Source organism: Nicotiana attenuata, unplaced genomic scaffold (assembly GCF_001879085.1).
Source record: "Nicotiana attenuata strain UT unplaced genomic scaffold, NIATTr2, whole genome shotgun sequence".
Lineage (NCBI taxonomy): Eukaryota > Viridiplantae > Streptophyta > Magnoliopsida > Solanales > Solanaceae > Nicotiana > Nicotiana attenuata.
In genome coordinates, this window is record NW_017671719.1 from 66,510 (window position 1) to 138,598 (window position 72,089).

General features: G+C 39.8%; 2 protein-coding genes and 1 pseudogene across 2 annotated transcripts; 1 reads left to right on the forward strand and 2 right to left on the reverse strand.

Annotated features, from left to right (window-relative positions):
• The first annotated feature begins 17,835 nt into the window (after positions 1–17,835).
• Positions 17,836–43,023, forward strand: LOC109209847 (DNA-directed RNA polymerase III subunit 1-like). Its single transcript, XM_019373193.1, has 16 exons — positions 17,836–18,010; positions 18,308–18,401; positions 25,106–25,340; positions 30,516–30,707; positions 32,384–32,482; positions 32,831–33,034; positions 33,118–33,396; positions 34,867–35,014; positions 35,121–35,272; positions 37,389–37,544; positions 37,622–37,735; positions 37,833–37,930; positions 40,879–41,083; positions 41,184–41,386; positions 42,103–42,256; positions 42,614–43,023. The coding sequence occupies exons 1-15, from the start codon at positions 17,875–17,877 to the stop codon at positions 42,149–42,151; spliced, it is 2,364 nt and encodes a 787-aa protein (XP_019228738.1). The 5' UTR covers positions 17,836–17,874; the 3' UTR covers positions 42,152–42,256; positions 42,614–43,023.
• Positions 24,697–24,888, reverse strand: LOC109209849 (annotated as a pseudogene).
• Positions 43,024–44,378: 1,355 nt separating the features above from the next.
• Positions 44,379–45,642, reverse strand: LOC109209848 (F-box/LRR-repeat protein 25-like). The gene has a single exon (XM_019373194.1). The coding sequence runs from the start codon at positions 45,568–45,570 to the stop codon at positions 44,560–44,562; it is 1,011 nt and encodes a 336-aa protein (XP_019228739.1). The 5' UTR covers positions 45,571–45,642; the 3' UTR covers positions 44,379–44,559.
• Between the last annotated feature and the right edge of the window lie 26,447 nt (positions 45,643–72,089).

A 72,089-nucleotide genomic window follows, 5' to 3' on the forward strand; every position in this document is an offset into this window, starting at 1 on the left:
TAAATAAAATATCTCCACTAGGATAAGTAAATAAAATATCTCTGTGAGAATGCACAGGAGAAAAATATTATTGATTGATATTCTATGTTACAGTGAGCCCTATTTATATGTATACATAACACATAGCCTACTCCTATTACATAAGGGAGTAAGACTAATTACATATATTCACATTACTATTCTAACACTCCCTTCAAGCTGGTGCATTTAAATCATATGTACCGAGCTTGTTACATATGTAGTTAATACGAGGACCAGTGAGGGACTTGGTGAAAATATCTGCAAGCTGATCATTCGACTTCACAAACTTTATAGCAATATCTTCCGTGAGTATCTTTTCTCTAACAAAGTGACAGTCGATCTCAATGTGTTTAGTTTTCTCATGGAACACAGGATTTGACGCAATATGAAGAGCAACTTGATTATCACACACGAGTCCCATCTGACTAATCTCACCAAATTTCAACTCCTTGAGCAACTGTTTGATCCAAATTAGCTCACATGTCGCCATAGTCATTGCTCGATATTTTGCTTCTACACTAGACCGAGCAACTCTTGCTCTTCCAAGATTCCAAATTTTCTCTTACTAAGACACAATATCCAGACGTAGAACGTCTATTAGAAGGTGATCCTGTCCAATCAGCATCTGAGTATCCAACGATCTGCTCATGGCCTCGATCCTCAAACAATAAACCTTTGTTTGGAGCTGATTTTATATAGCGAAGAATGCGGACAACTGCATCCCAATGACTATCAAAGGGAGAATCCATAAACTGACTCACAACACTCACAGGAAAGGAAATTTCAGGTGACTGTAAGGTAATTTAATTTACCAACCAACCGCCTATATCTTGCAGGATCGCTAAGAGGCTCCCCCTGTCCTGGAGTGTCAACAGGTCTACAACCTGTCATTCCTGTCTCTTCAAGAATATCTAAGGCATACTTTCGTTGTGAGATCACAATACCTGAGCTAGACTGGGCAACCTCAATACCTTGAAAATACTTTAATCTACCCAGATTCTTAGTTTGAAAGTGCTGAAAGAGATGTTACTTCAACTTACTAATACCATCCTGATCATTGCCGGTAATAAGGAGCATGGAGGGGGGGGGGGTAGTATGGGACCGTCTCATTAGGTAGGAACATGCAAGNGATTGCGGAGCTCCAAGATTTATTGACACTGCTATATGGGCAAGACATGCCTCAACCATCTTGTGATTCTTGGAGATGGGGTTTGCGTGGCGATGGTCTGTTCACCGTAAAGTCCTTTTACCCGAGTATGTTGGTGAGAGAGGAGGCCGCTTTTCCATACTCCTCGATCTGGATTCCTAAGGCGCCCATGAAGGTGTGCTTTTTTGCATGGCTAGCGGCGAGGGGAGTGATTTTGATTGCTGAGGGGAATTACACTTGTTAGTTGGTGTTATATGTGTAAAAGCTTAGGGGAAGAAGTTGATCATCTTTTGTTGCATTGCCCAGTGTCCTCGGCTTTGTGGAGGGCGATCCTGAACATTTTTGGTGTTCAATGGGTGATGCCAAGCACTGTAAAGGAAATGCTATATAGCTGGGTCGGTTTCCGTAGAAGAAGAAAGCAAAAGGCGTGGAAGTTCGCTCCGTTAGCTCTCACACGGATAGTTTGGGGGGAGAAAAATAGGAGAGCTTTTGAGGGGATTGAGTCTCCTTTTTCACATCTTAAGAATAGTCTTTTATCTTTGATCGCTTTTTGGTGCACTCATATAGCCCCTATTTGTATAGAAGATTGGACGTCTTTTGTAGAGAATCATGTTCTGATGTAAATTCTCTACTTTTTGGTATACTTCTTGTATACGGGAGTTCTCTCCCTTTTGATTAATACAATTTACCTTATAAAAAAAACAATATCATCAACATAAACAACCAGATAAATACAGAGATTTGAAGCAGAATGCCGATAAAACACAGAGTGATTAGCTTCACTACGAGTCATGCCAAACTCATGAATAACTGGGCTGAACTTACCAAACCAAGCTCGAGGAGACTGCTTTAGACCATAGAGGGACCGACGCAACCGACATACAAGGCCACTAGACTACCCCTGAGCAACAAAACCAGGTGGTTGCTCCATATAACCTCATCCTCAAGGTCACCGTGAAGAAAAGCATTCTTAATGTCCAACTAATAGAGAGGCCAATGGCGAAGAACAACCATGGATAGAAAAAGGCGGACTGATGCTATTTAGCCACGGGAGAGAAAGTATCACTATAATCGAGTCCAAATATCTGAGTATACCCTTTGGAAACAAGACGAGCCTTAAGTCGATCAACCTGGCCATTTCGACCAACTTTGACTGTATACACCCAACGACAACCAACAGTCGATTTACCCGAAGGAAGAGGAACAAGCTCCCAAGTACCACTCGTATGTAAAGCAGACATCTCGTCAACCATAGCCTGTCGCCACCCTAAATGAGACGGTGCTTCACCTGTAGACTTAGGGATGAAAACAGAGGACAAAGATGATACAAATGCACAATGGGATGATGACAGACGATGGTAACTTAAACCGACATAATGCAGATTAGGATTAAGTGTGGACCGTATACCTTTTCGTAGTGCAATCGGTTGACTAAGAGGAGACAAGTCCGCAGTATTAGCAGGGTCAGGTGCAGGACGTGAATCAGCTGGGGCGCGGACGACGATGGTAAGTCAGGAGTGGTGGAGCTGTAGAAGGTTGAACTAGACTAGGCGGTGTCGCTGGAGCTATTGTTGGTGGAACTGGACTAGGTGGTGGCACTGGAGCTATATGTGGTGGAGCTGCAATCGGAGTTGTAGGTGGTGAAGCTGCAACTGGAGCTATGGAGGAAGATGAATGGGAGATAGTGACTGAATCTCCAAAAGATGGAACTGGTAGCACCTCAGAAATATCTAAGTGATTACCTGGACATGTGAAGTATGATTGGGTTTCAAAGAAAGTAACTTCAGCAGACATAAGATACCGTTGGAGGTCAGGAGAATAGCATCGATATCCCTTTTGCGTTCTCGAGTAACCCAGAAATACGCACTTAAGAGCACAAGAAGCTAATTTATCTTTTCCTGGAGTAAGGTTATGAACAGCACACGTACTCCCAAAGACACGGGGTGGAAGAGAGAATAAAGATAAGTGGGGAAACATGACAGAGAATGGAACTTGATTCTGGATAGCTGAAGATGGCATACGATTAATAAGATAGCAAGATGTAAGAACTGCATCCCTCCAAAAACGCAGCGGAACATGAGATTGTATGAGTAGGGTACGAGTAGTTTCAATAAGATGTCTATTCTTTCTTTCAGCTACGCCATTTTGTTGGGATGTGTACGGACAAGATGTTTGATAAATAATCCCATGGGAGTTCATAAACTGCTGAAATTGGGAAGACAAATACTCTAGGGCATTATCACTACGAAATGTGCGGATAGAAACCCCAAATTGATTTTGAATTTCAGCGTGGAAGGTCTGGAAAATAGAAAACAACTCAGATCGATTTTTCATCAAAAATATCAAAGTGCACCTGGAATAATCATCAATGAAACTGACAAAGTAGCGGAATCTCAAGGTATAACTGACTCGACTAGGACCCCAAACATCTGAATGGACTAAAGTAAAATGTGACTCTGCTCGATTATCAAGACGTCGCGAGAAATGAGAGCGAGTATGCTTACCTAGCTGACATGACTCATGCTCTAGAGTGGAAAAGTGAGATAAGCCAGGTACCATTTTCTGAAGTTTTGACAAACTGGGATGTCCCAACCGTTTATGTAATAAATCTGTTGAATCAGTAACAGGACAAGTTGTTGAAGGAAGACAAGATGTGAGTCCATGTGATTTTGCAAGGATAAGGTAATAAAGTCCATCTGATTCACGTCCGATACCAATGATCCGCCCCGTACTGCATTCCTATATAAAAATAAGGTCATCAAGAAATAAAACAGCAGATTTAAGTGATTTGGCTAAGCGACTAACGACTATGAGATTAAAAGGACTACCTGGAACATAAAGAACTGAATCTAAAGGTAAGGAAGGAAGTCGACTTGCTTGACCTATTGCAGTTGCCATGGTTTGAGACCCATTGGCCATTGTGACTGATGGAAGAGATTGAGAATATGAAATACTGGTGAAAAGAGATGTGTTACCAGAAATGTGATCAGATGCACCTGAATCAATGACCCAAGACTCAGAGGTTGAAGATTGGGAGATACAAGTCACGCTACTATTTGTTTGAACAACGTAAGCTATCCCTGAAGATGTCTGTTTACATGCTTTATACTGAAGAAACTCAATATAATCCGGTAAAGAAACCATCTGGATTGCATTGGATCCAATGGATTGTGAGTCAAAGGCTTGTGATACGAATGCCATTATAATGTTTACGCCGGAAAAAAGCATTTTTTTTGGAATTACTGTTCATGTCGAAAAAATCACTGTTCACGCCGGAAAATATAGAAGTGGTCGGAATTTGATTTGAACTAGATGGGTAGGCTCGGAATTGTGAGGAGAGCATCCTGAAGAAGCTCGGCCAAAAAATGGCCGGAAGATGCCTCACGCGCCGGCGCGTGATGTCAGATCTCGCCGGAAAATATATTCCCGGCGGCGCGTGAGGGCGCGTGGGTGGAGGCCTGGCGGAGAAATTTTTACGGGTTGGTCGCCGAAAGCTGATCTACCTCGTGGTGTGTTGGTTTTTGCGCAACACTGACGGATATGGACTTTTTTCTACGGACAATGCTGTTTTTCCAAATAAAGGCGGATATGGACTTTATCATAAGCTCTAGGCAAAAGATGAGTCAGAGTTTTCCATACCGATCGATTTGGATTCCCATAGGACACCAAAAAAAGTTTGCTTTTTCGCTTGGTTGGCAGCGAGAATTTGAGAAAAAGGCGAATTGCATATGTAAGTTGGTGCTTCGTGTGCATATGTCTAGGTGAAGATGTGGACCACATCCTACTATATTGTTAAGTGGTGACTCGCTTGTCATGTGTGATTTGAGATGATTTATGATGCAGTCGGCCATGCGGGGTACAGTGAAGAAGACACTTTTCAACTGGAAATTCAGAAGAACAAAAGAGAATTTGAAGAGCATGAGATTTGCACTACTAGCATTTATTTGGGTCATGTGAACGGAAGTAATAGGAGAACATAGAGAACGACTATGTACATTTGAGGATTAGCCTGTCATTCCTAGTTTCTTTTTGGTGCACCCATGAGATTCCAATGTATATAGAAGATTGGGTATCATTGATAGAGACTCATATTATGTTGTAAATTCTCTAGTTTTTGGTATATTGTTTGTATACGAGAGATTTTTCCATTATTAATAAAAAGTATTTACCTTAAAAAAAATGTCGAAGCTTATATAATTTTTGTTGAATTGTGTGACAATCTCATCCAAAAAAATAAGCTATTAGGGATATCACACTTATTTACTTAATTATGTATTCAGCATGTCCACTCACGTGCATATCGGATTTTTTTCACGAGCCAATCACATGGAAATCCTCTTTGATAATCTGTAGCGATGGGACTCGAATTCGGAACCTCTGCCTGCTAGTATGCAATGTTGAAGTGTGTGACCAACTTATATAAAAGCTTAAACCGTCAGCGAGTACTTTTGCTAAGTATTAAGATATTATATAAATACTTGAACTAAGCTAGTGGAACAAGCGTAGTTGCAAATTGCGTCTCTTTTTAGCATTGTATCTATTTCATTTACATTAACCAGTTTCACCAAAAAGCCACCAAAAAATACATCTATGTTTAAGGCTATGAGTGCTTCTTCTTTTTCTTAATTATGCCTTCAACAATTTCGAATGGTTGAGCTGAAAATTTTATTAGATATAGGCAGTGACGGAGCCATAATTTTCGTTAAGGGGTGTCAAAATATATAAAAGTAAACATACCAGAAAATTAAGGGGAGTCAATACATAGTATATATACATATAATTTATTTTTTTACCGACCTACACAATGTATTTTTCCCGCGAAGGGGTGTCATTTGACACCCCTTCCCATAGGGTGGCTCCGCCACTGGATATAGGGGAGGCTGTGGGTGCTCTATGGTTTTTGCATGGTGATAGTATCTTTGTGACCTCATTATTTATCTTATTCTTTTATTTTATTATAATTGTTAGGTATGGTAAAAAAGGGTCAGTTAAAAATCATCCATGAACGAGGAAATCGTTTCTTGGATGAGTTTAAGGCGGCTATCTCTCACAAGATAGAGCTCAAGACATCTGTTAGTGTGCCTCCAGAAATTGATCCAAAAGCAGTTTACTCCCTTTTTAAGAATATGTCTGATGAGGTATTATTTGATATTTGTTAACTTTTGTACTCCTTTCTCTCCTCTTTTTATGTGCAATCCTTTATTCTTCTTTCTAACATTGTTCTCTCATTGTTTCACATGCAGGATTGTGAGCTACTCTACCTCAGCGATAGACCAGAAAAACTTCTTGTCACAAGTATTCCAGTGCCACCAATAGCTATTCGCCCTTCAGTATTTGTGGATGGTGGAACACAGAGGTCATATGCAATTATTTTTGTCTTATAAATTTTTAATTTGATCTAGATATTCGTAGACAATATAAGATATTTTAATGCACACATTTTTTCCCCACTTGAAAGTTTTTAAGTTGTTTGTAATTTTCTGTTCTGTCAATTTTGGTCATAAGTAGATGTGTTACTTGTTTTGGGATGTAAACTTTTCGAGGTGTAGGTCGTCGACAATCTTATGTTTGCCCGAGATATAAAAATATGACAAACAAACGTCTAGTGTTGGAGGATATTGGCAGTAATCAGGATATTTTTTGACTAATTGTTACATCTTGACCTAACATAGGCCAAATAATTTCTAATTGGACATTGAGACCTCATTTGTTTCTGTTGAGATTAAGACGTATGAATCTGGATACACGTCTGAATATTAAGATTTTGTATTAAGATTTGAATACTAAATAATTAAGATTGCTTGTTTTTTTACATCTGGGTGTAAAAAAGTTTTTCTTTATTTAAAATTAATAAATATGAAATTCAAATAAAATACTAATTAATCTAATAATATATCAACAACATAATTTTTAAAAAATTATATGGTGTTTGGTGGTGGTGATGACTAGTGGGTTGTGGGCAGGGGCGGACTCACGTTATATCAAGAGGTTCAACTCAACCCGCTTCATAAAAAAAATTTGGTGTTTATATGTATAAATTTTATATAAAAGTAGAAGGTATAACAAAAATGAATCCGCTTGTGAAGACATTAAGGCTGTGGTCCAGCGGTCTAGCGGGGTCATTTGTTTCCAAGAGAGTTGAGATCGATTCCCGCAGGCGTGTGTTATTTTACTTTTAGTTTTTCTAAAGCCACGAGAGTGCATGCATTAATGCATAAGACACTTCGTGCATTGAAACTAGATAATTCCTAGGTCCTTATAGGCACAACAAACTTCTCTAATGCGAGTATAATATTTTAGTTTATTAACTTTATCATTTATTATTTTTGAGATCTACTATTGAAATATTTATACTAATTAAGGTTATATTATTTATTGTTAAATAATAATTTTTAAAGGTTACATGTACGTGTAGATTTGTGACTGCATGTTTTATACTATAGTTTAACAATTCTGCAATTTATAAAGTTGTATGTCCTCTTTTTGGATAGTTGTTGTTATTAACTATAAGAGTAAGCACAAAAATCTAACTGAAGACTAAAAAAGAAAATTTGCGGTCTTCTTTGATTTTCACCACCACCACTAACAACCCAGTGAGATCCCACATGTGAGGTCTGGGGAGGGTAGTGTGTACGCACACCTTACCCCTACTCCGGAGGAGTAGAGAGGCTATTTCCGGTAGACCTCGGCACAAGAAGGAAAGAGACAATGTATCAGTAGCAACAAAGGAATCCTAATATATAACACCAGCAACGCAATAACTAGAAAATAGAGAGCAAAGTATCAACACTAAGCATTAACAAAGGCACAATACTACATACACAAGGGAATAATATGTACATACAGGGCCGCTAAACATACTATAGCCTGACTTTCGACCCTAAAGAAGTATTAAGAACACAACTGGAGTCCCTAGCAGCCTAAAGCAAGACACTATCACACTAGCCTCCTGTCTCCTAACCTACAACCCTAGTGCTCGACCTCCACAACTTCCTATCAAGGGCCATGTCCTCGGAAATCTGCATCTGCACCATGTCCTGCATGATCACCTCTCCCCAATATTTCAATATTTCTTAGCCGCCCTCTACCTCTCCTCATACCCGTCAAGGCCAGCCGTTCACACCTCCTCACCGGTGCATCCAGGCTTCTCCTCTTCACGTGCCCGAACCATCTAAGCCTAGCTTCCCGCATCTTGTCTTCCATGGGAGCCACACCCACCTTCCCCCGAATATCGTCACTCCTAATCTTATCTAGCTCTTTAAAAAAAAAAAGTAGAATACCACCTCAAAATGATAATTTTCAGGAGTACTATGGGAATTAACAAAAAATGATAATTACTAATGTCGATTACTTATGGGGCATATTTGACCCCGCTTGAATAAAATTTTGGGTTCGCCACTGGTTGTGGGTACTGCCTTGGAGTAGTGGTTGGTGGTGGTGTTAGCTGATGGTGGTAGTTGTAGGTAGTAATTAGTGGTGATAATGGTGAGGCGATAATGGTTAACAATGGTGGTAGTTGGCGGCGGCGGCTTATAACTGTGGTGGATGATTGTAGTATCTAATAGTGGTGGTGACTGATATGGGTGGTTGATGATAGATAGTGGTGGCAGGTGGCGGATGATTGATTGTCGGTAGTGATTAGTGGCTGTTGTGGTAATGCTAGTGATGATTGTAAATGGTGTCTAGTGATGGTGGCGGCTGACTGTGGTGACCAGCGGCGACGGTTGTGGCTGAGTAAGGTGGTTGTGTCTTGTGAGTGGTGGATGATAGTGGGTGATGGTAGTTAATAATGATGGGTGGCGCCTACTGGCTATGACGACGGTTAGCGATGAAAGTGGATGAAGTAGTGGTGAAATGCCATTTTTGCAGAAATCTTATAGCGGGTAGCATCTTAATGATATTAATACTTTGTTGTAAGTCTTAATCATTCAGATTTATTCAGACCCATCAAATGGCTGTAAAATAAAAAAATAGACACACTTAATGATTGAGATATGAATGATTAATAGCATGTTTGGCCAAGCTTCAAAAATCAACTTATTTTGAGAAGTGTTTTTTCTCAAAAGTACTTTTGGTGAGAACTAGTTTGTGTTTGTCTAATTAATTTGAAAAGCACTTCCGAGCAGCAATTAGTGTTTGGCCAAGCTTTTAAAAAGTGTTTCTAAGTGTATTTCTCTAAAGTGCTTTGGGGAGAAGCTACTTTTTTCTACTTCTCCAAAACTGCTTCTACTCAAAAACACTTTTTTTTTCTTCTTCTAAAAGCTTGGCCAAACACTTCAACTTTGAAAAGAAAGCAATTTTTTTGTGTTGAAAAAAGTGCTTTTGGCTTTGGAGAAGCTTGGCCAAACATGCTATAANCACCAATAGCTATTCGCCCTTCAGTATTTGTGGATGGTGGAACACAGAGGTCATATGCAATTATTTTTGTCTTATAAATTTTTAATTTGATCTAGATATTCGTAGACAATATAAGATATTTTAATGCACAGATTTTTTCCCCACTTGAAAGTTTTTAAGTTGTTTGTAATTTTCTCTTCTGTCAATTTTGGTCATAAGTAGCTGTGTTACTTGTTTTGGGATGTAAACTTTTCGAGGTGTAGGTCGTCGATAATCTTATGTTTGCCCGAGATATAAAAATATGACAAACAAACGTCTAGTGTTGGAGGAAATTGGCAGTAATCAGGATATTTTTTGACTAATTGTTACATCGTTGACCTAACATAGGCCAAATAATTTCTAATTGGACATTGAGACCTCATTTGTTTCTGTTGAGATTAAGACGTATGAATCTGGATACACGTCTGAATATTAAGATGTTGTATTAAGATTTGAAATAACATCTGGGTGTAAAAAAGTTTTTCTTTATTTAAAATTAATAAATATGAAATTCAAATAAAATACTAATTAATCTAATAATATATCAACAACATAATTTTTAAAAAATTATATGGTGTTTGGTGGTGGTGATGACTAGTGGGTTGTGGGCAGGGGCGGACTCACGTTATATCAAGAGGGTTCAACTCAACCCGCTTCATCAAAAAAATTTGGTGTTTATATGTATAAATTTTTTATAAAAGTAGAAGGTATAACAAAAATGAATCCGCTTGTGAAGACATTAAGGCTGTGGTCCAGCGGTCTAGCGGGGTCATTTGTTTCCAAGAGAGCTGAGATCGATTCCCGCAGGCGTGTGTTATTTTACTTTTAGTTTTTTCCTAGGTCCTTATAGGCGCAACAGACTTCTCTAATGCGAGTATAATATTTTAGTTTATTAACTTTATCATTTATTATTTTTGAGATCGACTATTGAAATATTTATACTAATTAAAGTTATATTATTTATTGTTAAATAATAATTTTTAAAGGTTACATGTACGTGTAGATTTGTGACTGCATGTTTTATACTATAGTTTAACAATTCTGCAATTTACAAAGTTGTATGTCCTCTTTTTGGATAGGTGAAATTTAGGTTTGTTTGCTTTTTATTTAGTTATTTATTCGTTTAGTAAATTTTATGTTTATTTTGTTTCAAATTTCTATATTTTTGTTGTTATTAACTATAAGAGTAAGCACAAAAATCTAATTGAAGACTAAAAAGGAAAATTTGCGGTCTTCTTTGATTTTCACCAACAACAACAACCCAGTGAGATCCCACATGTGGGGTCTGGGGAGGGTAGTGTGTACGCAGACCTTACCCCTACTCCGGAGGAGTAGAGAGGCTGTTTCCGGTAGACCCTCGGCACAAGAAGGAAAGAGACAATGTATCAGTAGCAGCAAAGGAATCCTAACATATAACACCAGCAACGCAATAACTAGAAAATAGAGAGCAAAGTATTAACACTAAGCATCAACAAAGGCACAATACTACATACACAAGGGAATAATATGTACATACAGGGCCGCTAAACATACTATAGCCTAACTTTCGACCCTAAAGAAGTATTAAGAACACAACTGGAGCCCCTAGCAGCCTAAAGCAAGACACTAACACACTAGCCTCCTGTCTCCTAACCTACAACCCTAGTGCTCGACTTCCACAACTTCCTATCAAGGGCCATGTCCTCGGAAGTCTGCATCTGCACCATGTCCTGCATGATCACCTCTCCCCAATATTTCTTAGGCCGCCCTCTACCTCTCCTCATACCCGTCAAGGCCAGCCGTTCACACCTCCTCACCGGTGCATCCAGGCTTCCCCTCTTCACGTGCATGAACCATCTAAGCCTAGCTTCCCGCATCTTGTCTTCCATGGGAGCCACGCCCACCTTCCCCCGAATATCGTCACTCCTAATCTTATCTAGCTCTTTTTATAAAAAAAAGTAGAATACCACCTCAAAATGAAAATTTTCAGGAGTACTATGGGAATTAACAAAAAATGATAATTACTAATGTTGATTACTTATGGGGCATTTTTGACCCGGCTTGAATAAAATTCTGGGTCCGCCACTGGCTGTGGGTGCTGACTGGGAGTAGTGGTTGGTGGTGGTGTTAGTTGATGGTGGTAGTTGTTGGTAGTAATTAGTGGTGATGATGGCGAGGCGATAATGGTTAACGATGGTGGTAGTTGGTGGCGGCGGCTTATAACTGTGGTGGATGATTGTAGTATCTAATGGTGGTGGTGACTGATATAGGTGGTTGATGATAGATAGTGGTGGCAGGTGGCGGATGATTGATTGTCGGTAGTGATTAGTGGCTGTTGTGGTAATGCTGGTGATGATTGTAAATGGTGTCTAGTGATGGTGGCGGCTGACGCTGGTGACCAGCGGCGACGGTTGTGGCTGAGTAAGGTGGTTGTGTCTTGTGAGTGGTGGATGATAGTGGGTGGTGGTACTTAATAATGATGGGTGGCGCCTACTGGCTATGACGACGGTTAGCGATGAAAGTGGATGAAGTAGTGGTGAAATGCCATTTTTGCAGAAATCTTATAGTGGGTAGCATCTTAATGATATTAATACTTTGTTGTAAGTCTTAATCATTCAGATTTATTCAGACCCATCAAATGGTTGTAAAATAAAAAAATAGACACACTTAATGATTGAGATATGAATGATTAATAGCCTGTTTGGCCAAGCTTCAAAAATCAGCTTATTTTGAGAATTGTTTTTTCTCAAAAGTACTTTTGGTGAGAACTAGTTTGTGTTTGTCTAATTAATTTGAAAAGCACTTCCGAGCAGCAATTAGTGTTTGGCCAAGCTTTTAAAAAGTGTTTCTTAGTGTATTTTTCTTTAAAGTGCTTTTGGGGAGAAGCTACTCTTTTCTACTTCTCCAAAACTGCTTCTACTCAAAAACACTTTTTTTTTTTCTTCTAAAGCTTGGCCAAACACTTCAACTTTGAAAAAAAAGCAATTTTTTTGGGTTGAAAAAAGTGCTTTTGGCTTTGGAGAAGCTTGGCCAAACATGCTATAAGATTTAGACATAAAAAACAAACTTTAGTTAATGACTGAAATATGAATGATTAAAATTCATACCTTCATTGAGTGCAAACAAATGAGGTCTAAGCATAGTTTAATTACGTTGTGATTGTGAACAACAATTTTCAGCGTTAATTTATAGTCCACGAAAACTTGATTCCTAATATTATGGCCGATATTCCTCTTATTTTTGTAGCTTTACATGATTGACACGTTGATATATCTATCCATATTCTGATAGATGGTCAAATTACCACTTGAAGTCTGACTTTGTCCTTTGCAGTGTTATTATCTTTGAATTACCACTTATTGATTGAGATCTAATGATTAGGATTCAGACCTAAAAAATAAACACACTTAATGTCTGAGATATGAATGATTAAGATTTAGACCTTCATTAATTGTAAACAAATGAGGACTAAGCATAGTTTTAATGCTTTGTGATATTGAACAACAATTTTCAGTGTTAACTTTTAGTCTATGAAACTCGATTCCTGATTTTATGGCCAAATCTTTCAGCTTTACATGATTGATATGTTGTATATTCTGATAGATGCTCAAATTACCACTATGAAGNAAAATGGTAGTGTTTTGAGTTAGCTAGACAAGTGTTTGAATTAATAGTAATGTGAAAAAGAGAAGTCCAGTCGAGAAAAGGCTGCATCTTAGTGTTTTGAGGGTAAACATTTGATGTGTTGAGAAAAGTGTCATCCTTTTGTGGTTGGACTAAGACAGAAATTTGGCCTATACTATCCAACCGATACAAAGTCTGTTTTGACTTTTTTATTTTGACTAACATTTTCAATTGTATTCAAGTTTTAAGAGAAGTAATTTGCTTGGTATAGTCCTTACAATAAAAATTTCTTGGTATGGTCCATGGTTTTATTTTATATACATAATGTAGTACAATTTCTGGGAAGAACCAAAAATCTAGATTCAGTATGGGATGATGATAAGCCGGTTGGGTGTTTTCATTGCATTTATGCAGCTTACAGCTTGTTTGGATGGTTGTTACCTATTGTATTGTATCGTACTGTTACTTTAAATACAATGTTTGTTTTGATTGTTACTTAAATTTTATTGTATCGTATCATTAAATCCGTCGTTACATAACGATGAAAAGTGCCACTTTATGGAATGATGGATTTGGTGTGGTGGCGTCGTTACCTTGCTTTTTTCTCTCATCTTGCCCTTCCTTATTATTACATAATCATATTTTATCCTTTGCCCTACTCTTTTATATAATAATCTCCGTATTCCTATTTTTTCTTAGTAATATTGCAAGTTTATTCTTCATATTGTCGGTGCATGACATCATGAAACGACGATACAATCTATCCAAATATTGTATTCATCAAACAACACAATACAATACAATATAATACGATACGATACATTATAAAACGATATGTAACAACAATCCAAACAAGCTGTTAGAGTTTACTGCTTCAGGACATCTATTTGACTGACGACCGTGATGTCTCAAAGTCTCCATTTTCTTGATGTAGTATGCTTTTTCCCTTTTCCAAAACAAGGCGACTTATCTTTTCCCCTGTCTACTCAATCTTTTTGTGATCGATACTCTCGTTCCCTGTTGTGGATAAAATATAGATTTGCTTGTTCCATTGTCAATGGTGTTGTCTGTCTGAAAGCTCCATTGGCGTATCAGGATGGTGTCATCTTATATCATGATGACATCCCTAGCTGCTGCTTATTAGCTGAAGTTATTTAATTGGATGTATATGCATATGTTACAAGATCGAGGGGGAGGGATTTGGTTCTTCTTCTAACTTTCCTTTATTCCAGATTTTTTCTCAAGGCTTTTTATGTGAGGTCAAGGTTTCATTATCTATGCTTTAGTAATCATACTTTTCGGTTAGAAAGTTTACTGATAATTGGTTATAAAAAAGAATTCCTGAAAATTATAATTGGAAACTTAAAAGGCAGACCTTCAAAACTCTTATCTTTTTCATGATATTTTGTGGCAAAAATGTGGAAGAAATTGTGTCGATATCCTCTAACTATGACCAAAACAGGATATGAAGAAATATCGAACTTGTTCTTTGCTTGTCCCTACATTAGTTTTCTCCTTCAAGTGTTTGTGATGGTAATGCAGGTTCAAAACAATTTATGCACTCCGAAGAGTGGAGAAATTTTGGTTGCTTCTACCCAGGATTTTTTGACGTCTTCCTTTCTCATCACGAGGAAGGACACATTCTATGATCGTGCTTCCTTTTCACTTATATGCTCATATATGGGCGACGGAATGGATCCTATAGATTTACCAACTCCAGCACTGATTAAGGTTGGTAACTACGAAAGAGTTTGTGAACTTTTACTTCTGCTTGCTGCCTAATTGATGAAGTTTTCATTTTCAAACATTCTTCTTTGATCCTCTTTCTATTCCTTTATGTGCTCCTTTCATGTTTCCAACTTGTTTGATGATTGATCAGACATAAGGTTTCACAAGCCAATGAAGTGTTTTCACAGAACTTCGAAAATTCTAAAGTAGCAATTGCACAGTTCAACATGTGAACTGCAGTGATTATCAAGAATAAATCAATTATGAAATACTTTTCCCGGAAGTGCTTTCACAAATATTAAGCATATGGATGTGCAATTTACATTTTTTTAATTTCAGAAGTTTAGGTATTCTTTCAATTAATTCTTTTTTCCATTCAGTTGATATCTTTTTTTATTGTTTTTATGTTAGAATGTTAGTGTTGAAGAGACAATTAAGTAAATAAAGTATGCTCTCTCTAATAGCTTGAGCTTTTAGATGAGATGGTCACACACTTCAACATGGTATCAGAGTAGACATAGGTCCTGTGTTCGAGTCTCGCTGCCATCATTATAGAGAATGAATTTCCACGTGCTTGGCCAATGAAAATATGAATGAAGCCTGCAGGGGGGCGTGTGAAGAGACAATTAAGTAAATAAAGTATGCTCTCTCTAATAACTTAAGCTTTTAGATGAGATGATGATGAACTTTCAAGGTTTTGCACTTCTCAGGCACAAAGAAGAGAGAAAAACAAAAGCACCCTGCTAAAGTTTTTTCACAAAAATAGCGAAAGCGTTCTTCAAACTCACGTTAGAAGAATGTAAGATGAAAAGAAACCCCACCCACACGTTCCTCAATCCCACAAGATTGCAAGAAGCGTTGAATAAGTGAAGAAGAGGAAACAAAAGAGTCAATCACGTTTTGAAGCTAATGCTCAAAGAAACTAATCACCAATGTTTATTTTCAGCATATTGAACCCTTTAAATAGGCCTTACAATGAGTATAATTGATGAGGTTAAGGAAAACTGATCTTAATTGAACTAGAATAAGAAAAAGGTTAAGAAAAACCTATTCTAATTAAAATAAGAAAAGGTATAAGTGTTGTCAAAGGCGCGCTTAAGCCCTGAAGTGAGGCTCAAAGCATGTTGAGCGCTTCGCCTCGCTTTGTATGGGTGCTTTAGTGTCGCATCAAGGCTCTAAGGCATACTTTTCCTTGCCAATGAGTGTAATCCTGAAAAGGTGACATTAAACAATTGATATTTCACCTTATCGTAATTTTTTTGCAATTTCTTTGTCCATATATTTGTTATTAATGCGTATAATTATTAGTCTTGGACTACATATACATACTTTTACTTTTTCTCCAGTTGCGCCTTTTTTCATTAAAGCCCACACTTTATTTACGCTTTGCGCTTAAAGCCCCAACGGACCTTAGAGCTTTTTTGCGCTTTTCTCCTTTGATAACATGGTGTATTCTAGTAAGGATGGGATATTAACTAAAAATCCTAGTTTGACTAGACTATAAATATAATCCTACCGAAACAAGAATTAAATTACTACGAAACAAGAAATAAGAAATCCTAATATTTAAGGAAAAGAAATCCTAATCTTGAATGGATTCTTGGCTTCTTGAATTTCTTGGATTCTTGGCCTTCTTGATTTTGCATCAGACGGTCACACACTTCTACAGTTAGAATACTGATCGCGTATATACTCTTACAGTGGAAGAATGTTTTAAGCATTGTATAAAGTCTATAAAAGCATATATGCATAAAAAACTTGTCTTCCCTTATTTCTCATCTATTGTCCATCTTTTTAGTTTCTGCGACTACTTTATTCCCTGGAAGTGTGGACGGCTTTACTTTGGAATGCTGATAGGGAATGCTGGCTTGGTGATCAACAGGTCTTTAACATGGTTTTCTGAGGAAAATATATGTTTCCTAGGGGGTTGAAAAAAATTGACACTCCCAATCTGCTGTGAAGGGAAGGCAGTGTACTGGTTGTGGAAAGGGTGTGCAAGGAATCGGATGAGCTGGCAATGAACTTTTGTTTCCTCTTTTTTGGTTGGTCTTGGGGCTGCCTTACCCAGCATAAGCAGACTAACACCTTTTAGCTTTTGCAAGCATGTGTAGTTACTAGTTACCTCTTTGTATTTTTCAGTAAAGATATAACAGTGAGGCTTTTGTAGACTCATTATGGCAAGAATTTTTTAGGAATTTGCTGGTTATGGGGCTTCCTTACCCACACCATCAGCAGATTTCCACTTTTTTGCTTTTGCAAGTATGCGCTGGTGCCTCTTTCCACAGTAAAGAAGCATGCGAGGCCTTTGTAGTTCATCATAAAGTAGTACTCTGGAATTAGGTTTTTGACCTGTGTCTCATGAGGGCTTGTCGGATTTGTGGGTGGAATAGTCCGTACATGGCCATACTTTCTTTCCCCCCTAATGCGCTCTCTCTCTCTCTCTCACACACACACAGAGAGAGAGAGAGAGAGAGAGCTTATGCTAACCCAAGTAGTACATAAGTGTGTAATCGAGAGGAAGAAAAGGAAATCGGGGAGGGGGGGAGGGGGTATTGGGGATGTGGTTCTTGAGAGAGGTGCTTTGGAGAATGGATGGGTGGCAGTTGTTTCAACAATTTCTTTCCGTATTTTCTTTATATCGTTTAGTTTATTTTATTCTTTGGCAACATAGAGTTAGCGAAGAGGGTAGTTGCCCTAATTAAGGAAACTATTAGTGACATTTGACCTTCTTTTATGTTAATATATACTGCTAAAATTCAAAAATATCATTGGGGATGTGGTTCTTGAGAGAGGTGCTTTGGAGAATGGATGGGGGGCAGTTGTTTCAACAATTTCTTTCCGTATTTTCTTTATATCATTTAGTTTATTTTATTCTTTGGCAACATAGAGTTAGCGAAGAGGGTAGTTGCCCTTAATTTAAGGAAACTGTTAGTGACATTTTGACCTTCTTTTANACTGGGAAACAACTCTTTGGCGTGCTGCTGCGTCCATATTCAAAGATGAGAGTCTATGTAAATCTAACAGTCACAGAAAAGAGTTACAGCGGGAAAGGGGAAACAATGTGCCCAAGTGATGGATTTGTTTATTTCCGTAATAGTGAACTGATCAGCGGGCAACTCGGGAAGGCTACATTAGGTCAGTTTATCTTTAGTGCCCATTTAATTTAAACTGACATAATTTTTATATTTTTTGCCATAAAATTTGATTTTGTTGATTCCCCTCATGAGGTACATGTGTAAAACGCCACCTGCTTATGCACTATTGTTGCTATAGCACAGCCTTAATCTTTTCTCGTACCCTTAGATTGATTACATTGGAAGGAGTTCTCACGTGTATTGTCCTTTTAACTTACGGTCTGTTCTTTTTTTGGATTTCAAGACCGTAATCAATAATGAAGTGACCGTAGTTGTTATTTGTGTGAGATGACAACAGGAAATGGAAATAAGGATGGTCTATACTCTGTTCTGTTGAGGGACTACAAGTCACATGCTGCTGCAACATGCATGAATCGGCTTGCAAAATTAAGGTGCGCTAGTTAGATTCAGATCAGCCATTTACTTCTGCATTTTGCTGTCAACTGAAGTTAATCTTTTATGCTGACATTAGAGAAGTGTACTTCATACTTCAGCTTTGTAGTTGGTATTTAGACTTTTAGATGAAAATAAATGATTGGAAGATTTCAATTTCACGGACTAAGATCAAATGTAACACACTTTTTGTCCTTCTTACTTGTAGTTGGATACGAATGTCTAATAAGGGTTCTTGCTATGATTGATTTTTGCAAGTTTACTGTGTATGTTAAGGATTTGGTGCGTCTAGGTTAGCACTAGGAGGTCAAAGGAACACCACCAACAACACCACCAACAACAAACCCAGTGTAATCCCACAAGTGGGGTTTGGGGAGGTAGTGTGTACACAGACTTTACCCCTACCTTATGAAGATAGAGAGACTGGTTCCGGAAGACCACCCTCGGCTCAAGGAACAGTGAAACTAAAGCAACAAACAATTGCAACAACAAGATAGCAGGGTAATGGAAGCGAAAAAGAAACATGTACGAATACGAAACAGGAATAAGAAAATACAACAATAGAACTAGTAAAACAGGTAAGCTTAGGAGCGACTCAGGACTAACTCTCAACCTTCCACCCTAGTACTCGTCCTCTACACTTTTCTATCGAGGGCCATGTCCTCGGTAAGCTGAAGCAATGACATCAGTGGCGAATCTAGGCATTTCCCCAACAACAACAACAACAACTACCCAGTAAAATCCCACAAAGTGGGGTCTGGGGAGGGTAATGTGTACGCAGTGCACAAAAATTAGTGGCAATTATTTCAGTTTAGGGTTTTCCGTTCCTTGATATTAGTCATAAACTAGCTTCCTTGTGTTTGTTCGTATCATTTTGAATGCTTGAAATATTAATAGAGTGTAGTTCTCTAGTGCAACTGAATTAATATTGCTAACTTAATGAAGCTTAAGAAATTCTCTAAGGGAAAAATCCCCAACAGAAAAGCTGTAACAAGATTGTTTGCCTTGCAAAATTGAAGCTTCGATTTTTTTTATATCCAATGTCAAAAGAAATTTAATCTTTCTGAATTTTATGATTAATACTGTCAACACATAGAAGTTAATATATAGCATTTTACATTCAAATATTCTTGAATTAAGTTAGTCAAGCACTTTTTTGTCGCAAGTAAGCCTGTCCACGGATGCTAGGTTGTATCAAAGTTGTATATATACACATTCTGTAACACCAAAATTGTTCTGTTCAAGAGGAATACCTTCTTGCAAATTTGCAATTGAATCCTGAAATACCATCATGGTTCGACACAATTATTTCATATAGGTCTTACTCTAGTAGTGTTTACAAAATAATTGCAAAGCTGATGGCTGAAAGCTGGTATCAGATAGTCAGAATGCCTTTGTAAAGGCAGGCACATTGTTGATGCTGCTATGGTAGCAAATGAATGCTTGGAGTATCTATTCAAAAGAAAGATCAAAGGAGTGGCTTGCAAGCTAGATTTGGAAAAGGCATATGACCACGTTAATTGGTCATGTTTACTATATCTCATGAAGCAAATGGACTTTGGTGAAAGATGGATTGGGTGGATAAAATATTGTATATCCACAGTTAACTTTTCAGTCCTGATTAATGGATGTCCTCAGGGTTACTTCAAGTCTTACAGGGGGCCAAGGCAGCGGAATCCTTTGTCTCCTTATCTATTCTTGCTGATGATGGAGATTCTAAGCATCCTGCTTGAAAAAGCAGAAAATTTGGGAAGGATCAGAGGGTTGAAGTGTAGAAGAAGTGAGGGAGAAGACTTCCAATCTCACACATACTTATGCAGATGATACTTTGATTTTGTGTGAAAACTGAGATAGATAAATTTTACATCTTAGAGGAGTTCTATTATGCTTTTGAAGCTGTCTCAGTATTTAAAGTGAACTCGGCGAAGAGTAATGTGTTCAGTATTAATGCAGAACATTGCATTGGTGATTGGAGACATTATTGGTTGTAAGTGGAGCAGCTCCTACGGCTTACTTAGGCCTGCCTTTAGGAGCTAAAAAGAATGACCAGAAGAATGTGGCAGGGAGTTCTGGACAGGTGTAGGAGTAAACTTGGTCTATGGAAAAACGCACTTGTCATTTGGGGAAGACTTACACTGGTTAACAGTGTATGGATGGTATGCCTACTTATTTGATGTCAATAATTAGAATGCAACAACAGTGGAGAAAAAAATTGAGTGCTATGCGAAATAAATTCCTTTGGGAAGGTAATGCTGATAGAAGGAAGCTCCACTTGGTTAAGTGGCAGAAGTGATGAAAGGAATAAAAGGAAAAGGTTTGGGTGTAAGGAATTTAAGGCTGCACAACAAAAGCTTATTATTTAAGTGGCTTTGGAGATATAATCATGAAAGTAATAGGTTATGAAACAACTCATAGATGTCAAATATGGCAGGAAGGATTTTTGGACTCCTCGTGCAGTCCAATCCTCTCCTAAAGGGGGAGTTTGGAGCACTATCAGTAGTCTATGGATTGAATATAGTCAGTTTGTAAAGTTGGAGCTGGGGAGTGGTAATAATATCCAATTCTGGACTGATGTATGGATGGGGAATGGAAGTCTCAAATCAAAATTTCCAGTTTTATATCGATGCTCCACTGACAAGAATGGGAAGGTACCCGACTTTTACTCAAGTAATGGCTGGGCAGTTGATTTTCAGGAGGGGGGGTCTTAATGACTGGGAAGTAGATGAATTCGCTCAGTTAATGCAATTGCTGGACAGTGTCAGTTTGGACAGCAATAGGAGAGATTCAATTATTTGGGCAGCAAGCAATGATGGGAAATTCACTGTTAGCAGAGGTTATACTCTTTTACAGAAGCAACAGGGGAGGTATGAATCTGATTGGCCATGGAAATCAATATGGAAATGAAAAGCTCCTGTTAAAGTAGCATGTTTTGGGTGGGTGGCAGCAAAGGAAGCTTGTTTAACTCGGGATTATATCCAGAAGAGAGGAGCTATTTTAATTAATAGATGCTATATGTGTGAAGAAGAATTAGAAACAGTCAATCATCTCCTCCTTCATTAAGTGGCAAGACAGGGTTGGGAGCTATTCCTTGATTTGTATGGTATTAAATGGGTTATGCCACAAAATGTAGAAGTCTGCTGAAGACATGGCAACATCAAAAAGTGGCAAGAAGTCAGCAGGCAGTGTGGAGAACAATCCCCTTTGTGTCTTATGGACAATATGATTGGAGAGAAACAGGATTGCTTTTGAGGGATAAGACGGCATGTATCCTGGATTAAAAATAGATGTCTTTTGAATTTGTTTTTTTGGTGTAAAAGGAGTGTTTTGAAAAATCAAGAACAATACATAGATTTCTTAGAGGAGATAGTTGATTTGTTGTTGAAAATTATTATGGAAGTTTTTGGTATGGTGTAATTGTACCATCTTGGTACCTTCATTAATAAAACTTTACCTTATCAGAAAGAAGGTGATGGCTCTGGCAGACGTTGACCTTTATTCTTGATATATTAACTAACTAGAATTCTGCTTATATGTTTTGCACGTAAATGTTAAGGCTCATCAATTGATTTGTGACTGGAAATAAAGATTTTCACAAGGATCTTTTATAGAACCTCTCAACATGGCTTGTCCCTTGGTTCCTTCCTTTTCAGAGTTTCCTCTGATGTGCCCTTCCTTTCCATTTTTTCTTAATTATAGTTTGCTCTTTCAGTGCTTTTTCCATTTTCCTTCCTTCACTTCCAAATCTTGTCCCTGACTTCTTCTTATCCGCATTTTGTCATCTTTGGCTTTTGTTGCCTTGAGGTGTTTCTGGAGCGTAGTTATTCATTGATGACATGTAGATTTAGTATTTAGATCCCTTATCAACCTGATATCGTTTTTCTTTGTTATCAATGTGTCAACCATACTTTTTTTTCTGATCAAGTCCACGTTCAACTATATTGTCCCTCTCTACCAAGGAAACAGATGATACTAGATTTTGAGTGCTGACATTTCCAAGTTTAAGCATAAGTTTTCATTGATAACCCAAAAGCCAAGCACTCTGATAATGCTGGTCATTGTTTAGCAAAAAAGATAATGCTGGTCATTAAAAATTGGTCTTTCTTACAAAAGCTGCTTTCTTGTGTAAGGAGTCTATGAAATGTATCATTCTTTGTTCATCATATACTGCACCAGAGGGCTCGCATGCTAGGACATATCAGTTATAAGGTAAGCAAGGCATAGCCTTCCTTTTAAAACATCTCCTATTTTTTTTTTGAAAAGGTAACATATCTATTATACTAATTAAAATCATCAGCACAAAAATTGTGCTGGGAGCCAAAATGTACATCATGTAGAACTTAGGCAAAAACCAAAAGCGTAACATCGTTGTTCTTCTCACAAGGAGCCTAAGACTTCTATGATTGAATCATGGTCATCAATATATTCTAATTTACACCAATAACTAAAAAGAAGAGTACAATTCATCTTAATCTTCTGTGTAGAGCTGCTTGTATCTTCAAAGCATCTTGCATTCCTCTCCTTCCATACTGTCCACCAAATAGCTGCTGGGACAAATTTCCATCTGTCTTTGTTAGAGGAATTTCCCCCTGTATTCCAACTTTCCAGAAGTTCAAAGGTTCTTCCTGGCATTGTCCACCTAATACCCCTTAGCTTGATGAACAATTCCCACAACTGTTTGGTCACTCTACAATGTAGAAACAAATGGCTAGTTGTCTCTGCATCTTGTCCACATAAATAGCATCTAGAACAAATTGGCAATCCTCTTTTCCTAAGATTTTCCTGAGTAACTACTGCTTCATTAGCCACCAACCAAGTAAAGCATGCCACTTTGTATGGTATTTTAACTTTCCATATGTGTTTCGAAGGCCATAAACTGTTTTGAGGCACCTGATTCAAATCTTTGTAGGCTGAACTTACTGTATAACTTCCACTGCTGTGCTTCTTCCATGAAAGAGTGTCTTCCCCCTCTTGCAATCCTCTGCCTTGATCCAAGGTGTTATAGAATTCTGCAACTCTAGGCAGTTCCCAATCTTGAAGTAGTCTTCTGAATGTTAAGTTCCATCCTTGAATCCCCCATACATCCTTCACTGTAGCTCTTTGTTGCTGATTCATTGTAAAAATGTCAGGGAATAAAACCTTCAAGCTTCCTATTCCCAGCCAGTTATCCTCCCAGAATAATATTTTCCTTCCATCCCTCACATTAAAATTCAATTTGGATGAAAGACTTGGCCACAGGTTCCTAATTGATCTCCATAAACTGGTTCCAAAAGGATTCTTCACCTCCCTAGTCCTCCAGAAGCCTTCTTTTCCATACTTCGCTTTTATCACCCTTCGCCATAGTGTTTGCTCTTCCCTTGTAAACCTCCACAACCACTTCATTAATAGACATTTGTTTTGCCTTCTCAGATTTTTGATTCCCAAACCCCCTTCCTGTTTACTAATGGTCAACTTTTTTCATTTAACTAAGTGAAATCCTTTCTTCTCTTTATTTCCATGCCATAGGAAATTCCTTCTCATGACTTCCATTCTCCTTTCTACACTTGCAGGTAATGGGAATAGGGACATCATGTAGGTTGGGAGAGCGTCTAATACAGAGTTAATAAGAACTAGTCTACCTCCCAAAGAAATGTATTGTGCTTTCCATCTGGCTAACTTTTTCTCACATCTTTCCAGAACTCCATTCCATATGTCTTTGGATTTGCTTTTTGCTCCCATAGGCATCCCCAAATAGATAGTAGGAAAAGAACCAACTTCCCCTCCCAGAATACAGCTTCCTTTCATTCCTTAATGTCCAATCAAGACAAGCTGTTCTTTTGAATCCCCCTTGTTCTCTTTTACCCTTAGTCCTATCCTGATCTTTCTTCCGTCTCAGCAAAATAACTCTTTACCTGATAAAGACATCATGTGGCACACACCAAAAATGCTACGGATAGTTCCCCCACCACTGGACTATGTGATAGTTTCCAGTTTGTTTACCCAATTTTGTTAAAATTTTAGCAGCACCTTTACAAGGGTGGTTCTGGTTCTACATAAACTTGAAACTTCTTTGCGGTTGCCATTTGGTTATAGCAGGTGAGTGGGAAATTTTCTTTTTGTGAATTCTTGGCTATTTAAGCTTAAAAAGTCTCTTTCACCGATATTGATGCTGAAATTAGTTACTCTGTTGCAAGTTGATTTTTTTTAATTCAATATATAGACTTAATTGAAATTAAAACACATCATGTTTCATCACAGCATAATCCGACAAGTTTTTTCCCCCCAATAAAATCATAAATAAAGCACGAGTCTTCCACCTTAAAACCCTAGCTTGGTTCTACGCCAGTGCCTTGCTTAGCATTGTACCTGATAGTGTTGTCAGTCCTCATACGGATCCAGTAAGGAATGGGCCTGTTTTGCCTTTGCTTCTTCGCCAGTTTCTTCTTAATCATAAATGTCTATGTGACGGCATTTTCACCGGTTGGAGATTCTCAGCGCTAAGCTCTGATGCTGCTTGAACATTGAAACCCTCGATTGCAAGTTTACTATTGTAGCACTAAGTTCATACGCTTTTGGTGTTTTTGAATTTTCAGCAAATTGTGCGCCCATTTCAAAGAAGCATGCATTTTCACATCAACCTTTTCGCTTCAGCACCATGGACCTTATCGTTTTGTTGCGCTTTTCTTTATTACAAACACTGACCTTATCTCTGTTTGTGTCTTGCTAGTGCTCGGTGGATTGGTAATCATGGATTTTCTATAGGGATTGATGATGTCACACCTGGGGAAAACTTAGCTAAGCAAAAACAAGAAGAGATTCATCAAAATTACAAGAAATGTGAAGATCGTATTCAACAATTTAATGAAGGAAAACTTGCCGTGCAACCAGGCTGTGATGCTGCCCAGACTCTGGAGGCTGAAGTAACTATGGCGTTGAATAAAGTTCGTGACGACATAGGAAAAGTAAGAACAACTTATCTTTTCATGTGCTGCCTGTTTCCAACTAACAGTCGTCACTTGTAGGGATTTTATCTATCATAATAGGTTTACTGCTAGAACCTTCATGTCTTTGATCTCTTCCTAGCTTCCCTGACAGATAAAAGGAGGGAAAGCATGGACAAGGAGAGCTTAGCCACAATATTTAATAAAAAAGAAGGGCAGCTTGATGCACGAAACATCTTTCGTTCACGCAAGGTCCAGGGAAGGGCCGCACCCCGATGGGGTGTAATATAGGCAGCCTACCGTGATGCAAACATAAGTGGCTGATTTCACGACTCGAACCTGTGACCTATAGGTCACTCGGAGACAACTTTACCATTGCTCCAAGGCTCCCCTTCCTTAGCCACAATATACAAACATTTAAAACTTCAAGACCGAGTGAAGTGCTAAACTTGTGAAAGTAAAACAGTAAGTATAGAAGGCAAAGAGTTACGTTTGGCTGCTGACTGAAGTGCTCATCATGTAAACAGCAGCTCGAATGGAACACCATAAGTCAATCTGAATAAACCATATCTGATGATGTTAAAGTTCAATTCGTCAATTAAAGAGTTGTGCCTACTCCCTACCCATATAAAGTATAGGAAAACCTGTGTGCATTAAAGCCTTCAAAATCCAGGAGCCTAATTTAGACATAATCCTCAAAAAGCAGCCCCCCTGCAAAATCTACTGTCCTAAGACCTTATGTTTCCATAGTTTTTTTTGGCGCCTCTTCCCCGGTCTTCTATCAAAATTTTGTCAAATTAGAAAAACCCTTGCCAAATTGCACAAACCATTTTATGATTTAATCAAATTGCAGGCCAATTATATGTGGATTTATACATTATATTCATGCTCTTCTCCTGGAGAACAATGTCTCCTTGCATCAAAGAAGAGAGCCCAGTCAGTGATAGCGCCAACTTGTAGTGAGAATTTTCTTCCTTAAAGCAAATCGTCGTTTTAAGGTCCCACCAACCAATCTATGAAAAAAAAAGAAATTGAGTGGTTATTTGCATCCAAGGCCTGCATCAAATAATATTTAGAGTTAGGAGGCATGCTTCTTTGCAGTCTCTTTGTTTCCTCTTGGACCTTTCTCCCAGAGATATATAGTTGTTGTGATGTTTAGTTATTAACTCATAATGTCACATTTTCATACGGGATGATGGAGCAAATTTGCCTGAATATGAATTTTTTTACAGATCTGTATGAAAACACTACATTGGAGGAATAGTCCTCTGATCATGTCACAGTGTGGTTCAAAAGGATCCCCAATTAACATAAGCCAGATGATTGCATGTGTTGGTCAGCAGTCCGTTGGCGGTCGTCGTGCTGCTGATGGGTTCATAGATCGAAGTCTTCCTCATTTTCCTACCAAATCAAAGTTTCCAGCTGTGAGTACTTCATGTTACATTATCAGTTTATTTGTTATTCTCTGGATCTTTAGTCATCGCTCTTCCGACAAGAGCTCAAGGTCTTTTCTTGTACGCCTACCTATACTAGTAGTAGGTGGGATCCCTGAGAACATCCTCCTATTCTTGTCATAACTGTGTTCACTTTTTTTTTTTGTTCAATATTTTCAATTAAATTTATTAAGCTGCATCAGTTTGTTGCTGCCGAGGGTCTATCAGAAACAACCTCTCTACCTTATACAAGGTAGAGGTAAGATCTGAGTACACCCACCCTCCCCAGACCCCACTTATGGGATCATGCTGGGTATGTTGTTGTTGTTGTCTGTTGCTGCCATACAGTTATCATGATTTCGTATCTAATTCTTTATGTGACTGTCTTCAGTAACACAGTGTCATATATAGTTATTTCAGCGGACTACACGTAGGGATGGCAATGGGGCGGTGCGGGTGCGGGGCGGTGCGGGTTTAGACATATGCGGGGCGGGGCGGGTTTGGACAAATGCGGGTGCGGGGCAGTGCGGGGCAGTGCGGGGCGGGTTAAAATATATCTTTTAGATATATGTGCGGTGTGGGTGCGGGTGTGGGTGCATGACTTTGTGCTAATTCTCTTCAACCTTTTTTGTTCCTCTCTCCGCTCAATCTCTAAAGACAGAAGCCTGAAGCTCTCTATTAGTGATAAAATGAAGAAGATTCAAATTCTTTATATAGAAATCAAAGCATATTAAGTATTGAAATCGTTCTATCACTTAAACCTGTAGACTTAACTTCACAGCAATTAATACATTAAGAATTTAATTTGGTTTATTCTGTTACTCGGATTTAGCTTCCGATTTCGGTGAAAAGTTTCAAATTTTTCTGTGCTTATCTTTCTTGCAAATAGTGACAGAATCCAGCTTAAATTTACAAATACTTAAGTAAATTATAAAGCAAAAAAAGAAAACCCAAATATCAAAAGATATTGTTTTTAATGTTTAGTCTTAGTGTTTAGCTTCTGTATGCTTATCTACTTAATTGCAACAGATTGACAATGGCATATATACAAAGAAAGCAAAAATGAATAAACATAAAAATAAGACATTTTTTTTAAAAATGAAAATTTTGGGCTTGGCGGGGCGGGTGTTGCGGGGCGGGTGAACGCGGGTGGGATGCGGGGCGGGTGAACGTGGGTAAAGTGCTATGCGGGGCGGGGGCGGGGCGGGTTGAAATTTTGCGGGTTAAGGCAGAACCCGCCCCGCACCGCTTGCCATTCCTAACTACACGTTAGAATTGTTTCTCATTCACGTACGTGGCTGTACTTGTACTATTTAATGATTGACCGGATGCCTTAGGTGAGATGCCTTTTGCAGATAGTGCTAGTGACTGTTGTGTCTGTCTATTCTACCAATGGAAGTTCACAGCTGCCCACTCGTTAGCTTTTGGTCTATCTGTTCTACCAATGGAAGTTAACCTCAGCTCAATTGCCTCTCGTATATTCTAGTTACTTTGAGTTGGCTGAAGAAATGGTAATGAACTGGAAACCTAATAAGAGTGGATAGATGTGGTGCTTTTGAACACATAAGGATGATTCTGAATTTTATAAAGGAACACATTCTTTGCTGGCTGCCATCTGTTGTGGGGAGAACAACATTTCTTTGGTGGGGCCGTGGGGAAGACGTATCCTAGGGACTAGGCACATTTACCATGTTCTGCAGCAGGGGTAGATGCGCTCTCCATGTCACGGCTGTTTCTACTGTGAGATCCCAGAATTATTCCTTTGATAAGCCATTATATGTAGGTCTAAGTGGTCATGTGGTGCACTATCTTTGGTTCCAGGAATGGGAAAGGGAGGGGACGGTTTACTTCACTTAGGTTAAGTATTAATGATATAAAAATAAGAGAGAGAAGCAGATACTTCGTTGGTTTTGACGATTTGATGATTAAAGGACACACCTATATAGGTGTCAAATGGAAGACTATCCAATTTCTTTGTAGTTTCCTGGTAAGACATTCCTTTCAGATTTTGATCTTTCTTTGTTTTATTCAATCACTTTTTAAGTGATTGGTTAAAAACTGAGATATAGTGACGGAGAGATGGGAATAAATTATATGACATCATGGAGAACATTGATTGCTCAGAAGCTTGGTATGACTGGGTTGAGAGAAGGACAAATACTTTATGCTGCATGTCAGTGAGTAGGAAGGTGCTTTTATGGTTGTGTCAACTGCCTTTAAAATGGTTTATTCAGATTCATCAATTGCAGTTATGTTATTTTAAGTAAGAGATGCTTAAAGTAATTATTGTTGTTACTTATGCACTCAATTGTACAAATTGCTTGTACGTACGCCCGTGGATGCTGATTACAGTTATGTTTTTGGTCCAGGCTAAAGGGTTTGTAGCGCATTCCTTTTTTGACGGTTTGTCAGCAACTGAGTTCTTTTTTCACACAATGGGAGGAAGAGAAGGCCTTGTTGATACGGCAGTATGGATTTCCTCTTTCGACTTATTTGATGGCGTTACTATTTATTTCTCATTCGGATTTTAGATATGTTTACCTGAATTCTTCATTTGTCTGCCTTGACGTACTTGTATGGAACGGATGTGATATAAATGCGGATACTTGTAGATTTTTTGAAATGCAGTAAATAACATAAAGATTGCACAAACTCGTATCGGATGCTTAACACGCCTGTATCAGATATGAGAGTGCATGTAACATAGGATGTGTCCGGATCCAACAGATTCTTACTGATGTCTTCCTTTAAGTGCCAAGGCTAAAGTTTTGCCAGTGTTGGATGTTCATCCATTTCGATCGTCACAGGTTAAAACTGCTGACACCGGATACATGTCTCGTCGACTTATGAAAGCTTTAGAGGACCTTGCTGTTTATTATGACAACACTGTACGAAATGCCAGCGCAAGTATAATTCAGTTCATGTATGGTGATGATGGCATGGATCCTTCACAGATGGAAGAGAAAAAAGGCCGTCCTCTGAACTTTAGCAGATTATTTATGAAAGTTAAGGTATGAGCTTCAATTTTTTAATAGAATCCTCAAAAGTTTTATGGCGAAGGTTAGAAAATTTTGATAATAATTTCTATTTACAGGCAACGTGTCCTCCTAGAGGTGAGAAGGGTTTGTCTTACTNAAGAGTTGTGCCTACTCCCTACCCATATAAAGTATAGGAAAACCTCTGTGCATCAAAGCCTTCAAAATCCAGGAGCCTCATTTAGACATAATCCTCAAAAAGCAGCCCCCCGCAAAATCTACTGTCCTAAGACCTTATGTTTCCATAGTTTTTTTTGGCGCCTCTTCCCCGGTCTTCTTTCAAAATTTTGTCAAATTAGAAAAACCCTTGCCAAATTGCACAAACCATTTTATGATTTAATCAAATTGCGGCCAATTATATGTGGATTTATACATTATATTCATGCTCTTCTCCTGGAGAACAATGTCTCCTTGCATCAAAGAAGAGAGCCCAGTCAGTGGTAGTGCCAACTTGTAATGAGAATTTTCTTCCTTAAAGCAAATCGTTGCTTTAAGGTCCCACCAACCAATCTATGAAAAAAAAGAAATTGAGTGGTCATTTGCATCCAAGGCCTGCATCAAATAATATTTAGAGTTAGGAGGCATGCTTCTTTGCAGTCTCTTTGTTTCCTCTTGTACCTTTCTCCCAGAGATATATAGTTGTTGTGATGTTTAGTTATTAACTCATAATGTCACATTTTCATACGGGATGATGGAGCAAATTTGCCTGAATATGAATTTTTTTACAGATTTGTATGAAAACACTACATTGGAGGAATAGTCCTCTGATCATGTCACAGTGTGGTTCAAAAGGATCCCCAATTAACATAAGCCAGATGATTGCATGTGTTGGTCAGCAGTCCGTTGGCGGTCGTCGTGCTCCTGATGGGTTCATAGATCGAAGTCTTCCTCATTTTCCTACCAAATCAAAGTTTCCAGCTGTGAGTACTTCATGTTACATTATCAGTTTATTTGTTATTCTCTGGATCTTTAGTCATCGCTCTTCCGACAAGAGCTCAAGGTCTTTTCTTGTACGCCTACCTATACTAGTAGTAGGAACATCCTCCTATTCTTGTCATAACTGTGTTCACTTTTTTTTTTGTTCAATCTCTTCAATTAAATTTATTAAGCTGCATCAGTTTGTTGTTGCCGAGGGTCTATCAGAAACAACCTCTCTACCTTACACAAGGTAGAGGTAAGATCTGAGTACACCCACCCTCCCCAGACCCCACTTATGGGATCACGCTGGGTATGTTGTTGTTGTTGTCTGTTGCTGCCATACAGTTATCATGATTCCGTATCTAATTCTTTATGTCACTGTCTTCAGTAACACAGTGTCATATATAGTTATTTCAGCGGACTACACGTTAGAATTGTTTCTCATTCACGTACGTGGCTGTACTTGTACTATTAAATGATTGACCGGATGCCTTAGGTGAGATGCCTTTTGCAGATAGTGCTAGTGACTGTTGTGTCTGTCTATTCTACCAATGGAAGTTCACAGCTGCCCACTCGTTAGCTATTGGTCTATCTGTTCTACCAATGGAAGTTAACCTCAGCTCAATTGCCTCTCGTATATTCTAGTTACTTTGAGTTGGCTGAAGAAATGGTAATGAACTGGAAACCTAATAAGAGTGGATAGATGTGGTGCTTTTGAACACATAAGGATGATTCTGAATTTTATGAAGGAACACATTCTTTGCTAGCTGCCATCTGTTGTGGGGAGAACAACATTTCTTTGGTGGGGCCGTGGGGAAGATGTATCCTAGGAACTAGGCACATTTACCATGTTCTGCAGCAGGGGTAGATGGGCTCTCCATGTCACGGCTGTTTCTACTGTGAGATTCCAGAATTACTCCTTTGATAAGCCATTATATGTAGGTCTAAGTGGTCATGTGGTGCACTATCTTTGGTTCCAGGAATGGGAAAGGGAGGGGGCGGTTTACTTCACTTAGGTTAAGTATTAATGATATAAAAATAAGAGAGAGAAGCAGATACTTCGTTGGTTTTGACGATTTGATGATTATAGGACACCCCTATTTATAGGTGTCAAATGGAAGACTATCCAATTTCTTTGTAGTTTCCTGGTAAGACATTCCTTTCAGATTTTGATTTTTCTTTTTTTTTATTCAATCACTTTTTAAGTGATTGGTTAAAAACTGAGATATAGTGACAGAGAGATGGGAATAAATTATATGACATCATGGAGAACATTGATTGCTCAGAAGCTTGGTATGACTGGGTTGAGAGAAGGACAAATACTTTATGCTGCATGTCAGTGAGTAGTGTTAGATATAGCTATGTAGTTGTCCCACATTGGAAGAGGTGTAGTATGCCCTTTGTATAGAGTAGCTATAAATTAGCACATCTTGTATTGCATTAGACACACAATATCAATATATCATATTTTCTCCCGTGCCTTCTCACAAGTAGGAAGGTGCTTTTATGGTTGTGTCAACTGCCTTTAAAATGGTTTATTCAGATTCATCAATTGCAGTTATGTTATTTTAAGTAAGAGATGCTTAAAGTAATTATTGTTGTTACTTATGCACTCAATTGTACAAATTGCTTGTACGTACGCCCGTGGATGCTGATTACAGTTATGTTTTTGGTCCAGGCTAAAGGGTTTGTAGCTCATTCCTTTTTTGACGGTTTGTCAGCAACTGAGTTCTTTTTTCACACAATGGGAGGAAGAGAAGGCCTTGTTGATACGGCAGTATGGATTTCCTCTTTCGACTTATTTGATGGCGTTACTATTTATTTCTCATTCGAATTTTAGATATGTTTACCTGAATTCTTCATTTGTCTGCCTTGAGATACTTGTATGGAACGGATGTGATATAAATGTGGATACTTGTAGATTTTTTGAAATGCACTAAATATAAACATAAAGATTGCACAAACTCGTATCGGATGCTTAACACACCTGTATCAGATTAAGATATGAGAGTGCATGTAACATAGGATGTGTCCGGATCCAACAGATTCTTACTGATGTCTTCCTTTAAGTGTCAAGGCTAAAGTTTTGCCAGTGTTGGATGTTCATCCATTTCTTTCGTCACAGGTTAAAACTGCTGACACCGGATACATGTCTCGTCGACTTATGAAAGCTTTAGAGGACCTTGCTGTTTATTATGACAACACTGTACGAAATGCCAGCGCAAGTATAATTCAGTTCATGTATGGTGATGATGGCATGGATCCTTCACAGATGGAAGAGAAAAAAGGCCGTCCTCTGAACTTTAGCAGATTATTTATGAAAGTTAAGGTATGAGCTTCAATTTTTAAATAGAATCCTCAACTGTTTTATGGCGAAGGTCAGAAAATTTTGATAATAATTTCTATTTACAGGCAACGTGTCCTCCTAGAGGTGAGAAGGGTTTGTCTTACTCGGAAATCTGCGAGATAGTCAATGAAAGGCTCTCATATCATGATATGAGTCCTGAAGGGGGGTGCTCAGAGGCATTCCGGGCTTCATTATCAGATTTTCTGATTAAAAGTTTAGCTGAAACCTTGAAGAGATTACGGGAAGCCCTCTTATTGGGTGGAGAGCAGTATGCAGGGGGTGACCGTGAATATCTTGAAAAAGTTGCATTAAACATATCTGGTATTACAAAGAAGCAACTACAGGTAAATAGATTTAGAAGTTCCTTTTTGCCGTTCTCGAGGATTTTTGGGTAATTCCTTGCTCCAACTATAAGGGGTTTACTAACAGAATTTTGAGCAACAATTAAGTCACTACTTGATTTTTTTCCTTCATATATATATTGGTTATCCTTTAAGATGTGAAGTTATATTATAAAACTAATGTCATTGAGTATGATGCCAAATAGTTATTCAGATGTAGCTCATTATCTTGTCAGGAGTTCAATATGACATGTTTTCTATTACTGCTAGACTTTAAATTCTTATGGCTACTATATTATTGATAGAAGTTTGCTGATTGGCCAAATATAAATTAAATAAATAGCAAGAAAAAGCAAGAATTAAATCTTTGTTGCTCCTTGTGGAAACTTTATATACTTCGATCTAACCATTGTATGTCGCATTATTTGCTTTCCCTAGTGGATTCAATGAACTTTTATTTGCATTTCGCACTAATATAACAAAATATATGGATTCAAAATCTTTTTCAAAAGTTCTGTGTGCCCTTGAATGATAAAAATATGAAGTATGTGAACAGAATATGGCTGTTCTGCTTCACATACTGTAAAGGCGATACACTTTTGACTAGTGTAAAGATTTGCATAAAACAAAATGAGACAGAGGAAGTAATTTATTTTCAATCAAAAGTTTCATACACTAATTTGTCTGAAGTATCTAACAAGCTAGTGAATACTAAATTCAAGTTTAACTGGATCACAGCTTAAGTGTTTGATGATATGTCTCAAATGCTAACCAAGTAGATTTTAGTTCTCTACTTAGGAAAATGTTTCTCTTTTAAATGAATTTGTGTCTTAGTTTCAAATTTAAAAAAAAGTAAGCCCCGTAACGGGAAAAATCAAAGTTAAAGTCTAATAGATAAATGAATATGAATTCTTCAAATTTTGAAAGTCATATACAACAGTCTTTTTAGTTGAAGTGTGTCAGATATTTAGGGAGGTCCAAATTTAGAAAGAGTGTCGGCAAGCAAAGCGGTTATTGACCTTGATGTGTCACATTTGCTGTAAACCATCTTACGTTGCACTTTTTCTGTCAGTATTTTTAAAATCCTAGCCCTCTCCATGTAAACACGAGAATGTTATCCTATGTTAACTGTTCTGCTAGCCAAAATCATTTAAATTGGAATCAAGGAATAATTCTATAATATCCCCTGTAGTAGGACTTAAAAATAAAGATATAGCATGTAAAAATTGACATGAATCTGTGTCCGGTATTCTAGGAACAGTTGGGTATCAAAATAGGTTGCAAGACCTACGAGCTGTACTTCATTGAGTGAATACTTTCAATGGCAAATTTAGGAAAAGAAAGAAAGGAGAAACTTAGAGATAAATCTTTTCTACTTTAAAAAGAGAAAGTATCTGTAATTTCCCCAAGTAATAAAGTTACTAATAGCACTGTGTGGTGTGTGGGTTTTTATTTTTCCTTGCTTCTTTGTAGGTGTTCCTCAACATGTGCATCTCTCGCTATCACCTGAAGAGGCTAGAATCGGGAACTGCTATTGGTGCAATTGGAGCTCAGAGTATTGGGGAACCTGGGACACAGATGACATTGAAAACCTTTCACTTTGCTGGAGTTGCAAGCATGAGTATCCTTGTTTATTTGGAGCTTAATTTTGCATCTTCAAGTTGGTTTTTTTGGATAGTCTAGATGGGTGTTTATGATATCATCCTGTTTCTTTAACTCTTTGGTAGACGTTACACTTGGAGTTCCTCGAATAAAAGAAATTATAAATGCAGCAAAAAAGATCAATACTCCTATTATTACTGCAAAACTTCTGTCTGCTGCTAATTTAACTGCAGCAAGGATGATTAAAGCCCGCATTGAGAAAACTCTTTTGGGACAGGTAAGTTACTTGTATTTGCTAAATCTTTTTAGACTTAATGCCTCAGTTGACACCTCGACTTAATCCGTTTTGCAAAGCTGGCCCCTAAGTTCCTTTTTTTTCGTTTAAACACCTGTACTTGGTAAAAACACATTTCAAACGCTTCTGAAATAGAAATAGCGCGTATCTCTCAATCGCTCTTATGTGTTATACACACCGTATAACTTTTTGACACATCACAGACAAAAGAATGACACGTCAAGGCATACTATAATTGGCAACTTATTCATCTGGAAACCATTCCTCTCCTTCCCCTTGACTGCCTCTTTATTCGCTAACTCCAACCACCACTTCCTTGACGACCTTATCTCCTTTGTACCTTCTCTATGTTCTCATCTCCTCCACCATTTATCACTGCCAGCGCCCTCAAGCGGGGCATCCCAACATCACCAGGCCTCCACCTCTTACTCATCTCCACCCTCATTGACCACTGAGCATATTGCCTCCACCTAAGTTGCTTGGACTTGGGAGCGGGTGTCCGATACGGGTACGGATCTAGAGGTTGGATTCATGATCTAAATTTTAAGATTCGGGGTGCGGATCTAGGTATGGTTGTGGGTGCAAGCATTCGGCTAAAAATAATTCAAATATCTAAAAATAGAGTTATATAAAATATTATTAAATTATGAGACAGTATGTGAAAAACTTACAAGGTATTCCGAGGAGGAGAAAAATATTGATCAAGAGGAGAATCTGAGGAGATAAAAGGAAAAGGAACGACACAGAAATTTTTATGTACAAGGTATTCTATTTTCTTCAAATTCATCTTGGCATTTATTTTGATTCAAAAAATCATTGTATCTGTCCCGAATTTCTCCGTTGATTTTGGCCAAAGTACGCAAAATCAGTTGACCAAATCCGTTACGGATCCTACACCCACACCCATGTCGTGTCGACACGGGTGCGGCACCGAAAGTGAAGAGTCCAAGCAACTTAGGCCTCCACCACTTCCTCTCTTGTATACTCTTCACCTCCACCCGTCTACAATGCTCCTTGTGCACACCCACCACTGCCCTCCTAGCCATTTTGCTTTCTTTGTTGACCGGCAAGATCCCTGTTTTTCAATCACGAATCCAACCTCCTACAACTCTTATAGGTCCGGTCTGCTCTTGTTGGCTTCAAAATTCAAGTTGGGTAAGAGTGGTACGGATAGAACTCAAAGGATGGGATTTGGAGTTGGGGATATTGAAGATCATGAGGCATGAGGAATTTGGTAATTTGATTATTTTGACCTTTGGTTTTTAGGCCAATTCTACAAGAAACATTAAATTTTGATGGCAGCAGAAAGCATAGCAGTGTTTGGAGAGCGGTGACCAAAGAAAAAGAAAGTAGAAAGAAAGATAACAGGGATGATTTTCATATTTGCGCTCTCCACACATGCTTTTAAGCCACATCATCGAAACCGATGCCACATGAGCATGGTCAATGGTGTTTAAAATACGTGTCTTTACCAAGTATAGGTCTTTAAATGGGAAAAAGGGGAGTCGGGGGCCGTCTTTGCTGACCGGGACAAGTGAGATGTCAATTTAGGTATTAAGCAGTCTTTGTTATGATAGAATAGTTGCTTAGTCACTTGAACTGCTTACTGTGCAAGAATGCTGCTAGAGATGGTTGCCTTTTCTTTTTTTTACTTCATAGTTTGCATCTTCAACTAAATCATTGATAATAACACTACCGAGCCCTAGTTGGATTGCTACACTGCTTCTTTCTCAGAAGCTTTTATCAAATGACTCCTATAATAGCCTTACGTACACTGGGCTTCTCAATTGAAAATCTACTGAAAGCAATGCCGGCAAGAACTCAAATTTTAACTTTGGTATAACTCATGCAACATTTTCAACTTTCTACATAACTTATGTAGCATTTACTTGTTCTGGAAAATATGAAGTTCATGAAAAGCTACTTAAAATCTGTAAAATATTATGCATAATATTAAAAATATTCCTTGCCCTGTTTAGAGCAATATATTTGATCCCTGCCATTTCTTCTTCGACTCAAACCTCCCTGATTAATTTGTGAAGCTCTCATAATGGCATTGAACTACGTACTTTGTGAAGAACATTTATTTCCTATGCAGGTGGCTAAGAGTGTAAAGATTGTGATGGCGTCTCGATTAGCATCAATTGCTATTACGCTAGATATGGAGACAATTCAGGTGTCACAGCTGTGTATTGATGCTTATACTGTCAAGCAATCGATTTTGCAGACCCCAAAAATAAAATTGAAAGAACAGGTGAGAAAGTTCTGTTTCTGGTTCGGCTGCTTATCTATTAATGATATCTTATTGGGTAAAATTCCTATTTGCTGCAGCAAGTAAAAGTTTTGAACCCCAGGAAGCTGGAAGTTTTTCCTCAGGCTAACAAAGATAAACTGCATTTTGAACTTCACCGGTTGAAAAATAAGCTTCCTGCTGTTGTTGTGAAGGTATGACAATTATCAAGACTTAAATCAAATTAAATCTGTGGGTTTTTGTCCGAACTACTCTGTTCACTTCAACTTGTAAATCTTGTCGGGATGTCAGGGTATTACTACGGTTCAAAGGGCTGTGGTGAACAAAGAACAAGAAAGAGATCGTAAGAGTGATGTCAAAGGAGAAACATATGAGTTGCTTGTTGAAGGGTAAGTTTTATGTACGGCTTCGGCATTCTACATAATTTGGTTGTGCTCTGTTTGGTGTGGGAAGCCTGTTATTCGCTACAATATTCTGATAACTAGATGCATTCAAGATCTCAGAACTTATTTCTCTTTTCGGAAGAGAGGTTCCAAAAGTTATTTCACTTTCACATACCTTATTCTGTTTTGTTGAATTGAAGAATAACCTAAGAGGAGGGCTAGTTAGGTTATCAAAAACGTTGCACCAATCTAGAGAATTTGAAACCTCCTTCTCAAACAATTGCTTAAAGTGAAGTAGATTAGAACTTGGGTCAATCTTAGTCTTTGTAACCTCCTTTTGGACAGATCCTTTTCAGCCAGGGTAGTCTCGGGCTGATAATGGCCCCCTTACCAAATTGATTATCTTCAATTATTTATAGCTCTAACATTAGATATTCATCTAATTGTATCTATCAAAATAAATTGGTAAATCTTAATTTAAAAGTATATTCATTAGCAAACATAGTGTATTTAACTAGTCAATGGCTACAAATACACATTAAAATCCAGCAAAGTTGTTGCAAATTTGTCTGCTATTTTTTTCTTTGGGACTTGCATACGCATGCTATGTTTGCAATTAATGATTTAGACATAGTCTCAATATCATAACAGTACACCAAACGAATTTAAAAATTAAATGCAATTATGATCTCAAATATATGAAAGAAGACAAAAAACTGTAACTGCGGGCTGCATTTTATGTCTATGCAGGCAGCGTAAGGCTGTCGGCTGTTACATGAAAATTACTGTTCTACCAAGAATCTTGAGGCTCTGATACCATATTGAAGCGTCTCACCTACCTCGTCTAAAAGTTTAAGTTGTTAGAAAGAAGGAACACTGTAAAATATTTATTTATCTATGTAAATTTAGGCCTGTTACATTTTTAAAAATTAAGGAATAACTTTGAAATTTGTCTTTTCAATTGGAAAAAGTAATTAATGGAACAATTTTAATCATGAGGTCATGATTTGGAGCTGTTTTGGGGCTGGTTTGTTGCAGTTAGATCATTTAAAAAGATTTGAAAGGATTATAAAGTAGGGAAAAGGTCCAAAATTGGCCCTCTACTATGGTATATAGTTTAAGTTTGTCCCCCGTTATACTTTTCGTTCAAATCCACCCCTACCGTTAACAAACTTTCTAGAATTGCTCTTAACCCTAACAGCCCTCCACCGTGACACCCAATCCCTCTATTAATTTGTCCATGTCAGCTGCCATATCAGCAGGCCCCACACACTAAAAGTCGCAGAAAAATATTTTTTACTCTTTCTTTCACATTTTCCCCCTCTTTTTCTATTTCTTCACGTTTTCATGTTCTTCTCCGGCGACGCCATTTCTTTCCCTACTTTCTCAAAACCCAAATCTGATTTCAAGGAAGGCAACCTCAATTCAAAAAGATTTCAAACCCAAACTCTAAATTTTCAAACCTCAGTTCTTCTATTTTTATTCTTTTTCTTTTCTTTATTTTCTTCATCCCCAGAATTTTACCGAAAATTGTACTAATGCTTTTCGTTGGTCGAAAATGGGGCTATTGGCTATGACGATTTGTTTGGGGATGTCGCTACTAGAATATTCTGGTTGCGGAGTTCGGCAGCGGCTCGATTTTAGGTTGTGGCGGATGGCTATAAGCTTAGATGCTGCTTTAATGGTGGTTTTGGAGTGGGATAAAATTAATAGGATCACGGGACGGTGGTGCTACTGGACGGATGAACTCAAAAATTAAGAACATGAACACTCGTATTCCATTTAGAGTTGCAACCACCAACTCAAAATTCCTTCTACTGGTGACTTTATTTCTACTTGTTAGTGAAGTCCCCCCTAGCTTCCTTCTTCACATTATTTCATCGAAAATAGAGCCTTTTGACAGAGAATTTCTATTCTTCTTTTTTTCTTGTTTTTCTTCATCCCTAGAATTTCACCGGAATGTGTACTACTCAGAGTGTTTAATCTGGTAGGATTTGAGCAAATCTAAGGTATTATTTGGTCGGAAAGTCCCACTTCAAGAAGATGAATAAATCTGGGTTTTTGTTTGTTCTTCTTGTTGGTTAGTTCATATTTACTTTATCACCGTTAAAATCCTTCTGTTAATGAGAGGTTTTGGGTATAGTGTAGTTGGTTTGAGGAGAAAGAACAAATATGGGTGGAGAAGATTCTTGAAATTTTAAAATAAATTTTATGTTTTTTCCTTATCTCAAAAAGTGGGTGAAAATGGGTAATTGCTAAAAAATTATGGGCGGATGAAGGTAATCCTTTTTTTCTTCTCCTGGAGAGTGAGAAACTAGATGATATTTTTTAATTTTTTGAAAATGGATGTCACTTTAATATTCTTTGGTGGTTGAAAATGGATGTTACTTTAATGGTGAATTTGTTTTGGATTGAAAGAGGAAGATGAAGGTCATGGAGTCTGGTGTGTGATGATGAGGTTAATTTTAATGTGGGACCTGCTGATATGGTAGCTCACATGGACAAACTAATAGAGGGATTGGGTGCCACGGTGGAGGGCTGTTAGGGTTAAGGGCAATTGTAGAAAGTTTGTTAACGGTAGGGGTGGATTTGAACGAAAAGCATAACGGGGGACAAACTTAAACTATATACCATAGTATAGGGGCAATTTTGGACCTGTTCCCTATAAAGTATGTGCAGGAAATCTGTATTTGTTTGTTTGATTGAGAGGTTATCTGGAAGGCTAGCAACTCATCTAATCAAATTTTATTTCAAAATAATATTGTCTAATATAGTTTCGAGGATCTTGTGAAGAAGTGTACAAGAGAGTAACAATCCTACCTTACTGTTTTGGTTCAATTTTCAGCAGCTTGGGCTTTTGGTTTTCTTTTCTGGGACCCCATGATCCAGTTAGTTCTTGCAATAAAATAGAAGTCCTTCCATACGATACCTGATTTGCTCTTTCCTTTCTGCAGTACCGGTCTCCTAGCCGTAATGGGCATTGACGGAGTTGATGGGCGTAATACAAAGAGTAATCATATAATGGAGGTGCAACAAAGATTAGGCATTGAAGCAGCAAGGATCTCTATAATTGATGAGATTAACTATACCATGTCAAGTCATGGAATGACAATAGACTTGCGGCACATGATGCTTCTAGCAGATCTGATGACATATAAGGTAGTTCTCCTGGAAAATTTTTCCTCATCCAAAAACATGTTGGACTCCTTTAATGTCCGATTAACAAGTTTAATGGACACTCTTTTTTTTTCTTTCATAGGGTGAAGTTCTGGGAATAACCAGACATGGCGTTCAGAAAATGAAAGATAGCGTACTGATGTTAGCCTCATTTGAGAAGACAACTGACCACCTGTTTAATGCATCTGTAAATGGAAGGGATGATAAGATAGAAGGAGTTAGTGAATGCATCATCATGGGCATACCAATGCAGATAGGCACTGGGATGTTTAAACTTCGGCAATGGTATGTGTTTGATATTTTGGCATGAAAATTTTAATCTTGAACCTTAGCGTATCTTATATGTGTGTCGTAATTATTTGAATAAGCTAATCATCAGAAGCTCCAAAGAGAGAAAATTGATTAGTCTACACAACCTTTAAGGTCTTGTTGCTAGATCAGAGAAGTAGTATTCTGAGGAATGGTTTCTTTTCATATAATAATCTAGTGTTGGCCTATCTTTGCTTCCGACTGATGCAGGACGAGAAGGGAGATGGGATAAATGGTAGAAAATTAAAGAAAAGTGGGCGAACTAGAGAAGAATAAGATAAACCACAGAGATTTCTATCATAGGGTTAAGTCACTCTTTTTTGTGCAAGTTTCTGAAACAAAATAAACGAAGTCTTATTTATAGAGTAGGGGGTCCTAAACAAGATTTTCTATTTTGTTCCAATTACGTGCAGTTATTGTAGTAGCTCCTAAATCCTAGCTGCATATTAAAGTGACTTTTCTATCTGTGGTGAATCTCTAAAATCCAATGAAATTCAAACGTCTGCTTTGGTAGGGTAATTCCAGAATAACTTGGTTATTTTGATCCCTCTACTTATCATATTTTATCCTTTATTCCTGCCCTCTTCTCTTGTCATTCTTGTGAATGTCTTTATAGTTTGATGTTCTTCGTGCAGTCCAAGTTAACTAATCCCTTGTTTCCCGATGTTTGGTCTTTCCTTTGTCTATGCCAGTGTTCAGCAGGTTGAGCTGAATTATCAATCAGAACCTATGTTATCCTAGGACTTCTAAATGAATTTGTCTGGTTCTGCATAGTTAATATTTTGTCAATGCCTCAATGGCATTTGGGAGGCGCTGCTGAATTCTCTTGGAAGGATAATGGCAGAGGTAAAGATGAATTTAATATGAGGAGAATATGCACTCTTTTTGTGGCTTGATATTTCGATGCAGCTGCTTGTTTTCTTCTCCCATTGCATATTGTGCATCAAAATTTGTTTTTACAGTTCCTAATCTGGGAACTATTCTTCAAAATGCTTTAATGGATAGTGTATTTACTTTTCTGCCCTTTTTCCTTCTGCTTATTGTTTTCCTTCTATTTTTCATGGGGCACCCACTCCCGGGTTTGGGGGAGGACGGAATTGGAAAAGCTGGAGCATTGTCAGATGTTATTGGATATTATTTAGGTGCTACCTTTCTTGATTTAACCATCTTACCTTTTTATCTTCTTTGGCACTGAATTTACAGGTAGACGACTTGCAATATTTCTTCATGTGGCGTGATATGCAGATGCTAGCATTGACCATGCAACATCAGGTGAATTTAAAAGAAATCATGGAAGGAGGCCGTCTTACCAACACCTAGAAGATTGGTATCATCAACCTTATAATATAGAAAGTTACTTTGGCCCCTGGTTGTATTCATGTTTGCGGGGGACACTGTTTTCATCTTTATTTAAGGCAAAAAGTAACGTCGGGAGTCCCTCCTCCAGCCTGTGGTAACACATCCTTATGTTGCTCCATGGTTGCTGATGCAGATTTTGTTAGTATTTTCATGATTCATTTGCAAAAAGTCTTGGCATATTGATAACTCATACTGGGAATCTTCCCTCAGGGAATTGCAGAATGTCTAGCTATCCAACCATTTGTTAAGAGGAATAGGAGTAGTGTACAGTCTGTGAAGCAATAGAAGCAAATTAGGACATTTGAATTATAATTTTCGGAAGAGGGATTTATGCTTTTGGCATAAATTTCCTAGTTTACGTTTATTCAGAGTCAAGATAGAAAAGTAACTTATGAGAAAGGGAATTGCACTTTTTTGTTTCTGGAGTTCACCAGAGTAACCCTTTGAGACCCCGAATACCTCTCTCGCAGCTTCCGTAATGCACTATGCAGTCGTGGTCCACATAGCGCTTGTGTCACCACTACTCCTCCAAGCCCCCATAGTCACCAGCTTGACCCCCAACTCTTGCGCTTTAGTTTCCGTCAAGGCTCCCCACTTTATTCTATGTTGGCTATACATCGCCCTCTTCCTCCTCTTCCTCATGATCTCAAGGTCCATGACCAGGAGCCTATGAAGGGTCGAGAGGTTCTCACTTGGGATGACCGTGCAATCTGTGCGAAGACCTCTATCGGACTTCCTGCAAAGTAGATAATCAATCTGAGTCTCGGCTACAGAACTCCGGAAGGTGACCAAGTGCTCCCTCTTCTTCGGGAAACTCGAATTTGCTATCACCAATTCAAATGCTCTAGCAAAGTCCAGCAGAGACGTTCCTCCTCCGTTTCTATCTCCAAAACCAAAGCCACCATGCACATCATCATACCCCCATACGTCGCTCCAATGTGGCCGTTGAAATCTCCTTCTATGAAAAGCTTCTCGGTATGCGGGATACCACGCACCATCTCATCCAAATCCTTGCAGAAACGTCTCTTGACTTCCTCATCCAAGCCTGCTTGGGGTGCGTATCCACTGATTATGTTCAAAGTAAAATTTCCAACAACTAGCTTGATAGTCATCAGCCTGTCATTCATCCTCCTAACTTCCACCACTAGTTCATGGAGGTCCTTATCAACCAAGATACCTACCCCGTTCCTGACCCACCCTCCCAGAATACCAAAGTTTGAAACTGCCCGCATCTCATACCTTTCCAAAAGAGGCAAGGTCCGCAATAGGCTAGCTACTCCATACAAAGTATTCTTTGTTATAGGCATCTCTAGCGTTAGACATTTGCATCTCAATTCTGGAAGTGGAACTCCTTCGAGTTGCAACATGAAAACGACCTGGAGAAATAATCCAAATGAAGATAGTACAGCATACAGAATGAATCAACAACAAAGGAAAGTGATCCACAGCGAAAAGACAATGCTATGACAAATCTAACCACTTACAACAACAATGTACAGAAGGTTAGTTTCTAAAATAATCTATTGTCAATAAAGAAGTGTCAAAATTCAGAAAGTAGATAGGAAGATCATGAAAGGTCACAAAAAGGCAAAGATGAGATCATTCTGTATGCATTAAAGAAAAATTCTTTCAGTTATTCAACCAAAAATTCTTTTTTCACGGAATAATTATATTCATTCTGAAGGCTCTTTTCATAATCTACATCCTGCAATTCTCTTGTAAAAATCAGATATCAAATAAGGTCGTTTGACATAAAAACAAACCTCTGCTAACCAACTTCCAATTTTGAGCTAAGTCACATGACTCAACTTTTCAAGATAGTCCAGAACAAGGTTTCTGAAAGCTTGATGATAATCAGGACAATTGTCTTCCTCAACATCATCTTCCTCTTCCTCTTCCCCAATATAAGTCCCGCCATCCCCATTGATACAGATAATGCTAAAAGTGAGGCTGGCAGTAACCAAAGAGAAAACATTTACTAGCCTACACATGAGATGTCCAAGATGTCCTGAAATCTCCAAATGCTGAAGATGTGGGGCAACAATTTCCAAAGAATCGAATCCTCCGTCACCATCTAATATTAGTCTCTTTAAATTTGGAGACGTAATTTCAAGACGACGAAAATCCTGGAAGCATGACAACTCCAAGGTTTCCAGCGCAGGACAACTTGACAGTAATTTCACCATATCGTCATCGTCTAACGTTATTACATCCAGCTTTAGGCTCTTTAGTGAGTTCCAAGCTATGAGTAGTCCTTTATCAAACACCCAATAGAGCAACTCCAATGTAATCAATGAAGAACTAGTGTAGATAAATAGAGGCAATTGGTAAGTGAGTCCAAGGTTACACCATACAAAATCTTCCACTTTTCTTTCCACAGCAAAGCTAACCCATCGGTTGATTTCCGATTCAAAGTTCGTTATATAGATGTGACTTAAATCGAGTTTGAATTTTTTGATTTTGGAACAAGTGGAATGAGTCAAAACGTTCTCCACGAAGGATTTGAAGTTTTCTGGTTCCTTGTAATAAAAATCTTCGAAAAGGAAGTTATAAATTGAATGCCAGAGATAACGCCACCTTTTAGAGAGAAGACATGATTTGACGGCATCTTTGGTGGGCAAAAGAGAGAGAATTTGTACCAAGAGTGCGTCCGGCAACTGACTGATATAGTCGTCTAGGGTTTCTTTAGCTCCAGTGACTCCATTCTTCTGTTTCTTCGACATTAAATCTCCTAAATTACTACTACTACTGCTGCTGGTACTACTAAAAACTCCATTTCTGCTGGAACGGCGTGAAGCCATGATTTGAAGAGGAGAGTGTTTTGGGAAATTTCCTAAAAAGTTGTTCTCATCATCTTGCTTTCTTTTGGTTTCTCTGGTTTCTTTTTCTACTTCGCCCTTTTAAAAATCCCGCGGCGTTTTCTAATGAGTATAATTTATCAAATTATATATAAATTAATTTTAAATGAGTATCTCTTTATATTAGGAATTGAATAAGGAATAAGTTATTTCTCATCCTTATTCTCTCTCCATCTCTCTATCTCTGTTCTTTCCCAATTCTTCTTCCTCCGATGTTATATATTTTTTATCCTTTCATGTTGTATATATTGTTAATGGAATTCATCAATGGATTTCAATCATTTTACTATAGAATTTTAACTTAATAATTTCCTTTTGTGTTGCACAATTGGTGTTCAAATTGAAATTGTCAATCAATAAATATTTGACTCTCAACCATTTACAGTCATTAAAAAGCTTTGAAGCTTTGAATTCGAATTTGGGTTTTCAAAAACCATTATTTGTTTGGATTGGGTATTGTTGCAAACAATTAGGAATATTATTTGGAGTTTATATCTCAATTTTGAGGGTGCTTGGTGAAGATTAGACTTGATTTTGGTTGAATTTCATATTGAAGGAAGAAGAAGAACACATGATATAAAATATACTTACGAAATTGTACTAAGGTCGTATTATAATTGTATGTATATATATATATATATATATATATATATATATTTGAATGTTGTATGAAAGTTGAAAAATAGTTATATAATGTATGAATTGTTGTATGAAATTTGTATTTAAGTTATAAATACTATATTTTTACTTAAGTTGTTGATATGTATCAAAATTGTATTAGAAGAGAAAATTTTGATTGAAATTTCTGAGAGGAAGAAGAACACACTACATACAAAATATATACAAATCTTTTACAAAATACATACAAAAGACATATTTTATAAAATTTGTATGACAAATGTATTTAAATTGTATGATATTGTAGTTGTATTTAACCGGGTAAAAATGATATATGAAAGTTGTAGATAAGTTAAAAATAAGTTGTATATTATATAATTAGTTGTATAAAATTTATTTTTAGTTCATATATTGTTGTAGATGTATCAAATTTGTACGAAATTTATTTTTAATTTGTACGTTATCGTACCATATATTATTTTTTTTACTCAATTTGTTAAAGAAAAAAAGTAGAAAATAAATTCCAAAATTGACTCATATGCACTGATTCATGTTTGTTTAAACTAAAAAACTTGAATATTATAGCAGTAATAGTGACTGATAATTGCAATCCATAGGTAACTGATTTGATTGCACCTGCTAACTTAAGTATTAGCGTCAACACTAATATCTTTCAACTTCTTTGTTCTAGTCAGATATGTTATTCGATAGTTTTTCCAATTCTTTTTGTAGGCAATCTCAACTTTCTTAATAAAGCAGCAAAAGAAGTCAATTTAATATGAACAGTAATGAATTAGAATTGCAATGGTGTTGTAACGACCCGGCCGGTCGTTTCGTGAATTATAGCCATGTTTCCCCCATTTCTGCTTCCTTATGTGTTCCTCAGCTGTATTTCATCGTATCGTGTTGGTTGGTTGAGGTCCGGAATGGTTTCGGTGTGGAATGAGACACTTAGTCTCCTATTTAGTAATTTAAGTTGAAAAAGTCAACCCGATGTTGACTTATGTGTAAATGATCTCGAATGTGGATTCTCATGGTTCGGTTAGCTCCGTTAGGTGATTTTGGACTTGGGCGCGTCCGGAATGTGATTTGGAGGTCCGTGGTAGATTTAGGCTTGAATTGACGAAATTGGAAATTTGGCGTTTTTTGGTCGGAAGCGGAAATTTTGATATCGGGGTCGGAATGGAATTCCGGAAGTTGGAGTAGGTTCGTAGTGTCATTTGTGATGTGTGTGCAAAATTTTAAGTCATTCGGACAAGGTTTGGTAGGTTTCGGCATCGTTTGCAGAAGTCGGAAGTTTAGAAGTTCTTAGGCTTGAATCCGAGGGTAATTTGGTATTTTGATGTTGTTTTGAGTGTTCCGAAGGTTCGACTAAGTCCGTATGTTGATATGTGACTTGTTTGTATGTTTGGTAGAGGTCCCAAGGGCCTCGGGTTGATTTCGGATGGTTGACAGAACAAGGTTGGAATTTGAGGGATGCTGAAGATTTCACTCAGCTACCATAACTGGACCTGCGGAGTGCGGACCGCAGGTGTGGGCCCGCAGAAGCGGAAAAGCAACAGCAGAAGCGGTCAAGGCTAAGGAGGGCAAGAACCGCAGGTGCGATGAGTGGAGAGCACCTGCGAGGCCGCGGGTGCGGGGATTGGACCGCAGAAGCGGTTTCTGGGATTTAAGTGAGAACCGCACCTACAATGGATTTTCCGCAGGTGCGGCGTCGCAAAAGCGACATGTGGACCGCAGATGCGGAAGTTCTGGGCAGAAGGTACAAATTAAACCCTTCGCAAATTTTTGGGTACTCTTCACCATTTCTATCCGAATTTTGAAGCTTTTGGAGAGTTTTGAAGAGGGAATCAAGGGGGTTTTCATTGAGGTAAGTTACTTGAGCCTAATACTCGTGATTATGGTGATTTTCAGTTGTTTAAACATATAATTAGTAGAAATTAGGGATGAAAATGAGGGTTTAGTGCTTGGGAATTGGAGAGTTTGATTTGGGGATTTGAGGGACCATTTAATATCGGATTTTGATGAATTTGGTATGGATAGACTCGTGAGTGAAAGGGCTTTCTAGTTTTGTAATTTTGTCGGATTCCGAGACGTGGGCCGGGGGGCCGAGTTTGGGTGAATTTCGGGATTTTGGTCTAAATTGATAGTTTTTCGTGTGGAAATTGGTTCCTTGGCCTATATTGATTGCATTGTATTGTTTTTGGTTAGATTCGGGACGTTTTGGGGCCGATTCCAAAGGCAAGGGCGTCGTAGAGTAGGGATTTGACCAGTTTGAGGTAAGCAATGATTGTAAATCTAGTCCTGAGGGCATGAAACCCCGAATTTCGTATCGTTTTACTACTTTGAGGTGACGCACATGCTAGGTGACAGGCGTGTGGGCGTGCATCGTTGGGGATTGTGACTTGGTCTGTCCCGCAACAACTATAAAGTTGCGTATTTGACTGAAACTATATGATACTTATGTGTTTTAGAAAGAATTTCTATTAATTGGGCTGAATGCCATATTTGGGCCTTGAGCCAGAGCTGTTTGGACCCTTAGGGGCCTTTTCTTATTATTCTCTCACTGTTTTGATTGAAAATCTATACTCAGTCATGCTACGTTTACTAATTGCACAACTCAATCTTTATTACCCCGTTTTGATGCATATAAAATGTTATTTTGGACTGAGCACCATGTTTTTACTGATAGCCCGAGTGGCTTGAGAGGTTTATGACTGAGTAAGGCCGAGAGCCTGTTTTGGTGAGGATATTATGGGATCGGGCTGCGCGCAGCAACATGTTGTTACTGATTCATTATTATGTGAGGCCGAGGGCCTGATGGATTTATGCCACGAGGTGGTTTGTTATAGCGGTTGGGCTGTAGGAGCCCCTTCGGAGTCTGCACACCCCCAGTGAGCGCGGGTACCCTGAGTGAGTGATATGATGTTGTGCCTGAGGGGCTGTTTACGAGTGATTGTGAGGTATGCCCAAGGGGCTGTATATGAGTGACTGTGAGGTTTACCCGAGGGGCTGTTTATGATTCATGTTTGCCCGAGGGGCTGTTCACGAGTGATGTTTTGCCCAAAGGGCTATTTATGTTTTCATCATTTTTACTTACTGTTTCATCACTTTGTTTGAAAACTGTTGAAAGATGTTTTAAACGGTTTTACTGAAACTGGATTTAAATGAGCTGAGTTGATTCAAAACCCTGATTTTAAAAGCCTACTGTATTCTACTGAGATTTCATGATATGAACTGTATATGTTTTATTGCTCGTCACTACTGCTCAGTCTTTATTTACTTTTATTACTTACTGAGTTGGCGTACTCACATTACTCCCTGCACCTTGTGTGCAGATCCGGGGGTTGCTGGACGTGCTAGCGAGTGTTAATTTGCGGATCTGTGGAGTTAGCAAGGTCGATGCATGGCGATCGCAGCCCTGCTCTTCTCCCTCCTATCTTCCTATAGATGTTATTAGTTGGTTTTCAGACTGCATTAGTCTTAGTATTATCGGACAATTCTTAGTAGATGCTCATGACTAGTGACACCCCGATGTCGGGCTTTTTTTTCCGCACTTTGTTATTCAGATTTATCTTATAGAGTTCTATTATTTAAATAGCTTGAAGTAATCTTTAAATTGAAATATTGGGATGTTTTGGTAAAAGAGTCGACTTGCCTAGTTCCACGATAGGCGCCATCAGGACATGGTAGATTTGGGTCGTGACAAGTTGGTATCAGAGCCTAGGTTACATAGGTCTCACGGGTCATGAGCGGGTTTAGTAAAGTCTTGCGAATTGGTACGAAGACGTCTGTACTTATCTTTGAGAGGCTGCAGAACCTTTAGCAAAACTTCACATTCTTGAATTCTTGTCGTGCGAATCTGTTGATTCTGGTGACTAAACTTCTGTTATTCTATTCTTTCACAGATGGTGAGGACATGTGCTACCGGTCAGGACGGACGGCCACCAGTACTACCAGTTGGGGCCGCGAGAGGCCGAGGTCGTGGTAAGGGCAGAGGTGTAGCCCGCACAGCAGCTAGGGCAGCACCTACAGATCTACCAGCCGCCCCAGTTCATGATCAGGTCCCAGTTGTGGACGCTCCAGCGGGACTAGCTCAGGCGCCGGCTGTGCCTATTATTATCCCAGGTCTTCAGGAGACCTTAGCTCAGATCTTGACCGTGTGCACCAGTCTTGCCCAGGAGGTCGTTGTTTATACTATAGCAGCTACTTCCCAGGCCGGGGGAGGCACTCAGACTTCCACCGCCCGTACACCCGAGCAGGTTGTTCAGGGACTGCAGACACCGGAGGCACCACCAGCCCAGCCGGTTGCACTTGCTCAGGATTATGTGGTACCAGTCATGCCTGATGACGAGCAGCGTAGATTGGGGAGGTTTGTTAGACTACAGCCTCTAACTTTCAATGGTATAGAGGGCGAGGATACCCAGGGCTTCTTGGACAAGTGTCAGAGGATTCTTCGTACGACGGGTATTCTGGAGACCAGTGGGGTCTCATTCACTACCTCTTAGTTCTCTGGAGCTGCCTTTACTTTGTGGGAGGCTTATTAGAGGCGTACTCCTGTTGGTGTAGCGCCCCTCACCTGGCAGCAGTTCTCTGTTCTCTTTCTGGAGAAGTATGTGCCGTAGTCCCGTAGAGAGGTGTTGCGCAGGCAGTTCGAGCAGTTGCATCAGGATGATATGACAGTGATGCAGTATGAGATGAGGTTCTCTGAGTTAGCCCGTCATGCTATCTGGTTGGTTCCCACAGACAGGGAGAGGATCAGGAGGTTCGTGGATGGCCTCTTGTTTCAGTTACAGATTCTTATGACTAGCGAGAGGGTATTTGGTGCTTCTTTTGAAGAGGTTGTTGCTCGGGACATAGAATCAATTCGCCGTTAGAAGCGAGTAGAGAGGGAGGCCAAGAGGCCTCGTGGATCCGATAGTTTTGAGGGTGCTCCTCATGGGGGTGAGTTTTAGCACGGCAGAGGCCGTCCATTCAGACATGCTCGTCAGCTCGCCTAGTTCAGCGTGGGGCATCATCGGGCCATGGTTCTCACAGTTCTCATTAGGTCCATTCATCACTTAGTGCCCTCCCAGCCTAGAGTTTATCCCGTGCTCCCTCAGGCTCCTCCATGCCAGGTTCTTCTACCAGTCATCCCGGTGCTAGGGGTTCCCTTCAGTCCCTGTCACCAGCACTAGGGGGTTGTTATGAGTGTGGGGAGTTAAAGAATATGTAGAGGTAGTGTCCTCATCGTCATGGGGGTCCGCCTCAGCAGAGGAGTCAACCATCGACTTCACCACCCGTTACTTCACCACCTGCCCAATCAGCTAGGGTGGAGGACAGTCAGCTAGGGGTCGCCCTAGAGGGGGAGGTCAATCAGGCGGTGGTTGGGCCCGTTTCTATGCACTCCCACCCAGGCCAGATGTTATTACTTCAGATGCAGTGATCATAGCTATTGTCTTAGTTTGCCACAGGGATGCCTCTGTATTATTTGATCCTGGTTCCACTTTTTCATATGTGTCATCATACTTTGCTCATTATTTGGATACGCCTCGCGAGTCTCTTGTTTCATCTATTAGTGTATCTACTCCAGTGGGCGATACTGTTGTTGTGGACCGCATATATCGGTCATGTGTGGTGACTATTGGGGGTTTGGAGACCCGAGTAGACCTTTTGTTGCTTAGTATGGTTGATTTTGATGTGATATTGGGTATGGATTGGTTGTCTCTGTGTCATGCTATTCTGGACTGTAACGCTAAGACGGTGACGTTGGCTATGCCGGAGGTGCCACGGATTGAGTGGAGAGGTTCGTCGGATTATGTTCCCAGTAGGGTGATTTCATTCTTGAAGGCCCAACGGATGGTTGGGAAGGGTTGTCTTTCTTATTTGGCCTTCGTGAGGGATGTTAGTGCAGAGACTCCTACCATTGATTCAGTCCCGATGGTGAGGGATTTTCCAGATGTGTTTCCTGCAAACCTGCCGGGCATGCCGCCGGACAGGGATATTAATTTCGGTATTGATTTGGTACTAGGCACTCAGCCCATTTCTATTCCATCGTATCGTATGGCATCGGCGGAGCTAAAAGAGTTGAAGGAGCAGCTTCAGGAACTCCTTGATAAGGGGTTTATTCGGCCTAGTGTGTCACCTTGGGGTGCGCCTGTCCTATTTGTGAAGAAGAAGGATGGCACTATGAGAATGTGCATTGACTATAGGTAGTTGAACAAAGTCACAATCAAGAACAAGTATCCTTTGCCTCGTATTGATGATTTATTTGACCAGCTTCAGGGAGCGAGAGTGTTCTCCAAGATTGATTTCACGTCAGGGTATCACCAGTTGAAGGTCGGGGACTCGGACATTCTTAAGACAGCTTTCAGGACCCGATATGGCCATTATGAGTTCCTTGTGATGTCTTTTGGGCTAACCAATGCCCCAGCAACGTTCATGAATTTGATGAACAACATGTTTCAGCCTTATCTCGACTCGTTTGTTATTGTATTCATTGATGATATTCTGGTTTACTCGCGTAGTCAGGAGGAGCACGCTGAGCATTTGAGAGTTGTATTGCAGCGGTTGAGGGAGGAGAAGCTTTATGCAAAGTTCTCCAAGTGTAAGTTTTGGCTCAGTTCAGTGGCGTTCTTGGGGCACGTGGTGTCTAGTAAGGGTATTCAGGTTGATCCGAAGAAGATTGAGGTGGTTCAGAGTTGGCCCAAACCGTCCTAAGCCACAGAGATTCGTAGCTTTCTTGGTTTGGCGGGTTATTATTGTCGGTTCGTTCAGGGATTTTCATCTATTGCATCACCCTTGACCAAATTGACCAAAAGGGTGCTCCTTTCAGGTGGTCGGATGAGTGTGAGGCGAGCTTTCAGAAGTTCAAGATTGCCTTGACCACAGCTCTAGTGTTAGTTTTGCCATCAGCTTCAGGTTCTTATACGGTATATTGTGATGCTTCTCGGGTCGGCATTGGCTGTGTGTTGATGCAGGAGGGTAGAGTGATTGCTTATGCTTCTCGTCAATTGAAGCCCCATGAAAAGAAATACCCTGTTCATGATTTGGAGTTGATTGCCATTGTTCACCGTTGAAGATTTGGAGGCATTATCGCTATGGTGTGTCTTGTGAGGTGTTTACTGATCATCGTAGCCTCCAGCACTTGTTCAAGCAGAAGGATCTCAATTTGAGGCAGCGAAGATGGTTGGAGCTGCTAAAGGACTATGATATTACTATTTTATACCATCCAGGAAAGGCCAATATAGTGGCTGATGCCTTGAGTAGGAAGGCGGTGAGTATGGGCAGTCTTGCATTCATTCCTGTTGGGGAGAGACCTCTTGCGGTTGATGTTCAGGCCTTGGCCAATCGGTTTGCGAGGTTGAATATTTCGGAGCCCAGTCGGATCCTAGCTTGTGTGGTTTCTAGGTCTTCCTTGTTTGATCGTATCAAAGAGCACCAATATGATGATCCTCATTTGCTTGTCCTTAAGGATTGAGTTCAGCACGGCGATGCCAGAGATGTGACTATTGGTGATGATGGGGTATTGAGGATGCAAGGCCGGATATGTGTGCCCAATGTAGATGGACTTCGGGAGTTGATTCTGAGGCCCATAGTTTGCGCTATTCTATCCATCCGGGTGCCGTGAAGATGTACTAGGATTTGAGACAACATTATTGGTGGAGGAGAATGAAGAAAGATATAGTGGGGTTTGTGGCTCGATGCCTCAATTGTCAACAGGTGAAATATGAGCATCGGAGACCGGGTGGCTTGCTTCAGCAGATAGATATTCCAGAGTGGAACTGGGAGCGGATCATCATGGATTTTGTAGTTGGACTCCCACAGACTTTGAGGAAGTTCGATGCTATCTGGGTGATTGTGGATCGGCTGACCAAGTCCGCGCACTTCATTCCTGTGTGTACTACCTATTCTTCAGAGCGGTTAGCTTAGATTTATATCCGAGAGATTGTTCGCATGCATGGTGTCCCAGTTTCCATCATTTCAGATAGAGGTACTCAGTTTACATCGTAGTTTTGGAGGGCCGTGCAGCGAGAGTTGGGTACTCAGGTTGAGTTGAGCACAACTTTTCACTCTCAGACGGACGGACAGTCCGAGCGCACTATATAGATATTGGAGTACATGTTGCGCGCTTGTGTCATTGATTTTGGGGGTTCATGGGATCAATTTCTACTGTTCGCGGAGTTTGCATATAACAACAGTTATCAGTCGAGTATTCAGATGGCTCCTAATGAGGCCTTATAGGGCGAGGCTAGGCTTTTGGGTACAGACTTGGTACAGGATTCTTTTGACAAGGTGAAGGTGATTCAGAAGCGACTTCGTACAGCTCAGTTAAGACAAAAGAGTTATGCTGACAGAAAGGTTCGTGATGTATCTTACATGGTTGGGGAGAAGGTTCTACTAAAGGTTTCACCCATGAAGGGTGTTATGAGATTTGGGAGGAAGGGCAAGTTGAGCCCTCGGTTCATTGGGCCTTTTGAGGTGCTTCGAAAGATTGGGGAGGTGGCTTATGAGCTTGCTTTACCACCTAGCTTGTCGGGTGTGCATCCGGTATTTCATGTTTCTATGCTCCGGAAGTATATCGGCGATCCGTCTCATGTTTTGGATTTCAGCCCGGTTCAGTTAGACGGTGATTTGACTTATGATGTGGAGCCATTGGCTATTTTGGAGCGGCAGGTCCGAAAGTTGAGATCAAAGGATATAGCTTCAGTGAAAGTGCAGCGGAGAGGTCGACCCGTGGAGGAGGCTACTTGGGAGACCGAGCGGGAGATGCAGAGTAGATATCCACACCTGTTTGAGACTTCAGGTATGTTTCTAGACCCGTTCGAGGATGAACGTTTGTTTAAGAGGGGGAGGATGTAACGACCCGGTTGGTCGTTTCATAAATTATAGCCCCGTTTCCCCTATTTCTGCTTCCTTATGTGTTCCTTAGCTGTATTTATATCGTGTTGGTTGGTTGGGGTCCGGAGTGGTTCCGGTGTGGAATGAGACACTTAGTCTCCTATTTAGAAGTTTAAGTTGGAAAAGTCAACCGGATGTTGACTTATGTGTAAACGATCTCGGATGTGGATTCTGATGGTTCGGTTAGCTCCGTTAGGTGATTTTGGACTTGGGAGCGTGTCCGTAATGTGATTTGGAGGTCCGTGGTAGATTTAGGCTTGAATTGGCAAAATTGGGAATTTGGCGTTTTTCGGTCGGCAGTGGAAATTTTGATATCAGGGTCGGTATGGAATTCTGAAATTTGGAGTATGTTCGTAGTGTCATTTGTGATGTGTGTGCAAAATTTCAGGTCATTCGGACGAGGTATGGTAGGTTTCGGCATCGTTTGCGGAATTCGGAAGTGTAGAAGTTCTTATGCTTGAATTTGAGGGTAATTTGGTGTTTTAATGTTGTTTTGAGTGTTCTGAAAGTTCGACTAAGTCCGTATGTTGATATGTGACTTGTTGGTATATTTGGTAGAGGTCCCGAGGGCCTCGGGTTGATTTCGGATGGTTGACGGAACAAGGTTGGAATTTGAGGGATGCTGAAGATTTCACTCAGCTGTCATAACCGCACCTACGGAATGGGGACCGCAGGTGTGGGCCCGCAGAAGCGGAAAAGCAACAGCAGAAGCAGCCAAGGCTAAGGAAGGCAGGAACCGCATATGCGATGAGTGGAGCGCACCTGCGAGGCCGCAGGTGCGGGGATTGAACCGCAGAAGCGGTTTCTGGGATTTAAGTGAGAACCGCACCTGCGATGGATTTTCCGTAGGTGCGGCGTCGCAGAAGCGACATGTGGACCGCAGATACGGAAGTTCTGGGCAGAAGGTATAAATTAAACCCTTCGCGAAATTTTGGGTCGCCGGAATTCGTTGATTGCTCCGTACGAATTATTCTTCACATTTCTATCCGGATTTTGAAGCTTTTGGAGAGTTTTGAAGAGGGAATCAAGGGGGTTTTCATTGAGGTAAGTTACTTGAGCCTAATACTCGTGATTATGGCTATTTTAAGTTGTTTAAGCATGTAATTAGTAGAAATAAGGAATTATAATGAGGGGTTAGGGCTTGGGAATTGGAGAGGTTGATTTGGGGATTTGAGGGACCATTTGATGTCGGATTTTGATGAATTTGGTATGGATAGACTCGTGAGTGAAAGGGCTTTTGAGGTGATTGAAACGATTTTTGAGGCGATTTTCATCATATAGATTGGGGTAAGTGTTCTATATCCGAAAGTAATTATACTTCATGATTATATGGTTATATTCATCATTTATTTCGGATTTAAATGGAAGAAATCAAGATTTTCGCAAAACTTTTCAAGAACAAAAATTTAAGATTTGGAGGTCAAGTTGTTATTGGAATTTGATAAAATTGGTATGGTTAAACTCGTATTGGAATGGGTTGTCGGAATTTATGAGTTTCGTCGGGTTCCAAGACGTGGTCCCCATTGCCAACTTTTCGAGCGGAGTTCGGAATTTTTATAAATTGATAAATTTCAAGCATTGGAGTATATTTTTGATTAATTTGCTCGTTGTTTAACTATTTTCGGATTGAACGGCACAAAGTTAATGCTTTAGAGCGAAATTGTGACCAGAAAGTGGGCTTTAAGACGAGGTAAGTCTCTTTTCTAACCTTGTATGAGGTAATTAACCCCAGAGGTGAATTGATTTAATATGTGCTTCTATTTGTGGGGGCTACGTACTCACGAAGTGACGAGAGTCCGGACTTAGCTACTAATTTTGCTTATGTCCGGGTAGTCTAGGACCCAAATCATGTTATACCTGCGATGTTTGCACCCTACTTGTTAATTTAATTGCTTAACTCATATTGAAACTTTATAAAGGAATTTTAAAAGGTTAAACTTCATTTACTTGAGTTTTGGACTGGTCACTTGACCGTTGATGAGAATTGGTATTTCTATAAATATTAGCCCCTTAGTAAATCTTGAATTGGTTGTTTTAATGTATTTTCTCTTTTGTGGAGCGGGCCGAACGCCTCGGTAGCAGATAGATGCATCTATGGTTTGTGCCGTTCGACCCTCGGTAGTGCACAATTTAAACACCTTTTATTGGATCGGGTCGTACGACCTCGGCATAACTTGCGCATGATAATCTTTGGACTAATAACAATTGATATTGCTTCACTGGCTTGAGATATAAATTGTTAAATGACGAAAATAAATTTGGAAATTTTCTATTAGTAAAAGAATTGTTTACTTACTTCTTGTTATTGAGTTTTCAGCTGCTTTATGCAATCCATGCTTAATTATAACATCGATATTTTATGGTTAGCCCATAGTAAGTGTCGGAGTCTACCCCTCGTCACTACTTCATTGAGGTTAGACTGGATACTTACTAGGTACGCGTTGACTTATGTACTCATACTACACTTGTTGTACATTTTGTGCATGTACATATATGTCTAGTGGTCTTGTGGGCGCAGAGGCGCGGTTATTGTGGGAACTTAGGTGAGCTGCATCCCATGTTACGAGTCTACAACGCATAGAGACTACATCAGCGTTATTTACACTCTCCTGTCTAATTTGTATTCCAAACAGATGTTATATTTTACCATATTACCTAGTTGATGCTCATGCACTTGTGACACCGGGTTTTGGGATGCGTATGGGTTATTCATTGTTGTAGTTGTGGAAAATATTTTCATTTACTCTGTAAATTCTAATTTTGTGTTGTTTAGTTAATGAAAATTATGATTTCAAAGAATTAAAATGAGTAAATAAGTTAATCATTTATTATTGGCTTGCGTGACAGCGGTGTTAGGCGCCATCGCAACCTTAATGGATTTTGGGTCGTGACAGCTTGGTATCAGATCATTAGGTTCACTTAGGTCTTACGAGTCATGAGCAAGTCTAGTAGAGTCTTGAGGATCGGTTCGGAGACGTCTGTACTTATCTTCGAGAGGCTACAGGGTTGTTAGGAGCAGTTCTCTTCTTGATTCCTCATCGTGCGATTTGATCCCTTCGAGGCTTATGCCTTTATATCTTTCCTATTCAATCTTGTGCTATATGAAGTGCTTGTCACCAATTGGGAATCGAGGAATTTTAATGGTACTATAGTTGTGGTGCAGGATGTTTCTCCCTGCATAATTGATTGGGCTATTGTCGTCACCTTGCGGAAGGATGTTCTGTCGTTTTAGCTCAATATCAGTATTGCCTATGGTTTTGAAGTTGGGCACTGATTTTTATGATGATTCGTGTGTTGCTATTGCGCAGTGTTGGTGTATTGGTAGGGTGCTTATTTATGGATTGCGACAGGAATGGCTTGGTAGAAGGATTTCTCAATTCACGGCTCCGAGGTTCAGCATTTAGTTCTGGCGGAGGAATGGCAATCGGACTATGAATGTTCAGGTTTGGTTTGATGGAGTAACGAGACTTGGTATTTTCGAGCGTGGTGAAATTTTAATCTGTTATGTTAATTTTACCGGTGTTATGGTCTTCTTCAATTTGCCTTTAGCGCAGGGTATTGTGAAATAATACTGGGGAAGCGGCTGTTTGAGATCGCGGTGTGTGGTGGTTCAGGATTGAATCGGTATTCCTGGTGTTGATGGCTCGAGAAAGATGATCTTCGGAGAGGTTTAAATTTGGTATAGATCTATTGGTTCAAGTGCTACAGAGATGGATTTTGATTTAAGGCAACAACTGGGCAGCGAAGGATGAGGAAGTACATGTGAGGTGTCTTGCGGTTGTTAAATTTCTTGAAGGCCAAGTGTGAGAAATAGAAGTCGAGTAGTTGTTTAAAGGAGGGGGTTCGACCAAAGTGGGAGAGCGGCAGAGTAGCATATGGGTTCTGTGGTAGGATAGCTACATGCCTTAAGGAAAGTTTAGAGTGATCTGGGATTCATGGTGGATAGTGACTGGGTCTACGGACTTAATTTAGAATATTGGCCACTATATTTGGAAATATTGGATACGACGCAAAGGAGTTTCTTGATATGAAGAGAGATGCAACATGACTTCAGATTAGAATGTGTTGTCGCACCTTTAGTTGATTTCAATGAGGAGTGAACAGACTTGTACAGTTGGTGAATGAGCACGGGCTCAGGAGGGTTTACTGATTTCATAGTAATTGTACCCAATGCAGTGTCGTTGGAAGATGTCGGTGTGGAACTCCCACAGGTGGGTTATCTCATGTGAGCAGATTAGCGGTTGCGTGGTATTGACGAAGCTTCTACGAAGAATCCTACCGGCTAGCTAGTAAGAGGTCGAATATGCGAATGTGGCTAGTGATTCAGAATGATCATGAGATGTCTAACAGGAAGATTTCGAGAATTTGGCGGGTCAATTGTGCGAGATCATGTCAATATGGAAGAAGGAATCTTGGTGGGTTCCGGGGTTACGTAATAGTAGCTTCAAGCTAAGTGGGAGAGCCCCACCGTCTACGATTTGATTACGTGGCTGTCTACTTGTGAGGTTTCTGGTTATCGGCATATTGGTGGGTTATTACGACTAAGGAAAGAAAACATCAGTGGTAATTTGAGCAAAGGATTTGGGGAATGTGTGCTATATTTTGCCTTATTGATTCATGTTGAGGCTTTGGGAAGACTCGGAGTTTATGCTTCGTGTAGATGTGATTTTTAAGGAAAGTGATTCAGACGGGTGCTTCTTTAAGAGAGTGTTCATGTGCTAGTAGAGTTTTGGAGTTGATTATATTCAAGACTAAGTCGGAGTGGGTGACTCTCAACAACGGTCCTAGTGGATTTAAAAAATTAAAGTGCAGTGCCTAAGGATTTCGAGTCCGTGGTATGGTTAGGTATCGAGCTTTTGCAGCGGATTATGAAAAGGGCTTGGAGTGTTCTATGTTATCTTTGGTCTGTGGTGTAGCATTGGAGAAATGGGAGAAAATAACTTTGGATTCTTAGAGGAATTATCAGAATGGGTGTACCAGTTGAAGATGCGAATGTGTGCACAAGGAGGGTGTGAGATGATTTGTGGGTTTTGAGACAATGTGGTCTCGTGAAATAGGGTCACTCAGGATGAATGCGGATTGAGTTCGTATATTTTGAATGGAGCCATTGTTATTTCTAAGGAAAGTCCAGAGTAAATTAGAAGAAGTTGGTTCGGTTAGCAATGGTTGAATCGGCATGGTGATGGCAATCATCAGTTCCTTCAGCATGTTAAGTTATGCAGGTGATTGGTGGTAGTACGTGCGAGGCTTGGCGGCCGTTGTAATTTGATTTATTTGGAGGTATTCAATTATAATGGTTTGATAAGTATAGACGGACCCCCCCCTAAAGCGTTATGGTGGCTTAGACCCCTACTTGAGGATTGCATTTTCTGCGGTTATGGGAATTCAATCGCGTGTTGCAATGGTTCTCCTAAAATGAGTTAAGTGAAAGGTTTCAATATGATGAAGTGTGTATTCTATTAGTGGCTAAGGAGTTATGATGGAATTCTTGTGCTCTCGCGCATTAGTATGATAGGTGCGGTGAGTGGCATGAAATTTGAAAGTTGAGGATTGAGGTTGCAGTTTGGAATTGACAAGAATGTCACGAGCTCGGATGAGCAGGAAAAGATTCAGATGTTTAGAGTAAGCTGGTATTGTCTTTAGCGTCACCTGAGGTCGGTGTCATGTGTAAGAGGTTTTGTGTACTAATTTGCGGATCATTGATTCACTTTACAACATTAGTATGGCCGGTGGTATGGACGTGCAGACTTGTTACCTGGTGTGGAAGGTCGTGGAGCGTATCCCATAGGGAGATTCGTATAAATGTGACATGTTAGTCACTTGATTGTTAAAGATCGAAACCAAGTATGGAGGTTATGGTAATATCGCAAATGCGAGAGTTTATACCTGAGAGGCATTCTATTTCCTTGGGCTGTGCACCGTGTGAGTTTGTTCCAGATTTGATGGCTGTTATTATGTTTCATGGAAAAGGGTTATTGTGGATTCTTGAAAGATTATTAGCCCAGTGCGGTACGGTCAGAATCGGCTTGAGGTCCATGGATGGACCTAAATGTGAATGTGGGCTCTATATCAGGCCGAATGTATTCATTTCAGCATAACGTTGTTTACGGAGGAGTCTTCGGGCCTTGGATGTTATTTCTATCATCGACTATTCCGTGTAATCTCTATTATGCCTTGTGGGTTGTGAGACAGTATGATTATTCGCACTCGTATTGAGATCCCATGTAGTTGTGGTGTTGTGGGAGCAGGATGGCTCTCGAGATGCGGATCATTTATTGCACCCTAGTTGTGCTTGAGTTTCGTAGCGTATGGTGCTATCCGTCTCCCCAGGATTTGTATAATGCACTTCGCGTGTTTGTGGTTGACATTCGGGTATTTCTTAGGTATAAGCATTTTGGCTTGGTGGGCACTTCCCTATTTATTGTCATGTGTGGATCGGGTGGCACGCCGCCCCGGGTATATTGTTGGATCAGATGACATGTCGCCATGGGTATGTTGTTTGAACTGGGTTGCACGCCACAACGGTATCGTGTGTGGATCGGGTTGCACATCACAACAGTGAAACGTTGATCACGGTTTCTTATATTTTTTTTTGTGTGTCTTGTTTCTTGCCTTCGAGAAAGTCTCATAGTATTTCATGGTTGTTCTTAGTCGTTACGCAGGCTTGATAGTTCTTTTCCAGAGCTCATTCTTCCTATGTGTCATATTCAAGTTGTCGCTTGCTGGTGCATTGATGGAGTTATATGAGATCTTGGATAGTGTTTGTGGTGGCTTATTGACGGAGCGACTTGTACTGGGTGAGACGAGATTATTGGACCTGGGATCAGTGCGATCAAATTTATCTGAAGCATATTAAAGAGCAAATATCGTTATTTGGTTCATAATGGGGTAATGGTTCTTGTCAGGAAGAGAAACTCAATGATTTGTTGACTCGGCAGTCGGTTATTAATTTCTACACATCTCTTCCGTCGTGGCAACATTGCAAGAGTTGGAACAGGACTTATATGTGTCATGAGGTGTGTTGTGGGCATCAGATTCGTGGAATTTCGGCTATTATTATAAGGGGATGTTATTATGGTAATGTGAAATATGCGGTGCTTGGTGTGAATTCAGCAAAGGTATGCAATCATGTTTTGGCACGATGTGTAGTAACTAATACGGTGTTCGTATGTTGAAAGCAGGCCCGGTGGAGAGTTCCGGATATTGGAATTTGGTTCTAAGGATTATTTGACTAAATAAAGGGAGAATCTTTAGATTGACTCGAGCTAATGTGCTCAACTGGGTTGTGGTAGTATGGGTAGGTGCACGAGGTGTTAAGCAGTGATTTTGGACAACTTCGGAGCAACTCATAGCACGTTCGAGGACGAACATATGTTTAAGTGGGAGAGAATGTAACGACCCGACTACTCATTTTGAGCTCTAGCGCTTCACTCAGTGGTTTGAGGCCTTAAGTATCTTCACTTCAGGTATTATGACTTGTACATGTGCCCGAAATTGAATTTCGGGAAGTTCGGAGTTGATTTAGAAAGAAAATTCTCATTTCGGAAGCTTTAAGTTGGAAGAATTGACTAAGGTTTGGCTTTGAGTAAACGACCACATAATCGGGATTTGAAAGTTCCAATAGGTTCGTATGATGATTTCGGACTTGGGCGTATGTCCGGATCGGGTTCTGGGTGACCCGGGAGCATGTCGGTGCTTAATATGGAAAGTTTAGCATTTGGAAGAATTTCATAAGTTTGGGTAGAAGTGTATTTTAATGTTATCGATGTCCGTTTGGGATTCCGAGAGTGGGAATAGCTACGTATGGTGATTCTGGTCTTAGAAGCGCGTCTGGATGCGAATTTGGAGGTCCGTAGGTCATTTCGGAGTAGTTTGGCAAAAGCTTAAAGTTGAAGGTTTTTGGAAGTTCGACCGGGAGTGGAATTTTTTATATCGGCGTCAGATTCCAATTCCGGAAGTGGGAGTAGGTCCGTAATGTCAATTATGACTTGTGTGCAATATTTGAGGTCAATCGGAATTTATTGGATCGGTTTCGGCATCGAATGTAGAAGTTGGAATTTCTTAGTTTCATTAGGCTTGAATTGGGGGTGTGATTCGTGTTTTTAGTATTGTTTGATGTGATTTGAAGCCTCGATTAAGTCCATGTTATGTTTTGAGACTTGTTGGTATGTTCGGGCGGGGTCTCGAGGGGCTCTAGTGAGTTTCCGGGTGGTTTCAGATCATTTCTAGGCCATTTTTAGCTGCTGGTTTTTGGGTACAGCAGTGTTCTATGCGATCGCGGGGAATTGGATGCGATCGCGATGAGTACAATGGGAGAAATTGGCCAGTGATTCGTGATCACAGAAGACCATTCGCGACCGCGTAGAGGAAACTTTCTGCTGTACTGACCCGACTTTGAAAGCTTATATCTAGCAATCTATAAGGAATTTGGAGATGATCCAAAAATAAAAGTTGCAGTCCTTTGTGTCTAGTTTTCATAACATCCAACCATTTGGCATTTAGAGTTGTGTACAAAAAGTTATGATTGGTACACTACAACCTATTCGGGAAGAGTTTAGAAATCGCAAAGAAGAAATTTGTGTTGCACAGGGCTGACTTGGCAACTTATATCTCGCAATCTATAAGGAACTGAGAGATGAGCAATGCATGAAAGTTGTAGCTCTTGGTGTCTAGTTTTCAAAAAGTTAAACTATTTATAATTTGGAGTTTTTTTTAAAATGTTATGACTATAATACTAGAGGCTATTTGGAAGAGCTGGGCACTTGTTCTTCGCGATCGCGAAGCATTTTCCGCAATTGTAAAGGGCAAATTTTGGGCTGAGAAAAGTTGTGCTTCGTGATCAAGAAGCATTTTCCGCGAACGCGAAGAGTAAATACCTAGGTAGAAGCTATATTCCGGGGTTTCGGCCATTTTTAACATATTTGGAGCTATGGAGCTCGCATTGAAACGATTTTTGAGGCGATTTTCATCATATGGATTGGGGTAAGTGTTCTCTATCTGAAAGTAATTATATTTCATGATTATATGGTTATATTCATCAGTTATTTCGGAATATAAATGGAAGAAATCAAGATTTTCGCAAAACTTTTCAAGAACAAAAATTTAAGATTTGGAGGTCAAGTTGTTATTGGAATTTGATAAAATTGGTATGGTTAAACTCGTATTGGAATGGGTTGTCGGAAATTTATGAGTTTCGTCGGGTTCCGAGACGTGGTCCTCATTGCAACCTTTTCGAGAGGAGTTCGGAATTTTTATAAATTGTTAAATTTCAAGCATTGGAGTATATTTTTGATTAATTTGCACGATGTTTAACTATTTTCGGATTGAACGACACAAAGTTAATGCTTTAGAGCGAAATTGTGATCGGAAAGTGGGCTTTAAGACGAGGTAAGTCTCTTTTCTAACCTTGTATGAGGTAATTAACCCCAGAGGTGAATTGATTTAGTATGTGCTTCTATTTGTGGGAGCTACGTACTCACGAAGTGACGAAAGTCCGTACTTAGCTACTAATTATGCTTATGTCCGGGTAGTATAGGACCCAAATCATGTTATACTTGCGATGTTTGCACCCTACTTGGTAATTTAATTGCTTAACTGATATTGAAACTTTATGAAGGAATTTTAAAAGGTTAAACTTCATTTACTTGATTTTTGGACGGGTCACTTGACCGTTGATGAGAATTGGTATTCCTTTGAATTCTAGCCCCTTAATAAATCTTGAATTGGTTGTTTTAATGTATTTTCTCTTTGTTGGAGCGGGCCGAACGCCTCGGTAGCAAATAGATGCATCTATGGTTCGTGTTGTTCGGCCCTCGACAATATACAGTTTAAATATTTTTTGTTGGATCGGGCCGTACGACCTCGACATAACTTGCGCATGATAAATCTTTGGACTAATAACAATTGATATTGCTTCACTGGCTTGAGATATAAATTGTTAAATGCGAAAATAAATTTGAAAATTTCCTATTAGTAAAAGAATTATTTGCTTACTTCTTGTTATTGAGTTTCCAGTTGTTTTGTACAATCCATGCTTAATTATAACATTGATATTTTATGGTTAGCCCATAGTAAGTGTCGGAGTCGACCCCTCGTCTGTCATGACCCTAAACCCAGACCCGGTCGTGATGGCGCCTCTCGTGAAGACAAGGCCAGCCGACACATATCCAATTCGAAGTTACACAACTAAACATCAATAAAACATGCTAAAACATGAATTAATAATGCTAAACAGCAGATGATATCATAACAATACGGAAGTACAACCCAAACACAGCCCGACATCGGGGTGTCACTAGTCATGAGCATCTATTGGAGTAGAAATACAACTACAAGGTCTGACATATACAAAACAGGACTGATGAATGAAAAGGGAGAAAAGCGATGCTGCGAACGCTGACAGCTACCTCGCTAAACTCCGATAACCCTGCCTCCAATCAGCCAAAACCCCGCTACCAGGTGTATAAATACCTGCATCTGCACACAAGGTGCAGAGAGTAAAGTGAGTACTCCAACTCTGTGAGTACTAAAGGTAAATAACAACTGAGCGGTAAGAAATCACGTAAAGCAAACCATCATGCTGTATAAAAGCAGTGTAAAACCCTTTGAGAAAAACAGTGAAGCTGTGAAATCTTTAGAAAATATCTTAGCTCAGTTTAAACCTCTTTGAAAATGTCTTTTTCAACCGTTACGCAATGATTGCAAAACAGTTAGTGCCGATAAGCACAGAAAATCCGCCCCTCGGGCACAATTACCACAGTATAACAGGTAAAATGACAAGTAAATATGAAAGATGAACACATAGAGGTTCGCCCCTCGGGCAATATCTTAGAACAGTACCAGCCCCTCGGGCTCACTCCCAGAACACTCTCAGCCCCTCGGGATCTCTCTCTCAGATCATTCTCAGAATAGTATCATATAGTAACCGCTGCGGCATGTAGCCCGATCCATATATCGCTGCGGCGTGAAGCCCGATCCATATATCCTCGACAGCGCTCACTGGGGGTGTGCAGACTCCGGGAGGGGCCCCTTACGGCCCAAGCGCAATATCAAGCCACCTCGTGGAATCATCTCTCGGCACTCGGCCTCACATCACTAGGCACTCGGCCCTCGGCCTCATATCACTCAGCATATCCTCACATATGGCCCTCGGCCTCACTCAGTCCGAAAATCATCACAAGCCCCTCGGGCATTAGTAAAACAGTAGTTCTCAGCCCAAAACATCATTTAGAAATATCATTTAAGTTTCAAATCTGAATATAGGTGGCTGAGTTTGTAAAACAGAAAATATCAACAAGACTGAGTTCAAGTATAAGTAAGACAGTGAGGAAACAGTGATAAAAACTCCCCGAAGGGTTCAAGTAATTGGCACGGAGCCCAATTATGGCAATCAGCCTAGATCATGATGATAACAAATAAGTTTTAGTCAAATACACGGTAAATTCATCAATTGGGACGGACCAAGTCACAATCCCCAACGGTGCTCTATCCACGCTCGCTTTCCGGTGAGCAAGTCACCTCAATATAGCACTATGATGTGCAAATTCGGGGTTTCAAACCCTCAGGATATCATTTGCAATCATTACTCACCTCGAACCGGCGAAATCTCTAGCTCGCGACGCCTTTGCCCCTCAAATCGGCCTCCACGCGCGTCGAATCTATCCAAAATCAGAACGAATACATCACATTATGCTAAGGGAACAAAGCCCAAGCGAAAACAATCAATAACGGGCACAAATCCCAATTTCCAAAACCCGAGTCCCAGGCCCACTTCTCGAAACTCAGAATTTTTCATATCATTAGATTCCTCATCTCCCAACGAGTTCATACATATAAAAAATTCTCAAATCCGACCTCAAATGGTCCTTCAAATCCCAAATCAAAAGTCCATTTTCTCAAGCCCTAGTTCTTCAATTTTTAGTCTTAGTTTCCATGAATTTCTAGGTGGATTTCACAATAAAACGAGTTTTAAGTTCAAAAATCTTACCTCCAATCGATTCCCCTTGAATCCCTCTTTAATCTCCACCAAGAAGCTCTCAAAATGATCAACCATGAAGGAAAAATGACCCAAAATCACGGAATGAAATAACATATATGGTCTGCCCAGGCCTTTCTGCATCAGCGGCCCAAAACCCGCTTCTGCGGTACCGCATATGCGGTCAAATCCTCCGCTTCTGCGGTTCTTCACTTAAAACCCAAAATCGCGTCTGTGATTGAACTTCCGCATCTACGGCTTCGCAGATGCGGCCTTCTTGACCGCTTCTGCGGTATCTGCTCTCCTGACCAATTTTCGCTTCTGCGATAATTCACCCGCATCTGCGGCGCCGTATCTGCGGTCCCCAATCCGCAGATGCGAAAATACCAGAAGCAGCAATATTAGCTGCTGCAACAAAATTCCTAATCTCCCCGTTGACCACCCTAAATCACCCCGAGGCCCACGAGACCTCAACCAAAAGCACAAACATAACCCAATACCTTATTCAAACTTGTTCCAATCATCAAAGCACCTCATTTAACATCAATTCACCCAAAACACATCGGATTCAAGCTTAAGTTTTCTAAAAACTTCCAAAATACGCTTTCGATCAAAAACCCAACCAAACCACGTCCGAATGACCTGAAATTTGGGACACGCATCCCTAATAACATAACGAAGCTACAACAACTCTTGGTATTCCATTCCAACCCTCGAATCAAAATCCCACCTACCAACCGGAAATCGCCAAAAATACTAACTTCGCCAATTCAAGCCTAATTCTACATCGGACCTCCAAAACCATTTCCAATCACACTCCTAAGTCATTAATCACCTCCCGAAACTAACTGAACCATCGGAACTCACATCCGATCCCTCTAACACATAAGTCAATAGCCGGTTGACTTTTTTAACTTAAACCTTCTTAAAAGAGACTAAGTGTCTCAAACTTCACCAAAACCAAATCTGAATCCAATCTGACCAGCCCGATACCTCAAAACACGGATAAACAAGGCATAAAGAAGCAGAAATAGGGGAAACGGAGCGGAACTCACGAGACGACTGGCCGGGTCGTCACATCCTCCCAACTTAAATAAACGTTCGTCCTCGAACGTGCCCAGAGTTGTTCCAAAAGCCAACCAATTGCTGAGTAACATCTCATATAGGTCCGATAACAGATATAAACTGAAATTTCACAATCCAATTTAGCCCATAAACCATAGAACCACATCTCCACCTCTGAAATCCTCAATGCGATCAGAATCTCACATTTATACTGCGAATAAGCCCGAACAAGCTGTAATAAACCCTACCTGCAACCTCAGGTGCAATTACCAGATATACCACATAACTCAAACACTTGTAGCGATAACTTCTATTCACAGCAACTGCATAGAACAACCGAATACCGGTAGAAAACCTCTTATCAACTAAAGTCTCATCCTAACGCTTTCATATACTGCCAATGATAAATAAAACATACAGTAAGCGATAACCATTTCTCTGATCAACCAATCACGAAGCCTCTTCTTCTTTGGCAAAACCATAGCAAATTTCTGAGCCGACCCTCGATATTTATCCTTCCAACGTGCTAAAATTGAATCCGCTCGTATTCATTAACAATCCCAACGATCTCATCTAATCACACACCACCACTCTGGTGACATGACACCTCAATGCATACTAAAGCCGTAATATCCGCGCACCAATAAGAGACAATTCGAACATACTCAACTCATGATAATGACCAAAATGAAGAGCTGTGCCTCAAGCTCACCGGTACCACTACAACACAAAGCTGAGAACCCGTCTCACATCATAGAAATAGAACACACGAATCTAACCCGCAAGGTCATATCTCCACATAACTTTGCTGCAATGCGCGATCCTATCCAAATACTGCTCCACATGAAACACCTCAAGTCACTCTGCTCGAAATTGACGACCACGCGCAATTGATGTCTAGAACCAAAGCAAATCATCATGACCATAGTGAAGCAAACACATAACACTACTCAACCCAAAAGGATATAACCAATATGCCATCCGCCGAGCAATTTCCAATACTCTTTCCCGCTCGACTTCCACTAAGAAAGCCCCCAGTGGAACCACACCATCTGTGCCTATACCCAACAAATCATAACGCCTCGCAACACAGAAAAGGTAACTCATAGATCTCCCCAGATTACTAATAAGCTCAATAACAATCGAATCAACATATCCCTCTACAATACAATCCAGAGCCAACCAAGCCGACTCAAGTTAGAACACGCATCCACATTAGCCCGCCAACGAACTCCTTATCAAGGAAATCCTGAAGCTGCTCCTTCAACTCCTTTACCTCTGCCGGTGCTATACGATACGGTGCCCGACATCAAATCAATACCGAAATCAACAACCTTGCATGGCGACATGCCCGACCATAAGAAACACATCCGAAAAGTCCCTTGCCACCGGAACTGAATCAATATGAGGAGCCTCTGCACTGACATCCATCACGAGAGCCCAGAATAAGAAAAACAATCCTTCCCAGCCATCAACTGGGCCTTCGAAATATAAAACCACCCTACTAAGAACATAATCCGTCGAACCTCACCACTCGATCCGTGGCATTTACGGTATAGCCAACAGCGCCGCCTTAGCGCAATAGTCCAGAATGACACAACACGGAGACCACCAGTCCGAACCCAATATCACATCCAAAATCTAACATACCAAGCACAAAAGATCCGCTCGGGTCTCCAAACCCTGATAGTCACTACACAGTGCCGATACACACGACTCCCAACCACAACATAGTCTGAATATGAGAACTTCCCTGTCTCCAAATCCATATGGCACATGAATCAACATACCTGATCCCAATTCCGCCGTCCGAATGCATACCACACCTCAAATACCTAATCATTCCACGTAAGATACTCTAAACTTCCCCTGTGCCACCAAACAACTCGAATATCAGCAGTCGATCTAACAAGAAAGCGCCGCATTACTACCGAGGTACCATCAACCTAATCACATTGCCTTTCCTGAAATATATACCCTCGTCAAATCACTCCAGTTAGCAACACCATTTCTTTAATCATATGAAGATCATTCCTCTAATCATCTGAAACTGTCCGTGCTGCCTAAGAATTTTTATGACTTTCCATTCAGAACTGAACCGTAACCTTACACACGCAAATCTCAATCCTCCACAACATATCGCATATACCATACCACCCTAGGATAACATGTGAACTTCATCTCCCTTCCGAGCCACAAACATCCACGTACTCCACTAGTCAAAACTTTCCATTGGTCCCACCTAGAAGAAAATCGCTATACATCCCATGTTCCACATGCCCATAGAAAATATACATCTCCAAACCGCAGTAACAACCATCAAGAACTCTGCGAGTTCCCCTTGCACAAATCAGACCTGCCAAGACTGAATCCTTCTAACTCCACCAAGCTAAGCAAGCCGTCAAAACCAAAGAGCATTGCCGCAAAATGAATACACACAAGGAACAAATCATATCCTTACCATACCGGTCTGGTCTACTACCAAATTACCCCATATATCTAAATTTCCTTCTGATTCATCTTCAACTTGATATTTCCTTTTTGCTGTAGCACCACAATCCTCAACTCAGACTTACCACACGGAACCAAGCATAAAGCCACACCGTCTAAGGCTCATACGTCGCCGAATACTTTCTTAAACATTCCCAGAAACACCACATTCCAGAATACTTTACTCTGAAGAACTTCCTGCGAATCTAAATCCATTACCTTTACTTTCCTGATACTGATACATAGAATCCCATAATTAACATAGAAATACTGCAAGTCTTGACCTCTTCCAGTAAAAACTCAGTTTCTAACCACATATACAACTTTAAGATACCCAACCGTTACATGTAGAATCTTGAACACATTAGAATCATTCTTGCAAGTCATTCACTCTTATTCAAACTGCAGTTTACCTGACCCAACGAATAGAACCACCCGTGCCTCATTGGCACTCCGACACCGCAGAATGAAATCCTCATCCCAATACAACCAAGCAACTTCCTGCTCTATGCACCGAGCATTCTTTACTAACAACCACTTAAGACATCCCGTGATACCCTATGAAGCATAACATAACCTTGTTAAAAAATTTCCTCTACTCGAGCCATCCTCGGTCTTAATTTTCGCAAGCCATAACTGATTCGCCCGTATGCCTCAAACTGGAACCAACGTAGCACCTAACTGTGCAATCAACTACTCACAACAGACTCCCCCACTTGGCTCAGAGCCATAGATCAAAAATACGCTCAATAGCTTATAACACTTATACTCTATCGATGCCACAATACCATAGTGAGATTAAACTCGAATCCTTTTGTAAGCTTGTGAAAACACAAATCATCTAGAATTTTAACTCTTCTGCAAATCTCGCATTCACTCTCGCAACAGATACGCCCACTCTCTTAAGCTACCCAAATTTAGATTTCAACACATATACTTCACTTGCACATGAGATCTTCTACAATCACGTAAGGGTCACACCACCCCAGAACTCTTTGCAGGAGATAGCCCACCTGCTCAGCCTTCAGTTAACATTTCTGTATACCTTCCACCGTCATAATTGTACGCAGTCATTTAGTCTTCCTGAGTCTGAACCCATACCGCAACATGAAATTTACTTCACTCACGACTGGGAAACATGAAAAAGATCCTTCATACGCCCATAACTCGGGGCTATACCTCGAATCAAGATGGAATTCAAGCGCCTAATAGTTCTTCTATCCTCCAGCAGACCTTTCTCGATCCTTTCAAATCACCTAGATTCATCTCGCAGTACTAACATTCTCATCACATAGTTATCCAGCCGTCACTTCCACTAATAAGGACAATACCGAACATATAAGTTCAAAACACTTGTTCACACAATCAGCACCTCGGTGCTCAAGCCATAGGCAAAGATCTGGCCTCAAGTCCTCCAGACTGGCCCAACATCAAC

Bases quoted from the DNA above. Each gene is read 5' to 3' on its own strand.
- LOC109209848 (XM_019373194.1), bottom strand. From the start codon at position 45,570: ATGGCTTCACGCCGTTCCAGCAGAAATGGAGTTTTTAGTAGTACCAGC.
- LOC109209847 (XM_019373193.1), top strand. From the start codon at position 17,875: ATGAGAGTCTATGTAAATCTAACAGTCACAGAAAAGAGTTACAGCGGG. The intron at 37,736-37,832 runs GTATGACAATTA...TCGGGATGTCAG, and splicing joins TTCCTGCTGTTGTTGTGAAG to GGTATTACTACGGTTCAAAG. The intron at 41,387-42,102 runs GTATGTGTTTGA...TGTCTATGCCAG, and splicing joins ATGTTTAAACTTCGGCAATG to TGTTCAGCAGGTTGAGCTGA.